At 33.9% G+C, this 72089-nt stretch overlaps 1 pseudogene; it reads left to right on the top strand.

Annotated features, from left to right (window-relative positions):
• The first annotated feature begins 16047 nt into the window (after positions 1-16047).
• On the top strand, positions 16048-48058 carry LOC149558745 (26S proteasome regulatory subunit S10B homolog B-like; annotated as a pseudogene).
• Positions 48059-72089: the final 24031 nt, after the last annotated feature.

Below are 72089 nucleotides of genomic sequence, written 5' to 3'. Positions count from 1 at the left end.
TATTTGAAACTAGAGGGCTCAATAGATCCTAAAATATAAATCTATGCTTTAAGGATTAGTCATTGATCCAAAAAGGGAGAAAAAGTATCTTGAAAAATAATATATATGTTTTGAAAAGTGCGTGTGTGCAATAAGTGAGTAGAGCATATGCCCCTAGGTTAAAGTCAATTCTAACACTTTAAAAGGAGCACTGACTTTGATAGAAACATAAGCAACTCCACTGATTGGATTTCCACTACGAGATGCCCCCACGTGAAGACAAATAAAGGGAAATAATACATAAACACATAGATAACACATAAGGGATCTAACTACTATGGGGTTAGTATGATCATAAGAGATTATATATATATATATATATATATATATATATATATATATATATATATATATATATATGATATTATTGAAAATGAATTAACATCATTCCCCAAAGAATGTAGAACTACAATCACAAAGGAGGAAAGATCACATAAGAGATACAAAGGAGAATCTTTTCAGACATATTGCAAATGAATTAACATCATTCCCCAAAGAATGTAGAACTACAATCACAAAGGAGGAAAGATCACATAAGAGATGCAAAGGAGAATCTTTTCAGACATATTGCAAATGAATTAACATCATTCCCTGAAGAATGTAGAACTACAATCACAAAGGAGGAAAGATCACGTAAGAGATACAAAGGAGAATCTTTTCAAACCATGACCTAGAGACCAAAAAGAATTAGTGCTACCAAGTCAAAAATCCAAGTATATTACACAAGGAAACATGTATGAACAATAGCATAGGTACAAAATAATATTAAACAACATATGTAAGAATAGAGATACATATAGAGGAATAATACAACAATTTTGTTTCCTTTATCAACTTGCACTAAAAAAGAAACAAAGATTGTATAAAAGAATCTAACAACATTTAGAAAACATATCATGGGAGAAATATAGTACAACAGACAAACACACAACAAAGGCTACCATGAAAGACTAGCCAATCAAGCATGCTGCCTACTCTCCCTATCTTGATTTATATCATTTGGGGAAGTTAGGTAACTTGCAAGAGGGATTATATCCAAAATAATAGGAATGATAGCCAATTCCAAACAAGGATCCTCTTGAGAATCACAATGTTCAATACTAGGTGGAAGTGTCAATTGTGAGGAAATCATATTAGGTAAATCAATGCCAATGCCAATAGTTTCATATTCATCATTAACATCATCAACATCATTAAGAATATCTTATTCATCTAGATTAATCAAAATAGGATATAAGATACAAATGGAATCATCAAAATCATGTACCTTAACATTATTATTAGCAACAATTTTTTCTAACACATCATGCATAGCTGTATCCAAATAAGGTAAAGATTTTTGAAGAATAGAATTACGAGCTTTAGCTTGAGTATGATGCTTTTTACAGTGTTCATTAACATATCAATTATGTTTTATCTGACTTGAAATGTGTTGAGAATAAGAGGAACATCTATGGGATCCTTCATAGGTTCTATAGGAGTATTAATAGAATTATCAGGAGACTAACAAGAAATAGGAGGAGCTTGATTAGCAAATTTAGAAGCCATAGATAAAGGAGGTATGGAAGGTGTAGGTAAAAGACCATGATTAAGATCCATAGGAGGTAAACTTAACTCGAGAATCCTATGATGCTTATAGGCTTGATATGAATGGAAAATATGATCAAGACGAGAAGGACATGAATTAGGTAATGAAGGCCAAAAGAAGTGAATGGTAGTAGAATCCTTAGGCCAAGAAGTATGATATAAACTATGATTAACTGTCTTGACTTCATCATCATAAACAAACTTAAGACAATTGTGAATAGGTGAAACATCAAAATACATGACATTTAACCATGGTAAGCCAAGCTTAACTTGAAACTGATCAAAAATAGGAACAAAAAAAAGGGCAGTGTTCACAAATTTTCCACAAAGTTCAACTAGTAAATCAATAGAGCCAAATGATGGATAAAGAAAACCATTACAAGTTTGAAACCATTACAAGTTTGAATCCACACATTCAATGTATCATAAAAATCACGTTTCAAACCTTCCATAAATATATTTTCTTCTATAATCACATTAACTAAGGAGGTAGAATCAACAAGACAACCACAAGTGGGTATCTCAACAATCTTAGCATAAATGTAAAGGGGACCATCAAGAGATTTAATAGTCTTAGAATCATCAAAGGTAATCAAAATTTCCCAAGGTCATTTTTTCTTAGGTTGTTGTCGAGGTTTAGGTTGAGGCTTCAATTTAGACTTAGGTATCAGTTGAGGTAGAGCTAAAACTTAAGATTGAAGTAGAGGTTGAGACTAAGGTGCAGATACAAATTGAACCACATGCTCCACTTGATTAACAATATGATTAAGATCATCCATCTTTGAATCATATACAATATCCATAGAAGATGGTTGAGCAATAATATTAGTATCATGTGTAGGTAAAGGATTCATATAAATTTTTAGATTTTGATTAGGAGGAGAAACAAATTTATTCCCACTACCATCAAAATTATCAATAGATAAAGCATTAGAATCAATTAAGTCTTGAACCTTATGTTTTAAAGAATAACATTTCTTAGTATCATGACCATTTTGATGATGATATTGACAAAAATCTTTCAAATCAAAAGATTTAGATGCCATTGTAGCAGGTAAAAGAGGTCAAATAGAAGGTAAAGTAATCATATTAGTAGTTAACAACCTATTCATAATAGAATGTAAAGATTTAGAAGGAGGAGTAAACGTACAATTCAATTGAAAAGTAGTGGATGCAAAAGTGACATTATGAGATGCAACAACTTGATCAACAACTGCATTTTCTTGTTTATTTATCTTGACATAGTTGTTGAATTTTTGAACTTCATTTGGATTAGGAACAACATCACTTTTATCAATAGGAACAAGAGCCATTGGAGTGGTGCTCTCAAATTGACTCACTTGTAATTGATAATGATGAAGTGCTGCACAAAGTTGTTGAAAAGAAGTAAATTTAGTAAGCAAAATATTATCTCTAATATCCTTTTGTAAATTTGAAATAAATATATGTTGAATATCAATATTAGGAAAAAGATAGGAAATTTGAGTATTCAAATGCTGAAATCTACCAATAAATTTAGTAAATTTTTCTTTAGAATTTTGTTTACAATGCATCAAATCAGTGAAAGACACTTGCAGGACAATGTTTTTTTGAAATTGTTGAATAAAAGCATTAGCAAGTTGAAAAAATGAAGTAATAGAATAAGGAGTCAAGGAACAAAACCATTGTAAAGCCTTGCCACGAAAAGTTTGAGCAAACAACTTAGCTGAAATCCTAAGATCATGAGCATAATCACTACAAAGGATTTGAAATGTTTTAACATGATGAACATGATCTCCCTTACCATTGTAATTCTCGAGATGAGGCATCTTGGCTTGCTGAGGAATGAGGGTACAAATAATATCGTAGGAAAAAGGACTTCCCATGTCACACGTAGGAATACTAAACTTGTTTTGAGTCAAGGATGCAAGTTGTTGTTGTAAAGATGACACAGTTTGAGCCAAACTCATAATTGTTGAATCATTAGAAGAAATAGGAGAACTAGAAACATTGGAAACACTAGGAAAAGTATACGAAGCTGCAAGAATAGAAGAAACAATTGGAGGACACTAGGAACTACAGTTGGAATGTGAGTAGAATAAGTAAAAGGAACATTATGATAAGAAGGTTGTGATATAGGAAGGGACACAGGAGGAACACTCATAGGGATAGAGGGAACTATCGTAGTCACCAAAGAAGGAGTATAAATAGGAATATTAGGAAGAGAAACAGAAGAAGGTTCTACACTAGTGATAGAAGAAATCAACCTACTATGGGGTCAGTATGATCATAAGATTTTATATATATATATATATATATATATATATATATATATATATATATATATATATATATATATATATATATATATATATATATATATATATATATATATATATATATATATATATATATATATATGATATTATTGCAAATGAATTAACATCATTCCCCAAAGAAAGTAGAACTACAATCACAAAGGAGGAAAGATCACATAAGAGATACAAAGGAGAATCTTTTCAGACCATGACATGGAGACCAAAGAGAATTAGTGCTCCCAAGTCACAAATCCAAGTAGATTACACAAGGAAAAATGTACGAACAATAGCACAGGTACAACATAACATGAAACAACATATGGAAGAATATATATACATATAGAGGAATAATACAACATGTTTGATTCCTTTATCACCTTGCACAAACAAAGAAACAAATATCATATAAAAGAATCTAACAACATTTACCAAAAATATCATGGGAGAAATACAATACAATAGACAAACACACAACAAAGGCTACCATGAAAGACTAGCCAATCAAGTGTGCCACCTACTCTCCCTATCTCATTATATACCATTTAGAGAAGGTGGGTAACTTGCAAGAGGGACTATATCCAACATAGTAGGAATGATAGCCAGTTCAAAACAAGGATCTTCTTGAGAATCACAATGTTCAATACTAGGTGCAAGTGTCAATTCTGAGGAAAAAATATTAGGTAAATCAATGCCAATGTCAATAGTTTCATATTCATCATTAACATCATCAACATCATTAAGAGTATCTTCTTCACCTAGATTAATCAAAATATGATCTAAGATATGAATGAAATCATCAAAATCATGTAGCTTAACATCATTATTAGCAAAAACTTCTTCTAACACATCATGCATAGTTGTATCCAAAGAAGCTAAAGATTTTTGAAGAATAGAATTATGAGCTTTAGCTTGAGCATGATGCTTTTTATGACATTCATTAGCAAATCAATTACATTTTGTCTTAGTTGAAATGTGTTGAGAACTAAGAGGAACAACTACGAAATCCTTTGCAGGTTCTATAGGAAGATTAATAGGATTATTAGGAGATTGACAAGCAACATGAGGAGCTCAATTAATAGGCGTAGAATCCATAGATAAAGGAGGAATGGAAGGTGTAGGTAGAAGACCATGATGAAGATCCATAGGAGGTAAACTTAACTCAAGAATCTTACAATGCTTATAGGCTTGATATGATTGGAAAAGATGATTAGGACAAGAAGAATATGAATTAGGTAATGAAGGCCAAAAGAAGTCAATGGTAGCAGAATCCCTAGACCTAGAAGTATGATATAAACTATGATTAATTGTCTTCACTTCCTCATTATAAACAAAATTAAGACATTTATGAATAGGTGAAGCAACAACATGCATGGAATTTAACCATGGTAAGCCAAGCATTTAATTATGGCATCAAGATAAGGGATAGGGAAGATTATCCTAATGATATTCAAATGATCAGTGACATGACTGCGACTATGGAAATGCTGGATCTCAAGGCTACTGAGCTGGTCAAGAATACTGCTTCCTAACTAGAACCCCTGGCTTCTCAAGTTTTCCTTTGGTTTCTAGTTTGATAGGCTTGCCTGCTCTTTTAGAGGCTATTTTTTTGTCATGCTCTCTTGGCCTTCTTTGGCCTGTTGTTTCTTTGTTGTTTGTTTTGTGTTCTAGACTTAGTGTCAATTTCTTTTGTTAACAACTAGGTTTTAGGCACTCGTTAAAACCTATTTTACTTAATAAAAAACAAAATCATCTTAAAAGTTAACTTCTTAGAGGCCTTTTTAGTGATAGGATCTATTTTCCTCCCCTTGAAATCCTCAACTATGAGGCCTAGAATTGGTATTAGGGGTTCTTGTGGCATTTTGTCCTCCAATTTAGTTGTTGTTATTAGAATATCATCCTAGCCTCCCATTTTTCTCAATTGTTCCCTTAGTGTATTTTCATTATCAAAATGCATGGGAGTTTGGGAAGGTGAATACTCTTCAACCCTTGATGAAGTCCCAACTTCTAATTTTTGTCTTTTTGTAGATGGCTCCAAGGGAGGGCTTTCAAAATAGTGCCTTTGATATAGTGGAACTCAATGTGCCTCTATGTTCCTAGCCACAATATATCCAATTTTCCTTTGGAGGGTATATTGCCTTGGATTTAAGAGATATTTACTTGCAAGTTTCTTCATTACCTCCTTTTCCTGATCTGGATATGTATTTGTTAAGGCTTCCTTCTTTTCATTCAAAACTTGCATAATCTTACCACAGTATGACATTAATTTTTTGATCTTGTCATCCCAAATTTTTGCATCCCTTAATGGATCATAACCTCTATCTAGATCATTTATATATTCCATAACCATACCAAAAGATCTGTATTTTTCCTTCTTCACCTCTTGCTCTTGCAAAGAGAATTTATTTCTTATGACATCCTTAGGGTACTAGAAAAAAATGACTATAACTCCTAGCCTTAGTCCTTTCTTTGAACATTTCATAGAAACCCTAAGGATCTACAAACCTAGGGTGTAACTGGGCCATTTCATATTTATCCAAAAAATTTACAAGGTATTTCCAACCACCTTTTGTTATCATGAATTGGTGGGCTATTGTGAAACTAGGGAAGATTGTTCCTCTTGACCTTCCCACCAATTCTCTTTCTTCCAATCCTCCAATTTTCCATAAAAACTTAGCAACACCCACCTTGAGAGGAACTTGGTAGGGTAAAACATGAGGTTTTCCTTGAAAACCATAGACTCTAAAAATAATATAAACCACTTCTTAAACAATTCCAAACCACCCATGGCTATCTGTGCATCCCTCAACAAATTTCCCTTATCATATAAACCCTCATCAACTTTCAATCTAGGTGATTTAGGAACTAGTTCTTTACCCTTCGTCATTTCATTAGTTGAAGCACTCAATTTTTTGAGAAAATCATCATGAACATTCCTATGTTGATAATCTATCTTTCCAGAAAAATCTCTTCTAGGAGGTATCTTCTCAACAAAGAAAATTTCAGCACAAAGAAAATTTCTCTATCTAGAGGGACAAGAACTTACTACAATATTTTTCACTATTTCCTCATTGCAACACTTCATAATCTCCTGGCACTGAATTCTTTTCTCTCTTCACTCTACTCTGTATTCAATCATTCCTTTGTAAAATAAAATGTGATGCATGCATTATATTTTTAGATTACACCCACACGAGGACACTTAATTCACCATTAATATTTTGCAGATAATGGGTATGTATGCATTGCAAGTGATTTTTAAAATATACCATTGATTCATAATACATCTGATAACCATGATTGAATTTCATTGCTGAATCATCCTTATATATGTAGATGTGGAAGTCAAATCAATCATAAATTGCCAACTAGAGTACACACTATCTTGCTTAATGCCTAGTTGTATCAACCTAAAACCTAGGGACCCATTGTGCCTTATCATTTTGTTGCTATGGTTAAATACCTCACATGTTTCAATAGCAAAAAAAGTGATACCCATAGATTTTTTTTACATTGAATGGCTTAGATCAAACTCATCTCTTTTAGTGCTTTACATGATAGTTGGACCACCAAAAAGATGTGGCATCAAGTCACACAGTCACATTGGTTAAAGACCTTGTATTTTTTAATAGTGACAAAGTGATATCCATTAATGCCCTATTGATTTGATGGTTGAGATGTCTTCTTGTGCTTCACACAACTGCGCCCATAAGAGACACACACCACATTGTTGCATAATTGCATTGGATAAAAACATATCACTTCTCAATAAAAACAATGTGATGACCATTGATTGGATTTTGATCCGACGACTAAGAGAAATAATGTCTTCTTTTCCTTTTATGACCCACTAGGACATGTGGTGCCTTGTCGCATTGTTGCTTTGTTTAAAAACCTTTCTACTTGCCTTGGAAAAAATGCAATGTCCATAGATCTGTTTCTACATCAATGACCTTAGTTTTATTTGAGAATATTTCATAGTTTCCCCACTACAACACGTGGCACCATGTCACTTTCTCACATTTCATAAACAACATGTATCTTTTCATAGAAACAATGCAACAATCATTGATCTATTTAAGATCAACAATGTGAGAAACAACACCTTCACTACAAGGTATGACCCACCTAGGACACACATTGTGTTCTCGCTTTGTCACATTGTTTGAACACTAAGAACCTTTCCATTGCAAAAAAGAAATATTTTTTGATCTTCAACCAAATCAATTGCTCAAATGAATCTTGAAAACACTCATACTCCTAGCTATGATCAACTCAGATTCTGACACTTGTTAATCATTGGTGACATCTTCTTTTTGATGTCCATCAGTGCCCAAGGTCCCACCATGTACACATGTCATACTGTTGCTATCTCTCTATAAGTAAAGTTCAGACATCTTCCTTTAGCAACAAATTGACAACCTTAGAGTTAATTGAAATCCAACAACCCTTAACAACCTTTAACTGCTTCATTTTGATGGCCCCACTTGACACTTTGCCTCATGTTGCATTATTGCTAAGGTTAATAATCTTGCTACACTACAATATTTGGGGTCAAATTATGATGACAATTTGTGATGGTGGTGTAATTTGTGGTCATTTTCATGTTTTTTTGTAATTGTCCTTGACCCTGTCACAATACTGATGTTGGCATCGTAATTGTGATGCCTGCATGAGTATAAAAAAAAAATAGAAAAAACAACATAAATTATTCCCCATTTTCTTTTATTGTGGAGAGTTGTGTGTGAAAGAGGTGGAGAGCTCTGAATGAGGTTAGAGATCTATGAACATTTCCATGCCCTTGTGATCGATGTATTTCATTATTGTGCCCTTGTGATCTCTGCATTTCATTTCCATGCCCTTGTATCTTTGCAATTTCATTGCCATGGCACGCCCTTGTGATCTATGTGCCCTTGCTCTACAATTTTCTTCAAGGGCAAGAAGAGGTACCTATGTAAATGTTCTTTGCTTTTCCTTCTAAACATGCATGTCTTTATATTTCCTTCTAAACATGTATCTCTTTATATACTTAGAGAGATTCTTTTTAAGGTGCTTATTACATATTATTTCACAAAAGAAAAATTGATCAAACTGCATACATATTCTAGAATCAAAATAATAAAATAATAAAACTCACTCAACCCGTGCTAAATGACTTACCTCAAGATACTACAAAAAAATAATGCAGAACACGAAAAATGGGTAAAGTTCATAAGAAATTTTACAAAAACATATCATAGTAGATATTTTCTAAAAGAAACAAGCCATAACCTAGTCTTTATATATACAGAGAGATCTTTTTGAAGGTGCTTATTACATATTGGTACAACAAAAAAATTGATCCAACTGCATACATATTCTAGAATCCAAATAATAAAACAATAAAACTCACTCAACCCGTGCTAAGTGACTTAGCTCAAGATCTTGCACAAAAATAATGTAGACCATGAAAAATAGGTAGAGTTCACAAGAAATTGTACAAAACCATATCATAACAGATATTTTTTAGAAAGAAACAAGTCATAACCTAGTATTTATATATACAAAGAGATCTTTTTGAAGGTTCTTATTACATATTAGGACTACAGAAAAATTGATCCAACTACATACATATTCCAGAATCCAAATGATAAAACAATAGAATTCACTCAACCTATGCTATGTGACTTAGCTCAAGATCTTGCACATAAATAATGCAGACCACAAAAAATGGGCAGAGTTCGCAAGAAATTTTACAAAAACATATCATAGCAGATATTTTTAGAAAGAAACAAGTGAAAACCTAGTTAAATTGGTCGAGTTGCTGATTAGCTAGGTTGAATACAAATTCTTGTAGAACTATCATCATATTAGGTACAATAAAATGAACAATCAGTCGTTCCCATCTAGTAGGATCAAATAAAAATTTTGAAGGTGATAAAATTGCATATGTAGATGCATCACTTGTATGCCAGGCATGAAGTGCATTCCCCAACTTATAACAAATAGTTGGATATAAAGGCTCCATATGCTGGCCCAACAATAGAAGCCAAGAATGTAACCACACATGTATTGGAACACTCTCTTTGCAAGGATCCCAAGTATCTATTGCTGCTATTAATTTAGGCATCCTATATGGTCCAAAATGTTTTGAAGTACTGAATCTGGTAGTAACTTATCCCATGTCTCTAGAAAATGTAGCATAGGTTTAGGGTCCCTTGGATCCTAGGAATTTGTAGCAGCTATTCTCACTGCTAGAAGAATAAATTCAGTGAAGAGTTGAGTGAAAGGAGTTGAAGAAGCAAGTTCTCTTTTTGTGTAAATTCCACAATCATGAGGCTCATTCCCTTGCAGAAGAATTTCCCATAATGACATTACCTCTAAACCATGAAAAGGATGTTGAAGTGGTTCCCAACCTTGAAATACTCTTGTAAGCAATGGCAAAGAAAATGCAAATGCAATACATGAAAAATTTCAAGGTGATCAGATGCTATTTCTAAGGCGATCATGACAAATATCTTAATAACTTAAATGTAATAAATTTTAGGGTAAGAATCTTGTGAGAAGTGTGTTTTCTTTAAAGATCCCATGCCAAATCTAGGAAAGAGAATTATTTGATTGCAAATAACTAGAGAACAAATATAAGCTCAAAAATTTCAAGAGAGTATGTTGACAATTAGTATGAATGAAAGTAGTGGTCAACTATAGAAGAAACTCATATAGTTGAGTTATTATACCCTCCAATTTATTGCATAGATGCTATTTCCAAGGTGATCATGAAACAACAAGAAAGAATGTAATCTTGCTATAGATTGGTTGAACAAAGATGAAGTTTTGACACAATAATGATTCATGTTTAGCACCATTCACTCGCACATGGATAAACCAATAGATGGTTAAGTTCAAGGAAAAAATAATTCCATTGAAATATGAACTAATGAATGATATAGAAGAACCAAATGATGAATCATGTGAACAACTCCCTGAATGTTCAAGAAAATAAGAAGGCCAAAACAAGAAGAAGAATGGAGGGAGTGACAAGGAGTTACAAATAAGAGGAATGAAGAGGAAGGGGATAGAGGACAAGGGGCCACCTCAAAATAAGAAAAGGTCACCCTTATGTCCAAGTAATAAAGAGACAAATTTCCCCTCTAATGAAAGTAAAGAACAACATATTGAGAGACATTTTATGGTAAACTTTGAGGCCTTTTCAGATGATGATCAAATAGGGCACTAAGGGACAAATGTCTTAGAAATTAATTTGAGCACCCAAGATCATGATTAAGGAATTCAAAGTCATGAGGATGAACTAGGTGAGATCACCTCCCTAACATGGCTATTAAAGTGAATGCAATGGGGAAAAATAATAATAGCCCAACCCATTAAGAGTTAGCAAGGTAGATCTAATATTTACCTTTGGATTTGGTTTTCTTTATGCAATCTTATTTATTGCAACACTTTCTTGGATTCTATCCAGTGCTCCCATAATATCCTAGATTCTATGTTGTCTACATCTACCATATCTAAAATCAACTTCACATTGTGTTGTAACTCTGGCATAGGTGTTTGATCCTCGATAGCTTTTATTTCAGCATTCAAGTTTTCAAGATTGGCCAACACCCTCACTTGTGGACCTTTCATGTCAAGAACTTTCTGTACTATTTCAACAACATGTTCTTGAATCTGAGCTAATAGTTCTTTAGGTGCATTTTCTTGTAAAAAATTAATTTTGTTGAACAATTGCAAACTCTTAGAAAATGCGTTCTTGTTTTCTATTACCATTGACAGGCTTCCCTTGAACAAAATCAAAATGAAGAGACATAAATACACCAATTTTTTCTTTCAAACCAATATGTGCAGATATAAACATGAAGTACAACATGTCCAATATTTTTTGCAGATATACACATTAATTATACCAAAATTTTCTTTCAAAACCATATGTGCAGATATAAACATTAAATACAACATTTCCAATATTTTTGCAGATATACACATTAATTACACCAAATTTTTCTTTCAAAACCATATGTGCAGATATAAACATTAAGTACAACATGTCCAATATTTTTGCAAATGCATACATTAATTACACCAATTTTTTCTTTCAAAACCATATGTGCAAATATAAACATTAAGCACAACATGTCCAATATTTTTGTAGATATACACATTAATTACACTAATTTTTTTTCCCAAAATCATATGTGCAAATATAAACATTAAGTGCAATGTGTCCAATATTTTTGAAGATATACACAACCAAATCAATAAGGGTACACGAATAGGTTATTCCTATGAAGAAGGATCATGTCAGATAATACAAGGGAATTTGATCAAAATAGGGAGCCAATCACTAGATTGTTGTCTAACTTTCAAAGAGAAGGCAATGCCAAATGTTATTATCCTTGCAAGAGTTGTAACAACTTAAAGAAAAGAAGAATCAAAATCAAAATTGCTAAGAGATATTGTAGGGAGAATGGTCACATTTAATGGGGGTTTGATTATTATCCATTGGTAAGTTGTATGTTATATATTTTTTGCAATTAATATACTTATGAACCACATAATGGGGATTTGATTATCATCATTTTTATATAGGTTGATCTCCCCAGGGTAGTACATATTATGGACCAACACATCTGGGAGGAACATGGAGGTGTGAATATGGAGGAACATGGAGGTGTGAGTATTGAAGGAGAAGATCATGATCCCATGGAAGATGACGATCATGCACCAGAAAACACATTTGAAGATGATAAATGCATTGTTTCATGACACATTTGGTATTGGTGTTGCTAGTTCTACTGGTGCTAATGATGATGACTATGATGAGGATGACATTGAGGCCGTCCATGATATACCTCTACTTGAGAAGGAAAACAAGACCCTTTACAAATGATCCCAATCAACTCTTCTCTCTATTGTATTGTTATTGGTGAATTTGAAGGTTATGAAAGGTTTATCCAACATGACAATGTCACGTATGCTAGGGTTTGTGATATACATCATTATAGTATATAAAAGGTGAAATATGTACCATTAAGATTTTTTATACTAATGACTTTATTTTTTGCTGTAGATTGATAGATCACTATTTTTTTACCACCATAAAATGTTCTCCCTCACTCGTACTGAGAATTATGTGCCACTATGCAACATATTGGAATGGAGTATCAATCAATAAATGCTTGTCCTGAAGATCATGAAATTTATCATAAAGAACATGAAAATGCAACACAATGCCTCGAATGCCATATGAGAAGATATTGAGATGATCAAGTGACAAAAAAGGTGCCTCGAAAGGTTCTTCGTTACATCTGCATTTTTCTATGTCTTAAATGATTATTCAAGTGCAGTAGCTTGGCACAATTTATGGATTATCACGCACACAATAGAAGTCGAGATGACATTATTCAAATTCCTATGGATGGTTCAACATTTATGGACATAGAGGAAAAGTGGCCACACTTTAAAGAAGAACCTCAAAATCTTAGGCTTTCTCTCAAAAGTGACAATGTTAATCCATTTGGAGAGATGAGATCTGTTTACTTTGTGTGGCCTATTTTTGTTATTAACAATAACCTTCCTCCATGGATGTCAATAAAGAGGGAGCACATTATGTTGAAAATGATTGTTCTGGGTATTTTATTATTTTATTGTTACCTACATTAAATTATAAGTCTTGGAGTGAAATGACCACAATAATTAACTGATGTTGTTCATTCAACTAGGTAAGTACCAAGTGAAAGTTATGAATGTATATAATGTGCCTCTTATCGATGGGTTGCTGGTGTTATGGAATGGTTTCACTATGTATTCTATGTAATTCTTGTATGGACAATTCATGATGCCCCCATGGTTGACACATTTCTATGGTATGTTATGCTGAAATCTAGTTGTATGTGATAATATTAATTCTAAAAATGAACATATTTAATCCAATTGTATCATTATCTTGTAGGTCTTCAAACAAAGGGAAAATTTGCATGTCCAATGTGTGGTCCAAAGATGAAATCTTTTCATTCCAAAAGTTTAAGAAAGCAGGTGTTTGATGAGAATAGACACTTCCTCCACATAAATCATAAGTATTGAAGTGCTGAAAAACATCTTTTCAATGGGAAAGAAGAGAATACATCAAAGCCATGAAGAATGACACCTCACCTATGGTAGTTGGAATATAATAGAATTTGAGGTCATCAAGGCATTAATATTGATCACCTTCCAAAGGGACTAAAATGCTATCCTAGAGAATTTAGTAAGCTGCCCTACTACAAGAAGCTACAAATTGTGCATTTATTTGATACTATGCATATTGGAAAGAATATAACAAAGACACTATGGAAAATATTGGATGGAAGACGTGACAAAGAAAAAATTTCCAAAATTTGTAGTGACATTCATGATTCCAATCATGCAATGAAAAATATCATTGAATCAAATAGAAATGGAGACTGGATTAGTGCAAGTGCCCTTCCTTGGTTATTAACGGAGTAGCAAAGTAATGTCATAAAAGAAGTCATATGAAAAATTTGATTTCCTATAGGATTTACTATGAATCTAAGAAATCTCATATCAAAGAAAAGTGAATTTGGCCCAGGACTAAAAATGCATGATTGGCATAGTTTCCTCAAGGTAAGTCACGGTCTTTTGTATTTACAATATATTTGTGAAACTGCATTCAATTTTCATTTTATTACATTATAAAAGAATGAAATGTTCAGTTGGCAATTGTTGTAGTATGTGCCACCCCTATCGCTCCCAAACAACTTCGACAATAATATCAAACAAGTGATATATGATCTTGGAAAATACATGAGGTAAGCATTGATATTTTTTTAGTATATCAAACAAGTAATACATTGTAAAGTCTCATATTTATATGTTTTTGTGTCTTGAATCCCTTGTAGTTGGTTTTCATCTAAAGAAATCCATAAAGAAGATATAAAATATTGGAAGAAAATAATTCATCTACTAATGTGTGAGATGCTAAAGTGTTTACCATCAACTTTTTTCAATGCACAAGAACACTACCTCATATACCAAGTTGAGGAGATTGAATTGTGTTAACCTGTACAACCTAGGTCAATTTGGATGGTTGAGAGACATTTGAAATTTTTGAAGGGTTTGGTTAGACAAAGAACATGCTCTAAGGGTTCTATGATTGAGAGATATATGGTATACTAGATGATGGTGTAAATTACTCAATATCTTCCTAATCTTGCAACAAAGACCCATATAGATTGCATTTGGGATCTCGACTCCATTAAAAAATTTGAAGCATAGTACATGGTGGGGAATGGTAGATTTAGTAAAGTGAAAGGTAATAAATTATGGGATGTTATTGTAGTCAATTCATTCTTAATTTTCAAAACAAATCTTTTCTAAGTCATCTATTTAATTTTATACAACTGCTAAAGAGTGGGATGCAATACATTTGTTTATTGTAAACAATCAAAATTGGATGACAGTATGGCTTGAACGATGTCAACATTATGGTCATATATTAAGATGGGAATCTATGTCTTTATTGGTTAAACAAGATCATTGTAATGGAGATCCAAATGTTACAAAAAATGAAATAGATTTAGCATATGGTTTAAGTGATCTCCAAGTACTTATAAGTTTGTTAATCAAACTTATGTTTTTGAACCTGTGATGCAATAGTTTATACATTTTTGACATTATTGTAGGTGAAACACTAGAAGTCTATGTTATGCAATGGTTATAAATTTCACATCAAAGATTTAGGTGACACAAAGAGAACTTGTGATTATGGAATAAGTACAGTCTTCCAGGTGACCAATATTTCATCTAGAAATGACTTACATCCTCGAGAATCTCAAAATCAATACTATGGCATTTTAGTTGATATACTTGACTGTGATTTTAATTCGTTCAAATTAGTTCTCTTTTTTGTCAAATAGTACAAACTACGATTCAATCAAAATGATCTTAATAGAATTGTTATTGAACATGAGAATGGATTTCCAATGATTAATACAAGGTTGTTTGAGCTAGTTGGGGATGAGCCCTATGTTCTTCCAAGCCAATGTGAGAAGGTATTTTACTTAGAGGTTCCACATAATTGAGTTGGTCATTTTTTGTTGGACATGATCCAAGGGGAAGGCCAATAAAGTATAATGCAATGGAAGAAGAAGATACCGAGGAAGAGGAAGCAGTGGATCATGATCGAGAGTTAGTTGATGATGCTTCTGATGCTCCTGATGTTTCTACTGATCATGATGATGATACTTCTACTGATAACAATGACAATGATGAGAATGACGACGGTGATGATGATGAAGATGACGATGACCAAGATAGTGGTGGTGATGATGTTGATGATGACAATGATCCTGATGATGAGATGGATGAAGAATAACATCTTGTATTGCAGTCATAGGGGATGCATATGTTGTTCTTGATGAGTGTGTTGAGGTCCAAGCCAGTAGGTGATATGATATGGTTGGACAAGGTAAAGAGTGCTACAATATTCTTTAAAATCTTTAAAATCTCAATTTTTTAAAATTTAACCCTTTTATTTTTTATTGTAGATGACCCACCTTTGCAATAGAAAAAGAGTGCACATCCACGAGTGAGAAGAAATATCAATGACAACATGGATATGCCTCTGCAACAATATAAGGAAGGACAAACAAAAAAAAAACAAAAAAGAAATGATTCATGTGAAATTATGTAACTTATTTGATAATGACTGATGTTTATGTCTAGATGTTTTATTTATGTTGTATTTTATGTTCATGTGAATGTTCTAATGAATCTTATGTTTTAATGTTAATGTGAATGTCCTAATGAAACTAATGTGTTAATGAATGTTATTATGTGATAATTCATGAATGTTACATTTTATTAATATAATGAATGAATTTTAGATGTTAATGGGGAATTTAGATGTTGAGGGGTGGGGTCAAATGAGTTTCCACCTCCATGTGGTTGGCCCTGATTAGTAGAGAATATTAAACTATTCTCGAAGCCAAGTGAAGCTCAACATTAACCTATAATTACATGATAACTAAATGTGTGAATCTCTTGGTTTCAAGAAATGTAGAAGGATGTCATAGTCAAACTCATTAATTTATAAAATTTAGTTGTAGTGTATGAAGCATTCGAAAGAATGACTTTTTGTGGGATTGCCTCAAATTATTCCTCTCTAAGGTATTCTATTATTTCTATTTATCTACAATCATGTTTGATTACGTTGTTATTTTTGCGTCAACGTCTTGGATCACATTCTATGATTCATCATATAAATAAAAGAAAGATATTAGAAAGCATGATTAAATGTAAATAACATAATTAAAGTATTTAGCTTGATTTCTTTTGAATTGCTAGCAAAATTGATGCTGTTGGGATTTATCTCGCTTCTGCTTATTGTTGGGCAGACAAGAATTGTAGAGATTTGTATATTTGAGATCTAGGAGACTCTTTCCTTCCATGTCCAAAGGAGGAGTCCTCAGAAGAAGAAGATAGTAGTGTTGATGAGACTTCAATGTTTTCAATACATAGAAAGCTCATGTTCATAGCTTCTCATGAAACACCATTAAGGCGGAGCTTGGCAACATATGAGGTTGCAACTGGTCATTGTGCTTCAAAGGTAGATTTTTTTTCTTGTATATTCAGATTGAATGGAGCTATTTTTCTAATGGAAAGAAAATTAAATGATCTTGTCCAAGTTCTTATTTTGATGTAGGGGAAGGTTCCTGTTATGTCACAAGATGGACTCCATCAACTACATATCTTTATTTTTGTATTGGCAGTTCCTCATGTCTTGTCTTGCATTTTAATTATGACACTAGGATGGGAAAAGGTATGAGTCACTAGGCTTTCCTCCTCTTATTGTTATATTTTCCATTTTCTCATTGAATGATTTCTTTTGATAACTTTTGTTGTAAATTGGGAGACATGAAGAAGAATTTGAATAGTGGAAACATATGATATTAGATCATTCTAAAGTATACATTGATTCATGATATATTTTGTAATTTTTAAATGAATCTTGTCATACAAATTGACTTGATATGTTGGGAGGTAGTAGAATTAAAAGGAGAAAGAAATCTTCCATAGTATATGAATACACCATAATTCATGTGCTAGTGCATTCTATTGTTTCACAGTGTTCTCATGAACTATTCTCATTATTTCTTTTGAGTGTGGTGATATGTAGAATAATATTACAGGGAACCTTTTAATTTTTTAGCCTTCCCAGGTAACATTTTCTATTTATTACCACTTCTAAATAACAACTGAAGTGTAATTATGTCCTATAGATACACATTTTTTTTTTCCATAATAGAGCTCAACATATAGTTCCATGCTTAATCTCTCATTTTATTTTATGTACTAGTGTGTATGGGTAGTTTATGTTCCTTTGAAGGTGACAAATTTCATAGACAAAAATACTAGCATACTGGTTTATTACTTAACAATTTCCTTAAATTTTTACTTGGTTCACTGACATACATGGTTAGACTCAAAAAATTGGTCAATCACCATTAGATGGTTTTTTCTCGATTGTCATTATTTGTCTCAATAGTCCAACATTTACATATTTGATGTGCAATCAATTATTTAAATAGTTTTGGAAAGGTGATTTGATGATATAGTATAGTAAGTATGACATGTTTCAACATGGGTACAATTAGAAAACTATGACAGGTTTTAACATGGGTACAATCTGAAAAGTAATCAAGGTGTACTAGATAAATTTTCCTTGATTTCTTAATATCAATATCAAACATTTAGTATCCATGATATTTACATATTTGACATGCAATAAAATGCACAAATATTGTTGGAAGGGTGACTAATTGATATAAGATTGTAAAAATGACATATTTTGGCATGGCTACAGTTGGAAAATTAATCAAGGACCATTAGATAGTTTTTTCTTTATTACTTTGCATTAATTTCATACATTCTTCTATATGATATTTACATGTTCAACATGAAACCAAATGCATAAATGTAGTTTGAAAGGTGATGAACATATATAATTTCATAAATATGCTCATAATTATTTTCCAGGTTCCTTATCCCCCATTTGGATGCATCCTCATCTCTTGCTCCTATCCTTAATCCTTGTTATTTTTATTTTGAAATATTGTTCCCATAATTTTTAGGGTACTTCAAAAAATCCCTTTCAAACATTCTTACATTTCTTAGATTTTCCCAATAAGAGAATGTGGATGTGGTAGGATCATACTTTATTTCACTGTCGTTCTAATATATGTATCACCTATGAATCTATGATTCTATCTCCAATGGATGTTTGATTTTTAAAAAATCAATATTTAACTATTCATGCTTGTACTATTGAAGTAAATTAGTTTTTCTAATTTTGTGATTATGAATTTTTCTTTGTACAAAAATTGTGAAAGCTAGCAGTGGACCAAGATATGTTGTTGGGTGACATAATAAGGCAGATAAAGATAAGCTCACTGCAAGTACACATGTTGTTCTTGACATGATAATACTTACAATAATGAGGGCTCTTTCTCGTGAGGTACCTAGCATTAGAATCTCACATCAACAAGCTATTAATAAGAAAAAATTATATCAAAATCTTTGAAGGGATTTTTTGGAAAAAAGGCTAACCATTTTGTTTGTGTATATTGGATGCAGGTGAACCCTGTTGTTTATAATATGCTACATGAGGATCCTAGCAATGTGAGCTACTTAATAGTAAGAGGGTTCAAAAATTAAATTAGGGAGATGAGAGAGTCTATTGAACTTCCTTTAATGAATCCTGAATACTTTTTAAGGGTTGGAATCAAACCTCCTAAGGTAAAATTTGTGTGGGGTGCAAATTAATCATGGTAATTACTTGTTTAAATGTAAATTTCAACTTACATGTTTTATATATTCTTGTTGGAATTCTTTCATAGAGGTTGATTCTTTTTTCACCAATTTCAGAGAGTACTTCTATATGGACCTCCTGGAATGAGAAAAACACTATTAGCAAAAGCTATTGCTAGTAATATTGATGCCAATTTCCTTAAGGTTGTAGCTTAGCTTTTTTGATATCCATCTTACTTTTATGCAACCCAACTTTCTTATTTCTTGTACTTGAGGTTTGATTTATGCCTTCTTTTTGTAATACTATTTTCAGGTGGTTTCAAGTGCTATAATAGATAAATATATTGGTGAAAGTGCAAGGTTGATCAGGGAAATGTTTGGTTATGCATGGGATCACCAGGTATGACTCTTATTCATTTGAACATCAAAAGACTAATTTTTGGTGTTTGTTAATATAATTAAAAATGCTAATATTATATATATATATATATATATATATATATATATATATATATATATATATATATATATATAGTAATAGTTTATTTTTTATTTCAAAACATTGTGTATGTTGAATTATTAGCTCATCACATCTAAGAATTTGAAGATATTGACACTAAAAATTATTTCTCTATATGCCTACAACCCTATTCCTCTTAGTAATTGCATTACAATCTACTAACAAGTATAATGATTAATATAAATGAAATTCTTAATGTTATAGTAGGGCTTTTTTGCAGCCATGCATCATATTTATGGATGAAATTGATGCAATTGGTGGATGTTGTTTAAAGGAACAAGTGCTGATCGAGAAATTCAAAGAACTTTAATGGAATTGCTTATGGTTTTGATCAATTAGGAAAGGTATTGTGTTTTGAGGTGGTCAAGCTGCTGTAATTGTCAATCAACTACATTAAACAAGAAACTATGTTATTTAACTTATTTAATATTCTTCAAGGTAGTGTATTTTTCATTGTGACCTAAAAATTTTGTTAGTTTTAACATTAAATGTAGGTAAAAATAGTCATGGCAAAAAATCATCCTGATGTTCTAGACCCAACCCTACTTAGACCTGGTTGTTTCGATAGAAAGATTGATATTCCACTTCCAAATGAACAAGAAAGAATGAAAATAGTGAAAATACATGTTGTAGGGATTGCAAAACACAGAGAGATAGATTTTGAAGCTGTTGTAAAGCTTTTCGAGGTCTTGTTCTGCTTCTTTAAAAATTTAAAATTTATCCAGAATATTTGAGTTTTTATCCTATACTACTCTAGTATGTTCTAGAGTTGGTAATTGTTTGTTTGATTAATTACTATATAGCTGAGATTATTTCAACTTTTATTAGGGCTTCAATGGAGCAAATCTTTGTAACATTTGTACAGAAGCTGGTATGGCAGCCATTCATGGAGAGCATGATTATGTAATCCAGGAAGATTTTATGAAGGTGAATTTTCTTTCCCTTTCTATTTAGCATTTTATAAAATTGGAGTTGCTTGTGCTCTTTGGCCTGTAACTTGTACTTATCTTTGCCGTTCAATCTGTTCGCAAGTTGAATGAAGCAAAGAAACTAGAGTCAAGTTGTTCAAGAGTCGACCTATGTATTAAATATCTATTGTTTAATTCAAAAAAAAAAATACAAAAGTTATGTTTGGCTTTATTTGAGAAATCTTTTATGTTCAAGTGGTAGACAATGTGATCCAAACAATGTGATCATTGACCAGTGTGGTCCTTATTTTGCTTAAGACTTAAGTCACGCTTTTCTTTTTAAAATTTTGATGTAATGTTGTTAGGCATTGTTTGAATCTCCAATACGATCCATACTATTTCAATGACTTCAATCATGCTTTAAAAGATATTATAATGTTGATTCAAGGCTTGTCCTCTAGCCCATGGGTCAGAACAAGATTTAGGGTGTCTCTAGATGCCTATGCCTCTAGAGTTCTTTGCCATGGCAAAAACTAACAATAGAATACTAGAACTACCAAAATTTTCTTTTTATAATGTAGCGAGCCATTGCAATTGTGACGTCTTGCTCGACGGGAAGCCATCACTCTCACATCATTGCCATCGCACAATGTCGCACTTGATATGGTAACATCCTCTAGATGGTTGTTGCTCAAATAACATTGCTGTCGCATGCCATCACATTTGTGACATCCAATCCAACGAATTCCCATCGGGCATGTAGAAACTCCATTGTAAGCGAGATGACAAAGTGAAAATGTCAGCCATTGTAACTGCAACAATTTGTTGTCCAAATTATGATGGTGTGAAGATGTACTCTTCACCTTTATTTTTTCCAAATTGTGATGGCTTTACACATCCCACTTGCGATATACTAGCTTTCCATTTCAATTTGTGATAGCAAAAGTATGACACTCGTCTTATGGGGACCAATTCATGCTACTATTAGTTGGGCAACAATTGGTCATCACAATTGTGACAGACTGCTGTCGCAATTCGGGCCCAAATGTACTAGTGCTACTTTCTTTCAACAACAATGTGATGACCCTTGATTCAACTTAGATATGATGGTTATAAAAAACAATCCACATCAAGGGTCCACCACAGGCAAAAAATATCGAGACTTTGAGATCTGAAAGGATCTGATTTAATTAAGTCTCATGACAAAGGGATAAAATAAAACATGAAAAGGTTAGGTTATACTGCTTTTAATAAGATCACCCTTTATCAAAATAAAACCTTAAAATGAAAGGTTCAAAAATAAAATGAGGATAAACCTTCTTCTTTGTTCTTTAGGGTTTCTGACAACAATTTCCCACCCTAGAAAATTTGAAAATGAGACCGTTGCAAACAAGTTTCTTTTCAAATTCAGATTTAAAAATAGGTTAGTTCCTAAAAGGGGCTAACAGTTTACTTTCCTATAAAAATTTTGTTATTAGATTTATTGACGTAGGCAAAAGGGTGAATAACTAGGGCCAAAGGCTCACCCAGCTATCCAAACCACCCTGCAAGAGTTAACACAATGGAAGCAAACACAAAGAACAAAAACCAAAGGAAGAATGAAATACTTTTATTGATTCATCAAAATATCTTCATACATACACAACTACAAGACCTTCTGAGTTATGAAAAATTACAAATACATTCACATTCAAAGATCCAACTACAAATTCACATTTTCAGTTATGCTCTCTAATCTTCTTCTGCAAAAACCTTACCTAACTCTAAGCCTAAACACTCTATATATACTTGCCAAAATGGCTTACAAATTATTCTGGAACATTACATAAGAGGAAGGCCAACCCAACAATGGTTTGGATGCATCCCAATAAAATGTCTTAACATAAATGTCATGAACAAAATAAATCCTACAAGTCAGCTCACAAAAATCACTTCCAAATGTTGGTACTTGTCATACATTGGGTAACTCGGTGAATGAACACTAGTACTTTTGACCCCAATTTTTGACCAAAATTTTTGACCATTTAATAAATTGGGGTCAAGTTGGTCAAAATGTGCAAGGCAACATATACTTTTTGTTAAATACAAGCCCGTGTTGGTCAAAATTTTGACCAACACTGGCTCACACTATGTCAAAATTAAAAAAATTGCTGTTTGCCGCCCTAATTTAATTGTTATGTGACCTGAAAGATAGCTTATGCACTCAACCATTTTCTACGCTGTGTTTTGTGGCCATAAGTACGTGCCAAAAGGGTTTTATAGCTTCAGTACCAATAGGGTTTGACATCTTGGGTTCTTTGGTGCTTGATTGTAGCAGAGGAGAGCTCATGAATGCTTCAAAGTTGACATTGAAAGAGATTTCAGAAAGAAGGCGGTGTGAAAGGATTAAATAACACCTGGAAACGTTGAAGAGTCTCCAGCCTAGCGTTACAAAGGTGAGTTGAAGTTTTTTTTTATAGATTGACATTTGATTAATCACTCTCTATTGTTTTGAATCTGTTTGACCACTCTATTTAGCGAAAATGTTTGTTGAATTTTTAGCTATCCTAGTTACTGCATAAATTTCTTCTGTCATATAATTGTTGTTTGAAAGCCCCTGTTATTTTTTTAAAATTTGTATCTGCACCTTACATTTGTATACTTTTGAGCACATTAAGGCCTACTTTCATGTTAACTAGTTAAATTTTGCTTAGTATTCTTATGATTTGTTAAATCCATACCTTGGTTGTAGCATCAAGATGGCGCCACAACTCTTCATCATGTGTCTTCAAAAGTTTTGTCATTTGTACCATTGTAGAATGGATGCCTACAGTATTATTGTCTAGTTTCTAGGAAAAATGGTCCAAAAAATTACTCAGCAACTCTACAAAACAAGAAAAAGCATCTACTTCCTCATGCAATTTATTGACAACCATAACCTAAACTTTATATGTATTACAACTTGTAGACCACTTTTCAAACTATCACGGTGGGTGAGGTAGGGAAGACTACAAGAGTGATGCTATTGATTAGGATTATGTTGTACTTAAATCAAATTTTTTTAATATGTATTCTACATCTTTCACCCTTAGTTTTAACCAATGACAGGGAAAAGTCATAAAAATGATATCAATAAATGATGGGAAAAAATCATCAATAAATGAAAGAAAATAGTCATATTAAATGTAGTCTAGCCATTACTTCATTTCTTTATTAAAAGTTCACAAATACAATTGATTATTAACTTTCACTTAATCCAACAAAGTACATCAACAAGAAGTTTGTTGACTTGTGTGTCTTTAACTAAAATTGTACAAAACAATAACTAGAATAGACTATCTATGTTTACATCACAATATACATTAGATTTTTTTGTACAAAACTAGATATTGTAAATTCAACTTAACTCATAATACATGCAATATGCTTGAAATCCAAGGTGCAACTCAAATCTGATCCAATATTTATTCTGCAAGATTAACATCTATTGCTGGAACAATATTGAAACTACTACCATACATCAACCTACAAGTTAAGGTTACCCATATCTTAACCTACTACACATGCTTTTAGAGCTATTAAGTTCAACCGCTCAGGTTTGTTACATCAGCAATACTAAAGAAAATCCAACTAACATTGAAATGAGTAAGACTCATATAGTCATCAATTTTTTGCTGTTATGGTTTACGCTACTTAAATGAATTGACTTTTTCCAAACTAATTAAGTGCCTTTTGAATAGTGACCCTCATGAGTTGGCAAGGTGATTTGGGGGTCTCAGGTGGGGTCTCAAAACTTCTTAATGTCAAACTTCTAAACTTAAAAACAAAATGAAAACGTCATCATTAACTCTATAATCAAGGAATGAGCATTAAATACTTCTGATCCACAAATAATAATAATTTGGCAGAGAGAAATTTGGCGATTCTTACCAATACATCAACAGTGATCACAGTGAGGATGAATCGAATTATGAAATGACTCTTCAATAACAAAAAGTAGAAAAATGACTTAGAATCAATTGAAAAATAACACACAATAATCTGATCAACTACATAAGAATCAAATCAGGTCAAGTGACTTACACAAAGATTTTGCATGATTTTGTTTTGCTGTTGAGAATGTTGACAGGAAAAAATGACCACAGGTTGCTAGATGAATATTATGACTCAACTAAAGAAGAAATATTTTTATAATGAAATGAACCAAGACTGTTCTTCTACAACTGCTGCTGCAATCCATAAATGCGTATTCATAAACAAGTAGCATTTATAAAATGTATAATCTATGTTTGAAATGGTGATTGATAAGATACAATCCATAAGTAGGAGATATTTTAACACAACAAGTCAAATTGTGATATTGCTATCAGGATTTAACTATGTGATTTTTGAGTCAAACTTGTCGATACATATTTAATGAAATGAATGGAACCCATCTCTCATGAGAATGAATGGAACAATTAGCACTCATTGGATCTAGGTGATACTCACAGAGGTGAAGCACCAAGACTTCTTAGGAGGTCACCCATCCTAGTATTACTCCAACTCTAGCATGCTTAACTACATAGTTTCCTCCATGGCTAAACCCACTCTGCTCGCAACTCCATTTGCAAAACCTTCACCAAGTGTCATGCCTTATGAACCATTCATTATAAAGCCCTTAAGCTCATCAATTGATAAGTAGGAGATATTTTTCCACAGTAAGTCACATTGTGATATTGCTATTAGTATTTAACTGTGTGATTTTTGAGTCAAACTTATTGACCCATATTTCATGAGTAGTGGTTCACTGAACCCATCTCTCATGAGAATGATTGGAACACTTAGCACTCATTGGATCTAGGTGATGCTCACAGAGGTGGAGCACTGGAATTTCATGGGAGGTCACCCATCCTAATACTATAGCTTGAGCACACTTAACTACAAAGTTTCCTGATAGCAATATCATAATTTTTAAGAAAAATTCTTAACCCTTATATTTTTTCACAATAGCTTGCTAGTTCATCTACACTTGTGAGGAATTGGATCACACACTCCTGGATCTACTTAGTAAAGTGCAATTGGCTACACTGAAAAAAGGAAAAGGACTTGGTTTATGTGCATTCAAGTCTACTGCTCCTTAAACAAAGTGGCTAAGAGGGGACACAAGGGACTGAGATAATAAGCCCATAACATATTGACTTGGATCTTCCACTTCCCATTTTGCTGGACTTGATGTTGATGATGACTATTGGTAAATTTGTGGGTATTGGAGTGCTAGTGCCAATGCCAATGCTAGTGGAGCCCTATTTGTGGTTCTTCTAATTTACCACTACCTATATCATCTAATATAGATGGTGATGATATTTTGTAAGTCCCATATTATTTAAAAAAAAATGATGACTCACTGTTGACAATTGACATTATTATTATTTAATTTTAATATATATTATAACATTTGAGTTTCACTAATATATCATTAGTATTTTGAACTGAAATACTGCTACAAATATACACATTTTTTATTTTATATGTTTTTGTATTGACAAACTCAACACCAGATTCTTTTTGATAAACTCCTCAAACTAGAGCTATGAACCTGAACCCAAACCACTACAAAGGCCAGTAATTTAGATTTTAAGTAAACAATCTTTGAGAAATTATTTCTTTATGTTATGACCCCATCTTGAGCATTGTTTGCTCTTGTGGGTTTATGCATACATTGTAGGAGTATCTTGCCTTTGTTTGACTTGTTGTAGAAAATTATCTCCTACTCATCAATTGATGAGCTTAAGTGTCTTTCTAATGAATGATTCATAAGGTACAATATTTGGTGAAGATTTTGCAAATGGGGTTGCAAGAAAAGTGGTTTTAACTAGAGGAAACTCCGTAGTTAAGTGCACTCGAGCTGCAGTAGTACTGGGATAGGTGACCTCTCGAGAAGTCTCGGTGCTTCACCTCTGTGAGCATCACCTAGATTCAATGAGTGCTAAGTGCTCCATTTATTCTCATGAGAGATGGGTTTGGTGAACCACTACTCATCAAATATGGGTCAATGAGTTTGACTCAAAACTCACACAGTTAAATCTTGATAGTGATATCACAATTTGACTTGTTGTGGAAAAATATCTCCTACTTATCAATTGATGAGCTTAAGGGGCTTTCTAATGAATACTTCATAAGGTAAAAAACTTAGTGAAGCTTTTGCAAATGGGGTCACAAGCAGAGTGGGTTTAACCATGGAGGAAACTCCATAGCTAAGTGCGCTAGAGCAGGAGTAATACTAGGATGGGTGACCTCCTGGGAAGTCTTGGTGCTTCACCTCTATGAGCATCACCTAGATCCATTGAGTGCTAAGTGTTCCATTCATTCTCATGAGAGATGGGTTTAGTGAACCACTACTCGTGAAATATGGGTCAATGAGTTTGACTCAAAAACACAGTTAAATCTTGATATCAATATCACAATTTGACTTGTTGTGGAAAAATATCTCCTACTTATCAATTGATGAGCTTAAGGGGATTTCTAATGAATGGTTCATAAGTCATGACACTTGGTGAAGGTTTTGCAAATAGGGTTCCAAGCAGAGTGGGTTTAACCATAGAGTAAACTCGATAGTTCGAATCATTTATTAGGAATTGGAAAAGATATATTCTTAGAGTATATATTGTTGTGTCAACAGTTAGGACATTTAAACAAGCTATTGAGGGGACCCTAGTACTCTTAGAGGGAGCCTAATTCATCAAAAAGGAGTGCTCTTAATTGGTCGTTATTGTGGAAGAAGGGAATAGCGGTAAGGGACCCTTGCTAGTAGATTTTGTTGTATGCCCTAATTCCCATATGTTTGTTTCTATTAAACATGAGTAAATCAAACTATGTAATTGTGCTCTATTATTTTATGTTGATGATGTATCCTCCTTTCCATCCCATAATTCTTAACTAATTTGTTGAATAGAATATGAGAAGGAAAATTTGGACTCTTTTTTTCATACACTAGGATGACAACAAATAGTTTATTTATTATCTTTTTTTGTGATGCCAAATCCCAAAAATTGATCACAAAGAGATGCTTCTAGAAAGTGGGCAACTATAATTTTAGGTCAATTCCTTGGTCAAAGGAGGCTACTAGTAAAGAAAATATTTTGATTACTTCCCTAGATGGATTACAATTAATAATCTCCCACCCTTCCTGTGGAACTTTATCCTGCAATTCCTCACACCTCTTGGAAAAGTTTTTAAGCTTGATAGATCTAAAATGATGATTCCTAACACTGATGCCTAGGTCTTGATAGCTCTAAATGTTAATTCACCTATGCCACAAAATATCTAGTTTGACCTTGATGAGTCCACAATTTGATGCCCTATCAATTCTGTAGGAGGCCCTCATGCATGTTTTTTGTGCATGAGGGAGGATCACCAATGCTGAAATTGACCTATGATTAAAAATGATTTTGGCCCTTCCCCTTGCGTGAATCCTAAAGAGCCAATTATTTTTAAGCCTTTTGTTAAGCCTAGAATTTTTGTGAACAGGATCAAGAATCATGTTCATATACTCACACCCCCAAGGACTCATCTGGAATCTAATCAAAACATCAAAAAACCTCTAGACTAGTTCAAAGGTGCTTTTGATAAAATGACATCTCCTCTTAAGATTGAAGACCTCACCCCAAGATATTTGATTCCTTACCTAACATTAAAATTATTGTTTTTGGTCTCCCTAGAAATAAGGAAAAACCTAGGCATGGAAGGATAAATGCCCAACAAATTGTGATAGAGAAAATAACAAACAAAGATGAGGCTATTAAAATAAAACCCTACATGAAAGACACCCCTATTAACTCTAACCTTGATTCTACCTCTCCCTCACCCTCTTTAGTAGAGAAGGTGGAGATGGTGCTACCCTATGATATAGAGAAAGTGGAGGGAGGGAAGAATTTTAGGCTAGATAAGCCTAATGGGCTAAAAGTTATCTATGATACTTAACAAGATAACAAACTCTCAAGCTTTGAAGTCATTTTTATTCTAGCTCCTCCACCCTTGCCTCTCTGCCTAACATTTTAGAATATCTACCTAAGAGGGGCCCCACACTAACTTGCCCTTTTGTAATGAAGATGATTGAGGAAGAGGCAATGATTGTAGTAAATGAGGAGAGAGGTGTCTTTGGATAGAGGGACAATGTCTCTAATATGCAGATGGAAGGATATGGGGTGAGGTAGAAGGTTTTGTTTTTGTTGCATAGAGTAGTCCTCATAAGAGGAGATTGAGGGGATCTATCAAGCCTAAGAATTAAATTGAAAATGAAGATCCAGTTATTGAAAAAAAGAGGGGCAGTCCCCCTAGTGGGAATCCCCCAAAACAAAGATCGAACCCTGTGAGGTTTACCTACGTAACTTCTTGAAGATCAGTCAAGCTTTGTTGGATGTTAGATAAAGGGTTAATCAATGAGCTACATGAAATTTATTTCATGGAATGCAAGTGGTATTGACTCCCATAAAAATAATTATATAGTTAAGAGACTATTGAGATCTACAAAAGAGGTTGATTTTATTATGATTCAAGAGGTGAAGGTAGTTGGCTTCTATCTAGACCTTGCCCTAAAACAAGTTTAGGTTGGTCGAAATGTTAAAGGAAAAAATATCTTTTTTTACATGTAGGCTTCGTGTTGGTCAAAATTTTGACCAACCATTAAAAATGAGAATCATTTCTTATAACTTCTATGATTTTGGTGTGTGTGGGTTCATTTGAAGATGCGCTGATTGGGAACATTTGATTGGAATTCTCTTTCCATGTTTTGTTCTTTCTAATTTAGAGCAGTAGATATGAATTGGTAGCCCATGTTTGATTCTGGGGTTTCTACTCTTTCAATGAATTAGGGCTAAATTTTTTTTAGCTGGAGGCAGGGGTTACTTCTCCTCACAGGATGCAGTTAACGACAAGATCAACTGGGTCACTGAATAGTGCAGAGCAATTCTAGCATGGTGGGGTGGATAGAGGGGTGAAGAAGTATATGCAACATTCCATAAAACATTCACATGTTGGGATGATATCGTAGCTTTTAGCAGGAGGGGTGGTTGGTGCTATGAGAAAAACCTGTACTGCTCCATTGGCTCAGCTCACCATTCTCTTTTAGGTTTGTAAATAAATGTCATTATAATTGTTTAGTTTTATTATGGTAAAATGTAAAGATTAATTGTTTATATAGACCCCAATTTGGAAAATGGAAGTTTCAAGGGGATTTCTTTTCATTTAGCTCGTATATTATTCACATTTTATTCTTTTTTGTTTTGTGGCACGACCAAACGATTGTTTTTATTAAGGTAAAAATGTAAGATATTACTAATCTGATAGGTAGAAGTCTAAAGGGGAAATGTTTTTGTCTTGACTTACAATTTTTTTATACTCTTGGATTTTATCATCATAATCGTGCTTGAGAATACATTCTAGCTTGGCAATCCATGTGTACTCTAAATAGCATTTAAAAGGTCCAATGTTTTTGATATGTTCAACTGATTTAGAATTAATATCCTTTTTTTGCCTTGAGGACTCTGTCGTCTCTTTTAGTGGTTAACCTTATGATGAATATATTCATTAATAAAATTTTTCTTTTGGTTGATAAGTTGTATTCATATGCACAACATTATTACTTATTAGGTTTCATTCTCACTAATTCTTAATAGCGTAACCCACTAGCTGGCGCGTTCAAACTGAGATGTGCATGAGACATGTACTAATAACTCACATTGTAGGTCAATGCCTAGCTGAAAACTTTGTTTGCTCATTTTTGAAGAATCCATATCTAGCAGCTCCTTGTTATTTCAAATTTATTTCTTGGTCATTGATAGCAAAGATTTGTCTATTCATTTGTGTTAAACTTTAGCATATGGTATGTAGATTCTGCACTCTAGGGTTTGACATAAATTGTCTAACTTAACCTTTGATTAGACATGAAATAAAAAAAAAGTTGAATTACAAGGAAATAGTTGATTGAAAACCAAATTAGAGTAAAGCTTGCTTTTAGAATATTCTAGTTTTTTGAATTTTGGTTCTGCATTTCTGATGCAAACGAGAGATGCATTGGATTATAAGTAGTATAGAAACATTATAAAGCATCAAAGTTCTGATATTTTTATGTGTTTTGTGAAAATTACTTTTAGTAATGTATTTTTGGTATGCTGGGGCTTGTTTATCTGATTCTTTATAGAAGTATACATTTATGTACAATTGTATGAATCAAAAGAAATTGCCCATCATTGTGGTAATCTACTCTTGAATTTTATATGAGGTTTTAAATAAGATTGATTGATGATGCCAGGGTATTTACTGAAGAAAAGTGCAAAAACAAATGGTTGGAGTTGGCAATGGTTTGCTTTGAATGAGAAATCTGGAAAGGTTTATTGCATTTGATGTGTACAATAGAATTGTAATTTGTTCAATTAAAGTTATACATCTTAATGAATTGGGTTTGACGTTCTCGCAGCTTGGTTACACCAGAAAACCAGAAGAAAGGCATTTTAGAGGAGTCATTAATTTGGAGGTATAAGTTGCTGATGAATCTTTTATTGTTACTTTGTTTGATAGTCAAAAATTTTGTTTCAAACTTCTCCATTTCTGAATGTACTATGAATCTGGAGTCCAAAATATACTATGCATACAACTGTTTTCTATATTAGGAATTGAAAGAGTAGAATAAGTGATATGAAATGTGTCTAAAAAGCTCCCTATCTACTTTTGAAAGTCAAAATATGTTTTAAATACTTTGTGTGTGTTATAATTGATGTACTGATTTGCATTATTCTCCGTTTACCAAATTAGTTTTGATTTCATTCTAGTGGTGGTTGGTACAACTATACTACACTTTTCATATATGTAATTGATTTTTTCCAAATGTACATTAAAATAGTTCATGGCTACTATTTTGAATGCAAATTTGAGAGTGATATGTAAAAGCTCTATCATATGTATATATTTAGTTTGGATAAGCAATACATGTGGCTTTCTGATTGAGTTTTACTCTCTTCAGTTGCAAACAACAAGTGGAGTATCTATTGAAAGCATTTCAAGTCATCACCAAAGCCTTCATTGATCTTCTTTTCAATGTCTTCCATACATAAATTTTGTCCACCATTATTTCTTAGCTTAATTCTAGCTACAACAACCATTGACATAAATATTTAAATACAATATCTCTATCATGTTTTATTAACCAGGAGAAATTTATAATCATTCACCTTAGTCATACTTTATAATGTTGTGTACTCTTTTGGATATGCTTTGCCTTATCCTTACTACTTGCAAAATTTATGAACTCAAAAATAGATGGTATTTTTTTTTGTTTTCTTTGGAGAGCCAAGATTCTGGTGTTCAATCCAAACAACATTTAGGCTATCTTTACTAATATAAATACCATTCCATTAGAACTATAATGTTCCCAATAGATTAAAGTAGGATCATTTTGTCATTGTTGTAATTTGTAATAGAACTTTGGATACACCTTTGCTGAAGATTTATGTTTATATATGTTTCAGAGATGATTAAGTTCTTAAACCATAGCTTTCAAACATGAAGATTTGGAACTAAGACAGGGTTTGGGAGTGGGAGGCCTACTCTAAAAGTGGATCTCTCCTCTTTAAGAGTGGTCTTAGTCAATAATTCCATATGAATATGTTTTATTTGATTGAATTCATTTATCATTAGTATTGACATGATACCTTCATATCATTTGACTTCTTAATATGATTCCTTATCTTCTAATTCCTCATATTGGTGCACCTCAAACTACAATATTCACCAATATCTTTCAAAAAATAGTAATGGATGACTAAGATCCCAGATAGCAATGGATGACCAAGTTGTTACAATGAGTATCCACCAATTAGTGCCAAGACATTTGAGTGCTCTTAAAGGAGTTTGACATGCCTTGTTCTTGCTGACTTGCTATGCCCAATTCAGGCAATATGATTAACATTAGAAAGTAATACCTAGCTTTAGATGGCTAGAAGTATCAACTACATAGCTATTTATACCATCAACTAAACATGTGGACTATGAATTTATTAGCAGCCCAAATCTTCATGCAAAAGATTCTCACATGAAGATTTATTGTGAACTTTACTAATATATTTCCAGCTACTCTAATAAGGTTTTGATGAGCATACCTTCTTCCTTCACAACAATATACTTTAATTCAACATAGCTTCTCCAACCAATAGAAATGGTTAAGTTTATCGTAGTGCCTATGTAGCAATATCGTGGTGCCTAAGTGGCATAGTAATTGTAATGTGCGCTAGTCACTTCCAGGAAACTTTACAATGCAGATCTTTACTAACATTTAAGTATACTATAAGTTGATCTCTTGCGATTGTAAAGGCTTTTGGTCTTTTTCAAAAGTTCCTCGAAGGATACAAATTTTTGTTTGTAATTGGAACCTTTAAACTTCTAAATCAAGTAACGAAAAAATGAGATCGACTATTTCTATCTATTTATCCATTGTGTAATTTTGTATGAAGTATTTGGTTTTCTTGATTATCTAGCATGCACCACAAATTTTTTTAATGAATTAATGTCTTTGCTAAGCTTGCTGATAATTTTTACTGAATGAATGTTTCATGTTACGAGACTGTATTATTGAGGAGGTATCAAATGATGGTACTTATGATTCTCCAACTCCAGCTAAATCAAGTTCTAAAAACTCAAAAAAGGAAAATGGTCTTGATGCTATAGCTATAAGTCTTACATTCAAAATCAACAACAAGGTTTCATACAAAATAGTAGTAAAAGGTGTGTGTCTTTTTGGGGTTCAAGTTTCAAACTGTAAGTGCACATATTTGTATATTAAATTGGCACCTTCTATGCCCAAATGGTTGTTGATCTTTGTTTCATGGCTTTCTATTCCAATACATAGTGCAATTGTGCTGAAAGCAGAAAGTATAGCAGATAAAATAGAGTAGGTTAGCAAAATTAGGACCTTATTCAACCTTCAAAAGGCATATCAACAAAAGGACTAGTATTATTGTTGTCTTGATCTTATCCATTATTGTATACTAGGTGTGTTTTTTTGGTAGAAGGGTGGTACTGCAACTGTGTTTCTTTTTCTCTGCTTCATTTTACTAAACATTCACTATCAAAAAAATATTGATTGTGTTTCAATAATAAAATGTATGAGGTTATGTGAAGACTTTTCCTGTTATCCATAGAAACTATTTGAGAAGCACATGCAGTTTTGACAACTCATGCACGCTTGCCTCCTCAACTAATTTTATTTCCAAGTAACAGGTAATAGAATTTCTCTCATTCTCATTGTGCTTTATATCCATGGTAGAGCTGTATTTCAGTAGTCAACCATAAATTGGATGCAGCATAAATGCTTTGTCTTTTATTCTAGACAAAGTGGGCTCATGTATTGGATGCATGTTTTTTATAATTTTAACTTGACATATAAACAAATTGTTAAAATAGAATTGTCTTATATTTGCATTGACATAATATTGGAAATGAAATCATTGATTAAACTGCATTGATTAACGTATGAAATTCTCTAAGTTAGATGAAGTTTTTACAATGAAATCATAAGCATATTGGCTATATTCTTTACACCGGTGCTGAAGTGTTGTGGTCTGTGTGATAAGACCTAGTGAAATCCATGAATAAAACTAACAATAATAGCTGGCTTGAATTCTCCCTCTCACCCCATTTAGGGGGTAGGGATCTTCTTTCAAGTATAACTCATCATAGCTATAGACAAGGTGGAGGGGGGCCATTCTATACTACTATGCACTTGAGGTCTGATGGTTCTCTCTCTATCATGGAGGTTCTCAGCAGGTCCCAAACTGAAGGTAAAGAAATGGTAGCCAACAAGTCCATAACCAAAACCTATGGGTTATCTTCATGAATATCTAAGGCTCTTGAAAAATCTATTAGGAATGAATAGTTCTTTTAAACATGAACTTGGATTAGTTTTAGGTTATAGAGTGATGATTTAGAGTTGGTTTTGTAAATATTATGTATTTCCAAAACCATATTTTTTTCCTTTCTTTTGGTTTTATAGATTGGAATGATTTAAGCCCCCTAGACTGCAACCAACAAGCCTTTAGTTGACAAACATGGTGGACGAGAGGCTTTCAAGAGTACAGGCTACACAATATGATGCAGGGCAACTATTTGGAAGCACCAAACAAGTCTAAGCACCTTGGAGGTATCAAGAAAAATCAAGTTGCTACTCCAAATTTCCTTAACACCACAGGGTTATTCAATTCTTTTCTCACATCAAAAGGGACTATATTGTTGTTTACCACTATCCAATAGGTCTCACAACCCAATACTCCACATTAGGTTGAACCCCAACTTCTTCTCCCTTGCACCAAGCAAGACTCCCTCCACACTTAACTTAAAACAAAGTGTTTTCAACCCCCTCAAACCTTCTAACAATAGTAGGGGCCTAGAAAACATCTAACACAAGCAAAATATACCAAATAGTGATCAGATTTATGAGCAGCTTGACTGTTGTTAGCACCCAAATAAGAATGCAACATTTAGGCTTGTTTCACAAAGTAGCAAAAGTGGGATTTTGAGACTTCATGACTTCCAAACACTAGAGATGGTTTAAGAAACATTCATAATGATCCAAACAAGGAATACCACTGATTAGACTCTCTGCAGCCAGCAAATAATGAACATTGATACCACAGACCTAGTAGGCAATTAGGTCTCTCAACACTATTTTTCACCAACCACTTAATTTTGTTACAAAGGACTTGGAAATCTAAGACCAGTTTCAAATACCCTTTTCAAAGTGCTAAAAGACTCCAAATTTTGGAACCCTGACTCCACTCTAGCATGCATTAACCCAATCATGCACTTAGGCCTAATTAGCAAGTTTAGGCTTAGTCTACAAGGAAAATGGCCATGATATGGGTTCATGGATCAAACTCCCAACTTTAGAGTGTGCTTATAGTCCAAATAAAGGTTCTTTGTCTTCACACCAAGTCCCAACTTCCTTCTTTCACACTGATTCATCAAATTGCATCAAATAAGGTCTAATACATGGGCATATTAGACCTAGGGCTTGCTCCCATAAATCCTTGCTGTAACCTCCTACCTCCAAACCTTCAAAATATGGAAGTTCATTGCCCTAGCTTGCCCCATACAAATTTGGAAGGATTTCCAACCGTGGGAGTTCAAACTAGGGCCATTTCTTTGGCCAAACTCTTATTTTGAGGGTTTCATAGGCAGCGAGGAAGAAAAATGTGTAACTTTCAAATGGAGATTGATCTTCCCTCCAAACCAATGCCAAAATTATCTAAAATACAACCTCCAACTGAACAATGCAAAACAACAACCTTACAACCATTAAAAATCCGTATAGTAAGAAAAAACAGAGTGAAAATGCTGTAACAACAGGTTCTTTATTAGATTTTGGAAGCAAAATACATTTGAAAACTTCTCTTGCCCTCTCATTCGAGTGTACAAGGCCTATAAAGGCATTTTCCAACAGTTTTAACTGACCAATGACAATTTTATAGTTATTAGCAAAAAGTTGCTAATTTGTTGCAAAAATTGCTAATGTAATTTTGCAATTTTTATGCATTTTTGGAATTCCAACTAACCTCCAACCTAAATGGGTTCTAACCATTCCAAGTGATCATTCTAAGACTCAAAACTACTAAACCAACCTAGAAAAAAAAATCTAAATCAAATTCCACCTTTGGACCAATCGATGCCCAGGTTCATATTGTCACCTTGGGGTCTTGTGTCCATCACAAATGGTGGATGGCCTTGAGGAAATTTTTGTCAATCCTAATGCCTTATTACATTGCATAAAAAAAATAAAAAATTTATTAGGTGCTCTGCACCACAATATGGCATGTCTCAAAAGAATTCAAGAGGGCATGTGAGCCCTAAACTAGAGGACTTCTTAGGCTAGTACTCCATCAACAGGGATTCAGTGCCTCTGAGCATGGAGGGCATGTATTATGAGTGACATAATAACAATACCACTCCTAGTTTTGATAGGGATTCATGCAACTTGAGGATCATTGTTAACCAGCTTCCACTTTCTAGGCCCATGGAAGTCCCAACTGCTTGGAACAACACCACCACCACCTATGAAACTCAGCCTAATATGTTGTTTCAGGCTACATTGGAGCATGATGAGGATGACTCATCCAAGGAGAGTATGTTTACAAATTGTAGTCTTTAGTTCAATCCTAAAATCTGCAAGTAGCAAGTCAAGTGAGCAATCTACAAGATTTTTTATAATCATCATAAAATACTCGAATTGGTGATTAATGGGAAGGATTACTTGCCTTATAATACTTATTATATAGATATGATCTTAGTTACCAGATACTTTCCTGGACCTCCCAGATGCAGATGAGTGCAGATGTTGGTGTTCTCTTGGTGCGCACAGGAAGCACATCCCAAAAAAAATGCCCAAAAGAATTTTTTTTTGCCATTTGTCATTTAAAATGTTTATGCAGAGGTTTGCCCTTTACAAGCTATTGCCTACTAAACTTCAACATACTTAGAATATCTCTAGATGAATCATCCACCCTTTGGTGATCAGGTGTTGCTGGAACCACAGGGACATAGAAATCTACCATAGAGAGTTCCATTGATGGTGTATTAATATGCATGCCCAGAACTGTAGATGACATTCATTTGTAGAACCTGAGATGACCTCATGAAAAACATTTTCAGCTATTTACTTTGCTAGATTTGATTCATCAAGGTTGCAAATGTATGGGGGGGAAGAATGCATTTTGAAAAGCTCCTTGCCAAGGTTAGTTGGGTGGTCACTAGTGCATACTTAATCATTGATAGCAATTTAGATTTTTGCTGCCAATGTTAGATTTTGATTGAGATTAACTATTTGATCATGAGAATCAGGGATCGATAGAGTCTTTTGAAGCTAAATGAATTTCTTTAAGTTCCCCGAGCTTGGTGACTCCTATAGTTTAGAAGTACTTGGGTATTTTACTCAACAAATCCCTTGCACCGTTAGCACTTTCTCTACTCTTTACAAATAATTTATTTACTACTAGGAAAATTAATTACTATTAAATAGTGTTTTCCATGCAGTGTGTTTACTTGACCCAAATATAAATTGGTATATTTCTTTGCATATGTAAATATATAATAATGAATACAATTCTGTTACTTAGGGAACATACACATAGGTCCTATAGGAAAGATTTATATCCACTGTCCTCTCTACATCACTACTTAGATTACTGTGAGGAAGATTGTCCTACTTGAAGGAGGAAATCAATCATTTTCTCCTATAGTATCTTTACTAAGCATGAGTAGCTTTTGCATGTCATTGCTCTCAAAAAAAATTTCAAATCTTCTCAATGTTTGACAATATTCTTAAGTATTGTTGTTTATATATTTACTTTGCAAACCAAAAAATTATATGACCAACATATAAGGGACAAAATAAGTGATTTATTTAATTAGAACTATTTTTGGTATTTCCTTTTACAAGACAGATTTCTTACATGCAAAATTAGATAAAGGAGAATAAGTATTATTCTAAGCTTTCTAAGGCATCTTGTCAAACAGTTCACATGACTTATCTATCCTTCCATTTTGCAAGCATGTCTCCCAAGACAAATGCTACTACTTCATCTACATTGTCTGACAAAATCCTTTATGCTTTGATGGATGCCTATAGCTTATCCTAAAGGTCTCATTCAACAATTATGAGATGATCAATCAAAAGGAAATAGTTGAGAGCTTAAAGTGACAAATTTTCAGAAGATCATATGAAATAAAATGGGCATGCGAGTAGAAAGAAACTAGAAAGACATTTTGTATAGATGAAGGCATGAAATGGATGGTTTTCGAGCACTTAGCACAAACACTCAGCATTCAGGACATATCATTCGAGATCAAATGGGTGTGCGGGATTATACACACAGTAAATAATAAAGGAGGGAATTGAACCCTCCCTAAGGCTCACACTTGTTGAGGTCCACTTCAGTAATGGCCCTTCCTATGAAATTGTTCTCTTAAACTTTTCTAATGAGATAATGTGTTATGAGCTCTTCATCAGTGGGATGGAACGTGAATCTAGGAGGTAGTTGTGCATTACCCATATCATGACTATATATAACTAAAGTTAAAAGCCTCTATTATTGAATTCTCTTCCCTATCACCCATATTCATTTCCTTTTCTATTCATTCTTCACATGGGAGTCTTTTTATATGATGATTTATTGTCAATCATGTCCATTCACTACCAAACAATTCTTATTCTACAAATATGAGATGCTAGAACTTTTGTGGATGTGCAGGCCATCGGAACATACTGTAGGGAGGATGACGAACTTATTCTCAACTGTCAGACTCAGGCAAGTGATACAAATTGTAGAATCTTAATAGATGGTTGTTCAAATTTTGTATCTCCTAAATGATTTCCTTTTAGTGTATAACTTGTTGTGCATAGTTGCCAAGTTTTCTTATTGTATCGGGCATATTAATGAAGAAGCATATTAGTTACTGTCAGTGTTTATGATAGTTTGATTAGTTATTGTCAATATTTTTCAGGCATTCTATAAAATAGTTCACATGCCTTGCGTATGATATGACATTTTGCATGCATCCTGCACTCTCTCATCCGACTGATGATGGATTATGGAGAGTGATCTGAAACGATGACGCTAAAAAACACACAATCAAATCCAAAATGAACTTACATTACAAATGGATTGTGGAAATCTAATATTTATATATGTTTAAGTTGTGATTGTCTTGGTAGACATGCATGCAAAATCAACAACAGATTTCCACAATCCATTTGTAATGCAAGTTCATTTTGGATTTGATTGTGTGTTTTTTAGTGTCATCGTTTCAGATCACTCTTTGTAATCCATCATCAACTAGATGAGAGAGTGCAAGATGCATGTAAAATGTCATATCATACACAAAGCATGTGAACTATTTTATAGAATGCTTGAAAAAAAATTTACACCCAAGCATTGGTAGAAATTTCTACCTTCATTGGTCGAAATTTCTACCTTCATTGTTCAAAATTTTTGACCTTCATTGGTCAAAATTTCTACCTTTCTTGGTCAACATTTTCTACCATCATTGGTCGAAATTTCTACCTTTCTTGGTCAACATTATCTACCTTCAATGGTCAAAATTTTTACCTTTATTGGTCAAAACTTCCACCTTTCTTGGTCAATTTTTTTACCTACATTGGTCAAAATTTCTACTTTTATTGGTCAAAATTTGTATCTTCATTGGTCGAAATTTCAACCAATTCTAGGAAAAACTTGCACTATGGCTATGGGAGTTTTTCGACCAAAGTATTGGTCAAAATTTTGACCAAAAAATTTCCGACCAATGAGTTGGTTGAATTTGGTCAAAGTTTGGTAAAAAATTGGGTCAAAATTTTGACCAATAATGGTCAAAAAATGGCCTCAGATGTAGTAGTGGAAGAGTCACTTGGCATACACTGGATAAATCAGCGAATGAAGAGTCACTTGGCATACACTGAGTAACTCGATGAATGAAGAGTCACTTGGCATACACTGGATAACTTGGTGAATGAAGAGTCACTTTGCATACACTGGGTAACTCGACGAATGAAGAGTCACTTGGCATACACTAGGTAATTCGGTTAATGAAGAGTCACTTGGCGTACACTGGGTAACTTGGTTAATGAAGAGTCACTTAGCTTATACTGGGTAACTTGGCAAATGAAGAGTCACTTGGTATACACTGGGTAAATCAGTTAATGAAGAGTCACTTGGCGTACATTGGGTATCTCAGTTAATGAAGAGGCACTTGGCATACACTGGGTAACTTGGTGAATGAAGAGTCATTTGGCATATATTGGGTAACTTAGCAAATGAAGAGTCACTTGGCATACACTGGGTAACATGGAAAATGAAGAGTCACTTGGCGTACACTAGGTAACTTGGCAAATGAAGAGTCACTTGGCGTACACTGGGTAACTTGGTGAATGAAGAGTCATTTGGCATACACTAGGTAACTTGGTGAATGAAGATCACTTGGCGTACACTAGAGCTATAGTAACTTGACATCAACATGCAAAATGAACAAAATGAGCAGGATAACAAGGCAACCTAGGATGCTCATGCATCATTTATACCTAAACAATTGAAACATACAAAAAATGGTTGCATTGTATAGGAGTTGGCCTAAGTAAAATCTTGTGTTAGTATTCCTACCTCCAAAACAACTACGAGAATGGAAAAGAGTGCATGTCCTTAAAAAAATAGGCTAATCTAGTAATGTAATTGAAGTATGGAAACCTTGGCATGGAATCTTACACAAAGGTTGATATGAAAAATTGAAGCCTCACGACATACTAGTACATAATTTCTTCAAAGAGAAATAAAATATAGTTTATCATTTTTGTAATAAAGCTGTATGTTTGTTTGAATGCATTGTTCCTTGAATACAAAATTTAAGCTTGATTTGATTGATTTAATGTACTTGAAAGTGTGCATTTATTAAGAGTTTAGATTGAGAGGGGAATTAGCATCAATATGCAACTTAGACTTTTTCAAAAAATTTTATAGAAAAACTCAAGGGTAGATAAAATATTGCTATTAGAAAAAGCCAAACTTTTCTTCTTTCGAAATTAGATTCCAAATAATAAAGAAATAATAATATTGGAAGACACATACACTATTTTATTATTTTTAAAGAGTTATGTTTTTCTTAAAATATTAAATGAAAGCATTTCATTAGCAAACTGTCATACATAGAGAAGGAGTGACCGTCAGACTGTATGTCTATTTTCAACCCCTTCATTCCTCATGTTGTGCCATTAAAAGAAAAAAGAAATTCAAACTATCATTTCTCCATGAATATTGAAAAGTTCACATAAGAGCACGGAAAAATCACATTCAAGGAATCAAGAATTGATTAATATTCAAAATTGAAACAAGATTTAAATGAAAACATAATCCATAACTAGGGTAGTAGAATTATTAGGAGAGCTCAATTGGAAATATCAAATGATTTTTCTGATTGGCCTTCAATGTTGGTGAATATCATTGCTTGATAATTGAAATCTGTAGTACTATGGTCAAAAGACACGATGGGTTAGATTAGTTTAAATCTTTTCCATAAAAAATTAAATGGTAGTTATCACGAGAACAGTTCTTTTAAGTGAAATTGAATTATTTTAATTTTGTTTCTCTTGGAACGGCTTAAATATCACATATGACGACTTGATTTCTAAACTAAAAGTATTAAATAGTTAAAATTGACTTATTGGGAGAGGTTTTCTTGCTCTGTTAGGGTTTCTTGCTTCATGCGATCTTTTAGTTTTTTGTGTATGACTTTTCATCTGAACTTTCCCTCTGTTAGTTCCACTTGTCACACCGCATTGATTGCGAGAGTTTTTAAGGCTAGGATATAATGGCTATGGCCAGTGGTAAACTAGTTGTTTTTGGTGTTCACGTTGATACTTCAATTTGCCATGGCGCCTCCACAGAACAAACATCTGTGCAAGTTTGTCCCGAAGGTTTTTCATGAGGTAATCCTAAAATTATCCTTCCTTTGCAAGAATTTGATGCTGCATGTGATTGGTTAGAATGACACACCTTAATAGGTTATTTTGTGGGTAGGACTCCTCTTGAAGCTATGCTCTAAGAATGGGTTAACAAAAGTTGGACTCCTCATGGAGTCCACCTTAACGTTCTGCAAAACCTTACCAAAGATTTTTTTTTTAATTTCGCTTCGCTAACCCCTTACAGGTAGATGCGATCTTTAACAACGGATCATGGTTTGTGTGTTCTTCCTTGCTTGTTTTTCAAAAATGGTCACGAGACGTCACAATCTTGGATGATAAAAAGCTTAGGGTTCCTGTATGGGTCGAGTTCCCAGGTCTACCCCTGCCTTGCTAGCCTTTCATTGAGTCCATTGCCAAAGCCCTTGGCAACATTGTCACCAAAGAGCCTGAGAAATTCTTCAATGCCTACCTGCAACGACGCATTTGCATAGAGGTGGATCTTTCCAAGGATCTCAAGGATTCTGTAAAAATTTAGATTGGGAACAAAACCTTCTCTCAGAAGGTTCTTTACTTGAACCTCCCCAACACGTGTTATAGGTGCTAGTCTGTGAAACAGAAGATCAAGGACTACCCTTTGGCTACGCCTAGGGTCAAGCCCATGCCTAAAGAGGTGCCTGTCAAATAGGCCGAAGGGAAAAAAGAAGAATGGGTTATTGTTGGGTGTAAGGGCAAGGCTCCCTTGAATCCCTTTCCACCCAAGAAATCCTATGCTGTGGTCGCCATGGTTCCTCCTATCCCTAGAGGAGCGGTGGACAAAGGACTTGCTTCTAGAGTTTTATAGGTTTCAAACCCTACTGGTTCGCAGGGTATTAAGGTAGCCACCAGGGTTTCTCCCTTGGCTGGGGTGTGAACTCCTCTTGTTGCCTCCTCCATAGCTCCACCAACAACACGACGTTCTCACAGTCCTCCTGGACGTGTAGAGATACCAAAGGTGAAACATCAAGCTATAAGTCTAGAGGATTTTCTGTCAAACTTCAACCATGTTTCTACCTTCTTGCAGAATAGCTACTCCTCTTTTGAGGACAAAGATGATATGGAAGAGTTCTCATGAACTTCCTATCATGGAATGTGTGAGGTCTCATAGACCTCCCTAGAAAGTACTATGTTCGGGATGTCCGTCATAGACTTGGTAATTTAGATTTTCTTTGTCTGCAAGAAGTTAAAATTTTTGGTTTCATGCTTGCTTTGACATGCCACGTAATTTGGTAGGATGGTGTGATATGTTCTTCCCAACACGAAGCTGGCCAAGGTGGTGTAGTTACTCTCTTGTCACCTTGCCTTCATTTTTCTATTATTTCGCATAGTTCTGACCCCACGAATAGAATTATTTGGCTTTTGCTTTCCATTAACAATCATTCTTTTGGAGTCATTAATGTTTATGCTTCCAATGATGCTGCGAAAAGATCCTAGATGTGGGCCTGGCTGGCTGACAACTTGCCTCCAGCTACTTGGGTTATGTGTGGGGACTTTAATATGGTTGAAGTGGCCTTTGACAAAGACACCATTCTACCTTTTCATTGGACAGTTGGGGAAAGACAAGCCTGGTATTACATTCACAATAAATTGGGCCTTTTTGATCCCAATACCGACTGCTGCCAGGATAGTGGGGTTTGGCACACTTGGTCCAACTTTCAAGCTGGCTTTGACCACATATTAAAATGCCTTGATTGTGCTATTATCACTAGCAATTTTTTTCTCTTTTTCTGAAGATCGAGATTTTCCTGTCATTCCCCTACTAGATGTGACATTATTTAACCACTACCCTATCTATTTTGTCATTTCTCGGAAAACAACTATCCCAAAGGTGGCCAAGTTTCAGTTCTTCCTCAACACATCTATGCTGATGCATGCTTCCACCATTTCGTACATCCTATGTGTTTGGAACTTGGAGCTACGTCTGCATTCACAAAGGGGTTGGATTCAATGGTGGAATGATGCCATTACTAGAACTGCTTGGTTCTTGCACATTTATGGGCAACAATTGGCTATGTTCCGCAAACAATCCTATGAAGTCAGTACGCTTGACCTCAAAAAAGCCTCTAAGGCCCTCACCCTCAATCCCTTTGATGTGGACTTGCAAATTCAACTTGCCAAGCTTTTTCATGACAAGCAAATTGCTGATAATTATGTTGCGCAGGGAGCCCAAATCAAAGTCCATCTCCACTGGTTGGAGGTTGGCAAAAAGCCTTGAAGGAGTTTTTTCAGGCTCTTCGCGCTCATCATACCAATGTTGGGATTACACAAATCAAACAAGGAAATGTTGTTCTATCTAGTCTCCCTGCCATCCTGCAAGCATTTGTTCATCACTATGAGAACATGTTTGCTTCGTAGGGAAATTCTGTTGCTCAAGAGGTAGCAGAAAGTGTATTCCTATTACTCCAAACCATCTAGCAGCTGAGCAACGTGCTTTCTGTGAGCAACTTCTTTCTCTTTGTGACCTTAAAGAGGCGGTCTAATCCATGGCAGATGACAAGTCCCTTGGGCGTGATGGGTTCCCTTGTGAATTCTACAAACACTTCTAGGAGCATATAGGTCCTGACCTACACAAAGTTTATCTTGAAGCCTATCACTCTAAAAGCTTAGGAGCCATTATAAACAAAGGAAATATCAAATTCATACCTAAAGTTGGTGATCTAGAGGATCTATGCAATTGGAGACCCATTACCCCTTTGAATGTGTCATACAAGATCATTGCCAAGGCTCTCTCTCTCTAAATCAGGCACATGTTTTCCTTAATTGTGCGACTAGAGAAAACTAGATTCATCAAGTCTAGATATATTCTTAACAACATCATTGTTGTTTGGGAGGGAATGGAATGGGCTTGCAAGTCCAATTAGAAGGCCATCTTTTTAAAGATAGATTTTGCTAAAGCCTATGATCGCATTGAATGTCCCTTCATCTTGGCTATGCTCTAGGCTCTGGCTTTTGGCCCCAACTTCCTCTAGTTTGTGGAGATGTTCTTTGGGGATGCTAATGCTTGCATTACCATCAACAATTCATAATCATAGGCTTTTGGTCTTTTTCATTCCATCAGATAAGGTTGTCCACTAGCTCCTACGCTTTATGTCCTTGCTACAGAAGGTTTTGGTTATTTACTTGTGCATTCTGTGTCCTCAGGACTGGTTCGTGGCATTTCCTTGCCTGAATCATCTTCCCAATTAGTCAATGGACACTTTGCTAATGATTATTTTCTCACTCTTTTAGAGGATGAAGAAAACATCAATAATGCTTTAAGTTTCCTGGACACCTTTTGTCAAGCTTCTGGTTCTGCTATTCAATGACATAAAATGCTTTGCTTCTGCTAGTCCTTTCTACCAGCTCCACCTAAGCTTAGCCAGTTTGAGTAGAAATGGATTGCTCACAGAGAAATCTTCTGCTTTCTTGGCATTCCTTTTGCATTCTAGGCATCGCCTGTGGAACTTTGGAATGCTGTGTTGGCTAAGATTAGCAAAAAGCTCGACTACTAGATCACAAAGCCGCTCTCCCTCACAGGAAAATTTTAGATTTTCTCTAAGATTTTTGCAGCCACTCATGTTTATTACTCATCTTGCTGGGCTCCATCCAAAGCCTCTTACATGAAGCTAGAAAGATTGCTCAGGGATTTTCTCTGGGCCTTTGTTTCTGATCACCATGGCTTTCACAGAGTGGCTTGGGACTTCTGTTGTCTCCCAAGAGAGTCCAGTGGTCTTGGCTTGCTTTCCACTCAGAGACAAGACCTTGCTCTCTGTGCAAAATGGATTATTAAGGCTCTCTCAAGAGATGAATCTTGGATGATTCTGGTTCGGCATTGCATTTCTTCTAGCTTCCTTGTCAATAGACCTGCTTGGAAGGGGATTGGTTTCCAAACCCTTCTCATTATGCATGAGCCCGTGGTCATTCAGGGCTCCTTTGTCATCAAGAGCATTTGGAAATCCTGGGAGGCTGTTAAGCCCTGGCTTCGATGGGCTGGAGATGAATTCCGCAATGGCCTCTCCTTGAATCAACATAACATATGGTGGTCTCCCCTGTTCACCATTCAGGGTACTCCCCTCACCAAGGCTCAAGGGGCTAGTGCTCTGCATTTTTTCAAATGTGGTATCAGAACTCCAAAGGACCTCTTTTCATGGATCACCATGAATTTTAGGACTTGGAAAGATATACAAGTACAGTACCACTTTGTCCATTCAGACAGATAGACTTTTGACCTTTTGCTTTCTTCCATCCTTGTTCACTTAGTTCATAAAGTGGGGATTTAGTCTGTTCACCCTTGGTGGCTTGATTGGAGGTGGTTTCCTACCACTCCTTTTTCTAATTACAAGCCAAGTTTGGGCTATAGATGGCTTTCACCTCATCTTCCCATGGTGGATATGCTAAACCACAAATGGCATTTGCAAGCTTCCCTTTCTCAATGGAGAAAACGCTTTGACACCATATGGAATTCTATAACTGAACCCAAGATTGTGCATTTAGCTTGGTGCTTGGCCTTCCAAGGTCTTCCCCTGGGGCCTCGGCTCAAACACATTGGGGTTCCTGACCCTAGATGCCACTTTTGTGGACAACCAGAGTCTTTCTTGCATATTTTTTGATTTTGCAAGTGTGCTCAGAATTATTGGCACTGGATTCATGATTTCTTCAAGCCATTCACACCTGAGTTTTTCTCTTGGCATATAATTTTACTAGGTGACTCTCCCAGATTTCCTCAGAAGTCCACCCAAATTTGGCATACCTTCAGGCTAGAGATCTTGTTTTCTCTGTGGAAAGATAGGAATGCTGTTCTTTTCACACAATTTTCTGGATGTTAACATTGCTATGTATACTAAGGCATGCATTTGTAATAATGTAATAATGCAGATACAGGTGCAAGCTAATAAAGTTGCACTCGAAGTTGCTCACCTGCAAGAGCTACTCAATCACTAGGGCAATGCCCCTTGTACTGTTGCCAAAGTTCCTCCAGATGCCTCAGCGGAGACCTCGATGCCCCGCAGCTGCCATCCTTGGCGTCACTCCTTTGGCCACCACTCGTACACCCTACACTACCAGGCTTTCCGCCACCGCTCTCCTAGTGGTGGTGACGCTGGATGGAGGCGCTGCTCAGCTTCCCCACCCCATGGTGGTTCTAGTTGGTCCCTAGCTCCTCCTCCTGGTTCCTATCATGCGCACTCAGGGAAGTGGCTTCACCTGGACCTGACGATTTCTTCTCCAGAGCCAGAGGTTAAAGATGCAGAGGCTGCCATTGTTGCTGCTTCTAGTGATGATGGTTGGACTATTCCTAGCTCGCCCCCCAATCCTAAAGATGATTGGGGTTTTCAAGATAAAGATGATCCACCACCCTCGGCTGGCACTGCTTTGGCAACCTGAGGTTGCCTTATTTTTTAAATATTTTTTTGATGAATAGTTTCTTATTCCAGTTACGGCCGTTTGAATTTTTTTGCGGGGTGATCTTGTATCCCCCAGCCCTTTTTTTGTGAATTGTAAATTGAGTATATTTTATTAATAGAAAAAGTAACTATTCATCAAAAAAAAAATTGACTTATTTTTCAAGCTTAATTTCTTACTTAATGAATGACGTTTAAGACTGGCCCTTTGTCTGAAAATTTGACACTGTTGTTCCAGCTCAGCAACGCGAAGCTTCAACGCCCTCAAATAGCTTATGGTGTTTATCAATATGGAATTCCTATTAGTCTGTTCACAAAACATTTACGAGTCAAAACTATTCGTGCATGGTTTGATCAATATTAAAAATCAACCCCCCCTCTCCTTTACAAGAAAATGAGAAAAAATCTAACCCTTCTGAAATGGTTTGATCATTAGAAAAAATCTGAATTGGTCCAGTTTGCTTCACAAAACCGATATGCAATGGTTGAAAAGAAAGAAAAGAGATAAAACCATATATAAAATCATACATTGGAATTTCTTGGCAGAAGAGAGTGAAAATTTGAGAAATGCTATTTTTGTCTGGTTCTCCTTCCCCGCTCGGCTATCATACGCTTAACCGATCTTGTCTTTTTAGGGGTACTAATTGGCATTGCTATCTGCCTCGTTGATCCTCTCTTTTCGTGTATTTTGCTCAAAAGGGCGAAACATCTCTTGTGCAAATTCTGCCCATTTTTTATTGAACCCACTTTTTTATTTCGGTTGGTTTTTCTGTATGGGACAAGGGAGGTCTGTCCATATTCACAATTTTGGAAACTGACAGACGATTCCAGCAAGTTTTCACTGGAAGTAAAACTGGAGAAAGATTCTGAAGTATCATATTGCACGTCTTCATTAAGGATTATACCCATTTCACAAACATTGTTATGTGAAACATTGTGGCTAGTGATGACTGAGGAATCAATCTTACTATAAAGATCAAGATCACTGAAGAATCCATCGTAATATGTTCCCATTGGCTTGAATTGATATTGAGGAAAGAAGGAAACAAGATTTGATCTTGATCTGTTACAGTTCAAAATATCAAGACATAGGATCTCTACTTATATTCATTAACGGATATGCCTAACTACTCTACCTGATAAAACCATTTGACTAACAATCCATTCCTGACTTTCTGCACATATTCATCTTCAACTTCTGAAAATTCATTATTTGAATCAGTCTCTGGCTGGCTTTTGTCTATCGTGGATTTAACTTGAATAACGAGTTGAGTTTATGGCATGCGTAAGCATATTGCTTCAATAGTTTGAGATGACGGTGTGCATATATTCTGCTTTTGAAATTTGGCTCAGTCCCAACCTCTATGATTAATGATTCATTTGAATCATACAGCTTGCCTATCGAATATGATGCCGGCGTATCATTCATTTATTTAATTTAATTTAATATTCTTTTTCTTTTTGATAACCAGGTCTCTTCTACAGTTAATAGAAAAGTACATTTCTAATGTTTCTAGGCGATGTCTATGCAGCCGAAAATATGCATCCGATGTGACAGTTATTTGAATTTATTAATTAATTTAAAAGTCACACAGCCATGGTTCTCTGATTTGTAAATTAATTAATAAATTCAAAAAACTGTCACTTCAGGTGCATTTGTTCGGCTATTTAGCCAAGGGCATGTTTCTACCTCTATCATTTGGTTGTCCGATTTTGGACATTTATGGTAAAAATGGTCTAAGTCAAATCTTACTATTTTTGAATTTTTTTTGGCCTTGGACATATTTTCATTCTTATTAGAAATTTGGGATTTAGGCGTCGTTAAAGAATTGTCATGTAAATCTTGACTTTTATTCAGAACTATCTTTCCTCATCTTTCTTTGTCTCTTTGGTCAAGTCTTGTCTTTGGTCAGTCAAGTCAATTGCATTTTGTTCTTCATAATTCAAGTTTTTGTATTAACGAGCCCTTGCAAAACTACCTTTGTAATCAAAAGCAAAAAGTGGAGTTAGTGAAAAATTGGAGAAGAGAGAAATAGTTTACAAAGGAATGCTTATTTAGAAGGAGAACCTACTTCTTGGACTACTATCAAAATCTAAATAGGAAAGTGGAAGTAAGTTGAGAGCAGTTTAAAGATTACTGAAAGAAACGAGTGTGAGAAGAAAGCTTTGTTCCAAAAGAATCATTGTGACCTAAGGAGAAAATGGAACTTCAAAATAAAGAAGGATGTTATCATCAAAGAGTTTCAATAAGGCTTCTGAAGTCTGAAAGAAGACTAGGAACAAATCATTTAAAAATAAGTTAGTCATATAAGAAGAAATAGATGGAACTAGAAGAAGCAAAGATACTTGAGTTTTCTATAAGTATTGTTGGAACTTGAAGTTAAGACCACAAAAAGCAAATCAAAGGAAGACATTTTTTGTTTGAGCAAAAGAAAGAAGATAGTAGAATAAGAAGGAATTTCTAGATTTATCATTAGAGTCCGCTACCTAAAATGGAACCTAAAAAGCATAAGGAATAAGATGAAAACAACATAATTGTCTTGGATTTTTGTCCACTTCCATCCTTTCTAAAGGTTCTAAAAAAAGAATAAATTCAAAAGAGTGTGATATGCCCCAATGTTTCAAAAAGTAGATAAGCACTCATGTTGAGAAGACAAGCATTAATTGCATTCCAAGGACAATTAGTTTCTTCTTAACAAAAGCTTTGTTAATGAATCTTGTAGTCATTTTGTCAATGTCAAAGATGGAAACAGAGCTTGAGCTAAGGCATCGAAGTCTTCATTCACAATATATAAGAACTTGGCTAGTCACATTTGAGCATCAATTGTATAAGAGCATTCAATTTAGAATTTGATTTTCATTTGATCCCACAATAGTGAGTTACACTTTTTTTAACATCCTCATTTTTCTCAAATTACATATTTTTAGGGAATTATGACGATTTAAGTCTCGAAAGGTACAATTTGAAGGAACTAATTAAAAATGGTTGATGAATGCATCTTAGATTAAAAAAGGTATAAACTCTCTACTCCTTAGTCATATCTATAATAGAGTCTCTTTGAGCACATATCAAAATATTTAAAAAAAATCACATTGACTTTCGCTTTTGTGGGATCAAATGAAATCAATTGAAAACCTAGATGCAACATATAATACCAATCAAAAAAATCTTTTCAATAAATAAATAAATTAATATATATATATATATTGTAGTTTTACTAAACATACAATATATCAACTTCTGTGCTCAATGCTTTAGAAAAAAATGTTAACTAGGAAAAAATAACATAATATCTAGGCACTATGCATTGATATCCTCTTTCTAACAAAAAAAGGAAAAAAATAATTTTGATAAATAGAGAGCAACTTATTTATTATGAAATAAAACTATATCTAAATTATAATTAGCTTTACATGAATACTTAAAATATAAATTATTTCTCGTAATAAAATGAGACTATTTGAAATTACTAGATTTCAGTGTTATGAATCTAAATTAAAAAGAATCACTTTTTACCTCTTTGAGATAAAAAGTTGTGAAATACAAAGTAAATGTTAGTTCTTAAAAATGATATTTTAAAATTAAAATTTAGTTTTTGAAGGAGATGAAAGAATAGATTCACATCAATTCCAAAAAGTTATGGAAAATTTTATTTAGAGTCTAAACACAAAATGTTAAAATCACTAGTTTATATTATCTTCAAATACCTAATGAATTTATTAGCAATAGGTGTATGAATGCAATTTTTTGGAGAATATTCATTTCAGTGTCAAAGTTGGAAAAAAAGAGGCAACCCACTATTATGGGACCACTTGTCTAAGGGATTCAATAGGTTGTTTCAAATGTTATAGACCCAAGGTATTACACTAGGGTACAAGACAATCATGTGCAGCCTATTAATTGAGAAGCACCAAAGTTAGATGACATTAATGTAAGGACAACTCCAATTCTTAGAAAAATGCAAAAATGATTGGAAAAAGTAAGAGGGGGAACTCATAACACTACTAGTTTAGGCACTCCATCTTTCATACTAGAATATGAACTACACAATTTTTCTAGGTAACTCCTACCCCCAATATAAATTTCATCAATTTATCTAGAACATTAGGAAGAGAAGGTGATAGGGAACCTCTAAAAAAACGTAGAGCAATTCATCCAACTTTCTAGGAAGGACATGTTCTTGATATTGATCTCACGATTTACAATGAGCCCCTAGATCAAAGAGATAGTGCTCAACATAGAAAAGTGAAGATCACCTAGATAGGAAACTAAGTAGAGAAAACTTGGCTAGTGGACCAAGATGGTTCAAATGCATCAACATCTATACATCTAGGGATATTTAATGGAAAAGAAGTAGCATTGAATTCTCAACAACAAGTGGGAAGACATACTAAGTTCCCATTCTCATCCAAAACTACAACTCTTCCTTTGAATAGAGTTCTTACCTTATCTCATGATGATAGATGATTTTTGCATCTTGAGTGTTGGAAACTCCCATGTAGTTGCAAGGTAATATAGAGGACAAAAGGAAAAAGAAAGGAAAATGTTTGTCCTTCAAAAGATATGGCCATAGAACTTTTTAAATAGATTCGAGCCCCTTCCAAGACCAATAAATTTAAGACCACCACTAAAATGGTCAAAGACAAGAAAATATGACATATTGTCCTTAAGGTAGAACAACAAGTGGAAAACAAGGAAATTGACTAATCCATAATAGATCATTATACGATGACTAGGATCAACGCTCATGATCCTAAATTTGATAAAGATACAAGCTTGTGCAAGTTTTCCAATAATTTTTTTCACAAATGGATAGAGAAAACCAAATTTGGATAAACATTAACTTAAGGTAATGGTCTAGTTTTTTATAGAGTCTCAAATCTCTAATAACACCTTTTTCTACCTAGTTGGTTAGCTCTTCAATACACTTTTGGACCCCATAATGGATTAGATAAATAATTTGATAAATCAACTGTAAGTGGACACCACATTCATCAAAGCTATATTGGATTAGATTGTAGACGTGAAGGTGAGAGGGTTCTCTTTTATTGAGCAACTCAATGAATCATAAGATGCTTTGATTTTGGAAAGAAGTCTTTGTTGGCCTAAGTGTTGGAGAGTGACCGATAGACTTAGTCATTAATGGTGAACTATCATTACTGGCAACACTCACAAAGGAAATAAGGGTGGGTAGAAAGTCACAACCGATAAGGCACAACAATGTGCAAGTCTAAGAAATCCTAAGTAGAAAATGACATGGGAGCCCAAGTAAGGAAAAGATAAATGTGATCCACTTAGACAAAGGATGCTAAGTGAAGTTTGAATGCGCAACAAGAGGCTAACCAATAGAAGCAGATGAACATGATAGCAAGTAGATCCAACTTGGATATTGTAATGTCCCAACTAGAAGGGATAGTAATACCTACAAAACCAATGTTAGAATTTATACAATAATAAAATATATTTCACTATTCTACCCTTTATCCTAACCCAACCTTAAAGACATCTCCACATTGGGATCAATAACCGTCCTGGGGATCCTTGGTTCCTCGGTTATCATACTGACATGATAAAAAATTGGATCAATATTTCATTCAATAAGATTTTACATTAATTTCATTAAAAATATCTCTTCAATTATTGATAACAAAATAATATCAAATTTATATTCATTGATGTATGCTATTTTAAGAATTTCTTAGGTATGTACATTTATATCTAAGTGAACAATTATATACACACACACACACACACACACTCTAAAATGATTATAATATATTCTTTCTTTTTTTTGAAATAAAATAATATTTTCAATATAGAAATAAAATCAAAATAACATATTGTACTTACCATTAAGATATACCTTTTATTTATCTTATCTTAAATGGAAAGTCATATGGTCCTTTTCTTATACCTTAAAATAGATTGTAGATTTATATATACCTCTTCTTTATTTTTCATGCAATGTACTTGTCTATCCTTTTCTTTATTGAGTAGGAAATCATGCCTCCCTTTGAAGGCACTGTCTATGCAAGGGGCAAAATGCACTTTTATTAATTAATTTAAAAATTACGTATAATAATTTTATAAATTTTAATTTATTTAAAAATACAAACAAATTGATTATGCAAGTGCATTTTGGTCCCTCAATAGCCAAAACCCCCTTTGAATATGATTTTCCTAAGTCTCATATGTTTCCATAATTATTGCCTCTTATAAGTCATTGTGTTCATATGATTTTCTTTTCTTGTTTTTTCATATTCCTCTACTCCATTCACCCAACCCATTTAAATAGGGCGGGCCTACCATTTCAAGAAAGGTCACATCCCTTTTAAATAAGATGATTAGCATATTTATATATTTGATTGACTTATATTTTCATTATTACATATGAATATATTTATTATTTATTGTTATTAAATATTTAATTAATATAACTTTGAATATAATTATTATTTATTAAATATATAATAATTAGTTTTATCAAACTAATTATCATTTATTATAGTGTAACTATATTATGATCATATATAATAGATGTTATGATTATATTGATCAATATATACTATGTGTTACTAACTTGTTTATTATGTTTATAAAATATAATAATAAATTATATTATAATATAATTTATTATTAATTTAATGTATTATTAAAACTTATAAATATGGGGACATGACAGATATCATGATGAACATCAAGAAAGAAACTCATGACTGCTCAGTCATGTAAAGGGTAAGAGTGCAGTCTACATCACATTTAATGGTGATGGGAATAGAGACTGAGGAACAACTAGAAGAATTTGAATTTGAATTCTTCCTAACTAAGGGAAACCATTGAAGGCATATGACACCTGTGACCTCTATACAACCATGCCACATTTGATAGGAGCATCACACTATTGCAACATGAAGCTAAGATAACACTAGGGTGAGAGTTTGAATTTTGAATTCATAATTTGAGGCTTCTAAGTGAAGTTGAAAGGGAAGTATAAAAGAAGACTCTAATCAAAAGAGAAAATGTTAGAATGCCAAGTGATTAGCCACAGAGCCAGAGAGAGCCTAGTTAAGAGGAATTTCAAAGAGGAAAAGGGTGTTAAGAGAGGTTATCCTTTGAAGGGCTTTTGTACTAAGGAAAGCATAAGAGAGGCTTCCAAGATAGAACCACATAAGGACATTGTGTGCAAGAGCCAGAAGAGCCAAGTGCACTAGTGATAAAAGTCTGAAGTTTTTAGAGCCAAGAAAAGGAAAAATATAGTTATAGATTGATCAAGAGAACCAACTAGGGACCTATGCCAAGCTAAGTTCAATAGCTAATTTGCTAGATCGCTTCCCTATAGTTTACTTACCTTTGCAACAATAAATATCAATGAGGATGAACCCTAGTAGGTTCTTTGTACAAATCCCCTAGTAGGGTGACACATTAACTTGTGTTCTAAAGTCATTTAACTAGGATTCTCTTAATAGGGAAAAATCCTAATAGGTCCTATTGAAATCCTCTAATAGGGTGATACCTCATAGTGTTTTTGTAATCCTTTAACAAGGGTACACTCTTAACCAACATGCTTCAAAAGATTGCAAACTTGTGATGATCAACTCAAACATTGTGGTTTTTACCCTATCCAATTTTCTATGAGATAAATATTGTGTTATGTGTTGCTATTTTCATGCGATGTGCTTTCTTTCTTGGACCTGACTAGTTGAGTTGTAGCTTGCACAAACCCGTACATAGGAGGTGTGTCTAAAAATAAAAGATAAACTTAGTAGGTATATTGACTCATGCCCCCTCTAAGTATACATGCATGTAGTTGGGACCAACAATTACTATCACAACCTAATTCCTGATGAGAAAAGATCCTCACAACTTAAGCAAAAAGATCAAGATATTGAGAAGAGAGGCACCAAATTTATCTAAGGAAAATTATAGCTTATGGTGTAGAAAGATGTATCTACATTTGAAGAGTCTTGGAGATGGTTACTAGACCCACATAGATGTCAAATATGTTTAACCACAAGGTCACTTACTCTAGATGAATTGAAAGAAAGGAGATACACATGAGTATAGTAGATGCCATAGAAATCACCTTGTCATACTCTGAATAAAAATGTGTTGAGGAGTTGGAGACAACCTGCTAGATGTGGGAAAAATTGAAGGTCATCCATGGAGAAGACAAGCATGTCATGAGGGATAAAGATGAAATCCCATGAGGAAAGTTTGATGACATGAGAATGTAGGGAGGTGAAGAGATTAAAACCTATGGAAAGCAAGTAAAAGACATCATGCTAGCCATTAGAGCATGTGGTGGAGTAATCATAGAAAATGAGTGTATTAGAAAGATGTTGAGAACCTTGTTGCCCAAATATGTGATGAGAGTGTCATCCATTCAAGAGACGAGAAAAATAGAAAATATAGATGTATCACTTGATACGTTGATAGGAAAATTCACTGCATTTGAATCGAGAAACTTTGAGATTAGTCAACCACCAAGGGTTGAGAAAACATTCAAAGATTCATTTTCTCCAACTACTATACTACTGGAGAAAGGAGAATCATGTATAAACACGGAGTTGGAAAGTTTTTATGCTAAAGAAGAAGATGAAGAAGAGTTGGATGCTTTGTTTGAAAAAAAAATGGTCTAAGGAAAAGGGAAGTACAAAGGCAAGCTTCCTTTCAAATTCTTCAATTGAAAAAAGATAGGACACTATGCTGCTAGATGTCCCAAACTTGTGAGAAAGGAGACAAGGAATCGAAGAGAACAAAATAACTAGAAAAGCTCCAATAAGAAGTGGTCAAAAGAAAAGGAGAATAAATGGTACTACATTACTGAAGATGGTATGATTGATGAAGAGTCAAAAAGTGACAAGGAAGATGACAAGGATGAAGTATCCTTTGTTGCCACCATAGAAGAATGGGTAGAGAGAACCCCGATAATCAACATGAGTATCCATAAGAATTGGATAATAGACAACAAATGTTCAAACCACATGTCAGGTGACATGAGAAAGTTCTATGAGGTCAAAGATTATGATGGAGGAATGGTGAAGTTTTGCAACATCTTTCTATGCACAATGATAGGTAAGGGTATTGTAGCCCTAAATGAATCCACTACCTATGAAGATGTATATTTTGTGGAAAAATTTAAATGTAACCTGTTGAACATGGCTCAACTAATGGAGAAATTTTATAGGTTCAAATTCAACAAAAGGTCTTGAAAAATATTTGACAAGACATAGAAAATACTAGCCATAGGAGAAAAAAGTAGAGGCAACCTCTTCTACCTTAACATTTCTAACAATACTTGTATGGTAGATAGGAATGATAATAGTTGGCTATGGTATAAAAGACCATGTCATGTAAAGTTTCAAAGCATTTTCAAAGTAGGAAAGAATAACTATGTAAGGGGTCCACCCTCAATTACTAAACTTGACAATGTTATGTGCAAGGATTGTCAACTAGGAAAGTTGGCAAGCTTAAATTTCTCTAGCAAGTCATTTACTTTAGAACATGTACTAGATTTAATTCATACTAACTTTTGTAGTTTGATGAGGAGAAAGAGTGTATTTGGAGACATACACTTTATGTTTTTTTATTAATGATTATTCTAGAATGATGCATAATGTCTAATTGAAAGAGAAGTCAAAAGGCTTCCATGTAATCAAGGTCTACAAAGAAAAAGTGGAAAGAGAAACCGATAGAGCATTGAAATTATTAAGATTAGATTAGGTAAGTGAGTTCACTTCACAAGAATTTGATAGTTACTATTAGGAGCATGAAATCATAATATAAATGTCTACTCCTAGGACACCTTAGTAGAATGGTGTTGTAGGAGGAAGAAATAGAACTATCATAGACTATGCAAGAGCATTGATCATCCAAAACAATGTTGCACAAGTATACTGAAGAGAAATTGTAAGCACATCTATGCACACCTTAAATAGGGTATAAGAAAGGACAAAGAAGACACCCTATGAGTTGTGGTTTGGTTACACATAACCTGTTAGTTACTTCAAGGTATTTGGAAGCAAGTTATACATCAAGAGGGATAAATACCAAGGTAAGTTGTAACCTAAGAGTGATGAGGGTATCTTCTTGGGATACTTTACCAAGAGAAAATCTGATCAATTTTTGAATCTTCAACCAAACAAGATTGTGGAATCTACCAACATAAAGGTTGATGTAGGAGTATCCTAGGTTGCCTTGCTATCCTGCTCATATTTGTTCATTTTCCTTTTATTGTCGAGTTCCAATGGTTGTCAAGTTGCATTTGTTGTCAAGTTTTTTAGTGTTGGCTATGTTGTTTAGTATTGGTTGAACTTCCCAGTATTGACCAAGTGCTTTGGTGGTCGAGTGTTCCTTCATGTGTTAAGTGAACCTAATGATTGTTGATGACCAATTCTTTCTTTGACCATGTTTGTCTATGATTGGTTCTTAGTTTGAGTAGACTTATGTATTTAATTTGGACCATGAATCTAATGTTAGGATCTTGTCTTAGGATGTGTGCATACCATTTTAAGGTTGACCTCCTATTATGTAAAGATCTAGAATCTTTTGTAAGCCATTTTGGCAAGAATAAAAGGGTGTTTAGGTTTAGGTTACATATCACTTTGAGAGTTTGGATGGGAATACGAAGTAGAAGAGATGAAAGTTCAAATTAAGGACTTGTAAAAGTTCTAAGTTTGGGATTTCACAAAATCTTGTCTACCATAATCCAAAAGGCCTTACAGTTGGGCATGTGTATTAATAATTGGATGAATCAATAAAATACTTGTTGTTTCTTCTCTTCCTAGGGTTTTTCTTCATGTTTCAATTTTGTTATGCTTACTCAATAAGGCGATTGTATAGTTAGGTGTGCCTCTGGACCTAGCTATTTAGAATCATCCTTACATTAGGTGGCATTAGATCCTAAGGTTCCTCCTTGTGGTAATTGGATTGTGTAGAACCCTAAGTTGAATTTGGTCATAGGGTAGAAGATCTGGAAAATGGATTCATATTCTAGAGGAGGATTTCACAATAATTTTTTTAGATGTGACAAAGAAGGGCATAGATCCTTTGAATGCAGATACTTTGGTGTAAATGAAAGTGGTCATAGGAATGTTTGGATACAAGGTGAATTTTTGCACTCTCAAAGTGATCTCAAGGTTGGAGAAAATTTTATGGTGAGAAGAACTCCGTGCAGTGAGAAAAATGAGGATAAAGAACCTGTTCATAGGATAAGTGTTTTCAAGACCAAATGTAAGATAGCTAGAAAATTTTGCAAAGTGATCATTGATAGTCAAATTTTAGAAAATTTGGCATTAGAGGAGTTGGTTAAAAAAATTTAGTTGTAAGGGCTAAAGTATCCTAAACCCTATCATGTTTAATGGATCATGGATGAGCATAAGATATTGGAAAGTGAATAATGTGTTGTGAAATTAAGGATTGGATATTACTCTAACGAAGTTTAGTGTGATATTATGCCTATGGATTGTTGTCATATTTTGTTGGATAGACCTTGGAAAAATGATAAACATGTTGTGTATGATGGAAGATTGATTCAATATACTATTTAGATGAATGGAGTTATGGATACATTGATACTTTTGATTGAATCTCCTAATGTGATCAATTGTACTACTAAAAGACTTTGCATGGTTAGTGGAAAGAATTTTGAAAAGAAAATGAAAAGGAACCAAGACTATTTGCTATAATTCCTAGAGGGCCAAGTTGTGGTAGTAATGGATGAGTGACATGGTATAGTAATGATTGAGTGCAAGATAGAAGTTGGGTGCCAGAGGATAGTAGAGTCTGAGTGACAACAAAAAATCACTATGTAAGTTGAGTACTAGTAGAAATTGAAAGCTTGCTATATCATGAGTATAAAGAGATTTTTGTTGAAGATATACTTGATGGTTTACCACTAGTAAGAAGTATAAGTCATTGTATTGACCTGATTCTTGGAGCTAGTTTTCTAAATAAGGAACCTTATAGATTGACACTGACAGAGAATGAAGAACTTAACATACAAGTGCAAGAGTTGTTATTGAAAGGTTTGAGTAGAGAAAGTTTGAGTCCAAGTGTTGTACCTTCTGTATTTGCACCTAAGAAGAATGGAGCATGGATAATGTTTACTGTTTCTAGATCTATTAACAAGATCATAGTGAAATATAGGTTTCGTATGCCAAGGATGGATGCTATAATGAATTGTTTGAGTGGAGAAAAGTATTTTACCAAGATTGATTTAAAGAGTGGTTATCATTATATCAGAATCATAGAGGGTGATGAATGGAAGACTACTTTCAAAACAAAAGATGGTTTGTATGAGTGGTGGGTAATGCCTTTTGGCTTGACTAATGCACCTAGTTCCTTCGTGAGGTTGATGAATAAAGCTTTCAAGAGATTTTTGGGTAATTTTGTGATTTTTTATTTGGATGATATTTAGATATTTAGTGAGACCAAGGAAGAACATCTTGAGCATGTTAGACAAGTATTGCAAAGATTGAAAGATGAGAAGTAGTTGATTATTAAAAAGAAATGTTCCTTTATGGAAGAGGAGATTGTGTACTTAGGATTTGTGATTTAGATGAAGGATTGAGAATGGATCCTGAGAAGGTTAAAGAAATTTTGAAATGGCCTACACCTAAGAATGTGGGTGAGGTAAGATCATTTCATGGTTTGTCTAGTTTATATAGAAAGTTTATAAAGAATTATAGTTCTATTTGTAATGCTATGAATAAGACAATGAGAGGAGATAAAAATGATTTCAAGTGGACACATGGAGCTGATAAGATTTTTGAGACTTTGGAACAAAAGGTTTTTGAATCACCTTTATTGACTTTGCCTGATTTCAACAAGGTCTTTCAAGTTGAATGTGATGCAAGTGACAGTGAAATAGGAGCTGTGTCACGTCAAGAAGGTAAACCTATTTCTTTCTTTAGTGAGAAGTTGAATGATGCTAAAAGGAAGTATTATATGTATGTTTAAGAATATTATGCTAGTTTTCAAGCCTTGAAAGTGGATACATTATTTGATTCCTAAGGATTTCTGTTGTATATTGATCATAAAGATTTAAAATATTTTGGAAGTCAATATAAGTTGAATTAGATACATATGAAGTGGGTTGAGTACTTCTAAAGTTTCACATTTGTGACCAAGCATAAAATTGGATTCATTAACTAAGTTGTAGATGCACACTGAGAAGAAGACATTCTTTGTTGACCGATATGAAGGTTGAAGTTCTTGGTTTTGATGAGATGAAGGAGTTGTATGATACTGACCCTAATTTTTTTGAGGTGTGGAGAGAGTGAAAAGCAAGAAATATATCAAGTAAAAAGAGTAAGTATGATGATTATTTTATTCAAGAAGGTATGTTGTTCAAAGGAATCCAGTTGTGTATACCAAGAAGTTCTATGAGAGTTTATTTTATTAAGGAAAAACATTGTGGTGGATTGGCTAGACATTTTAGAGTTGATAATACATTGAGTTTGCTGAAGGACAAGTTATTGACCATAGATGGATAATAATGTTCATAAGTTTGTAAGGAATTGTGGAATTTGTCAAGTTGCAAAGGAAGTAAATCAAAATATTGGATTATATACACCTATTTCTTTTTCTGAGAAACCTTGGAGTGGCATTAGTATGGAGTTTTTTCTTGGATTACCTAAGAGAAAAAGAGGGTATGGTTTCATATTTATTATTGTTGATAGATTTTCTAAAATGACATATTTCATACCATATAAGAAGATATTAGATGTTGTGCATGTTGTTGAGATTTTCTTCAAATAGATTTTTAGATTGCATGGATTGCCAAGAAGTATTATGTTTGATAGAGATAGTAGGCTTGTTGGTTATTTTTGGAGGACATTGTGGAAGAAGATGGATACTAAGTTGAAGTTTAGTTCTACATTCCATCCACAGACAGATGGGTAGATAGCGGTTGTGAATAGAATCTTGGGTAATTTGTTGATATGTTTAGTTGGAGATAAGCTAAGTAATTGAGATATGGTATTGGCACAAGATGAGTCTGCATATAATAATTCTATGAATAGGAGTACATGAAAAAAACCCTTTGAGATTGTCACTAGAATACAACCTAGAGGCATATCAGATTTGAGGGATGTTACTGGTGAAGAAAAGAGAAGTGTTGAAGGGGAAATGTTTGCATATCTTATGAATTCTTTGCACAAGGAAGTAAATTTGGAGTTGGAAAAAAGTAATCATAAGTATAAGGAGAATGCTAATAAGTCTAGGAGACAACATTCTTTTGAAGTTAGTGATGAGGTGATGGTTCATTTGAAGAGAGGTAGATTTCATGTTGGAACATAAAATAAGATGAAAATGAAGAAGTTTGGTTACTGTAGAGTTTTGAGGAAGTTTGATAGTGGTAATGCTTATGAATATGAGTCTCCAAATGACATGGATATATTGCCAATAATCTATGTTGCTGATTTGCATAAGTATCATGAATCAAATGATGAAATTATTGTACCAAATGATTATCCTAAGAAGCATATTGAAAAGGTTGAACATATATTAGATCAGAGAGTTGGTAAAAGCATAAGAGGAAAGATTACTATTAATATTTGGCAAAGTAGAAGAATAGACCAATTGAAGATGCTACATGGATTTCTCAGTCTAAGTTGGATTTGGATTAGGTTATGACATCCCTAATATTCAAGAGACTCATTTCTTTCAACCCTGGTTGTCTGATGTAGGAGAATCTTGAGTTTCCTTGCTATCTTTCTCATCTTTGTTGATTTTCCCTTTATTGCCAAGTTCTAGTGGTTACCAAGCTGCAATTGCTACTGAGTTGTTCAATGTTGGATGAGTTGTTCAGTATTGGCCAAACTTCCCAATATTGACCAAATGCTTTGGTGGCCAAGTGTTCCTCAATGCACCGAGTGAACCTGATGATTGCTAATGCTTAGTTCTTTCTTTGACCAAGTTTTTCTATGATTAGTTCTTAGTTTGAGCTAACTTATGTATTTAATTTGGATCATGAATTTAATGTTAAGATCTCATCTTGGGATGTGTGTATGCCATTTTGAGGTTGACCTTGCCATTTTGAGATCGACCTTATATTATGTAAAGATATAGAATCTTATGCAAGCCTTTCTGGAAAGAATGAATATGGGTGTTTAGGTTTAGGTTACATCACTTTAAGAGTCTAGATGGGAATGCCAAGTAGAAGAGATGAAAGTCTGAATTAAGGACATGTTAAAGTTCTACGTATGGGATTTCATAAAATCTTGTTGGTCATAACCTAGAAGGCCTTACAATTGGGCATGCATGATGATAATTAGATAAAATAAAATACTTTTTGTTTCTTCTCTCCCTGGTGTTTTTCTTTATGTTTCACTTTCATCATGTTTACTCAACAAGGTTATTGGATAAATAGGTGTGCCTTTTGCCCTAGCTATTTAGACCTTGCATCAAAGGTAGATGAATCCCCAAAAAATAATGAAGAAGATAGTAAGAAAGAAATAGAGGACTATAGGCAGTTTTAGTACATCCCACCAAGTAGTACAGCGAAGAGAGTACATGTTGAGGAGGAGCCTGTGTGAGAAGTTATACTGGCTCAAGAAAAAGATGCTTTAAAAGAAGAAAAGAAATCTAAGGGACATGGAAGAGAACGAGTGCTGGAAAATAATATAAGAAAACATCAATAAATAGATCAAATTATTGGTAGCAAGGATACAAGAGTAATAACCAAGAGAAAGACAAGAGAAGCAGTGTGTCTGCACTCAAACATAGAGCCAAAAGCAATAGGCAAGGCTTTGAAAGACAAAGACTGAAGAAAGGCTAGTGAAAAAATAAATGGATAATATAGTTAAAAATAACACATGGACCTTGGTAGCCATACCTAATGACAAGAATGTCAATAGAGAAAAATCAATTTTCAAAACAAGATGAGCAAAGAAGGAGAAGTGGTCATAAACAATGCATGAATTGTCTACAAAGAATATGCAAAAGAAGAAGGCATAGGCTATGGAGAGAGTTAAAATAATCATAGCTAGATTGGAAAGAGTTAAAATAATCTTAGAATTTTCAAAACATAAGAACTTCAAGGCATACTAGATGGATGTGAAGCCAACTTTCTTAAGTGGAGTTCTGGAGGAGGAAGTTCACATAGAACAACCTAAGGGGTTTAAAAATGAACAAGGAAAGAATCAAGTATGTAGACTGAGAAAATCACCATATAGACTCAAAAAAGCACCGAGAACATGGTATGATAGACCACACTCATACATAATTAAGATTGAGTTCATAAGAACCACTAACAACTGTACTGTATATGAAACAAGAAAAAGAGTTAGGTCAATTGATTACAAAAATTGTTGTGGATGACATCATCTTTGGAGGGGGTGATAAGATAAGTTATGATTTTATAGAAGCCATGAAGGAGAAGTTTGAGATGCTCATGATCAGAGAGATAAAATTATTCATTAGACTTCAAGTATCTTAGTTAAAAGGAGGAATCTTCATTGGACAAACTAAGTGTGTGAAGGAGGTACTTAAAATATTTGACATGGAAGAAGCAAAATTGGTAGGTACTCCAATAGCAACCATTTGTAAATTATCAAAAGAAGATGAAAACCCTAAAGTGAATGAGATACTTTATCGGTCCATGATTGGTAAACTACAATATGTGGTGCATAATAGACTAGACATTGCACAAGTAGTTGGAATAGTGGATATATTTTTGGCCAACCCAAAGGAAGTACACATGGTAGTTGTGAAGTGGATTTTCATATATCTAAAGGGAACTGATGAATATGGCCTATGATATCCTTCCAAAGGAACTTTTGAACTTAGTGGTTTTATTGATGCCAACTAGGTGGGGAATATAGATTATAGAAATAACACAACCAATGGTACATTATTTCTTGGAGGAAGATTAGTAGCATGGACCAACAAGAAGTGCAACTACATATTCGAATCAACTGCTCAAGTAGAATATATTGCTATAACGATGAATTTCACTCAAGTTTTTTGGATCAAACAACTACTTGAAGAAATATAAGAGAAAATGGAAGAACTAGTAGTTATCAACTATGGCAACACTAGTGAAATCAACATATCCAAAAACCCAATAATGCACTCAAAGATTAAGCATATATCCATCAAGTACCATTTTTTGAGAGAAAAAGTGTAAGCAAAAGAGGTTAGGTTGGAGTACATACTAGCTAAGGAAAAACTAGTAGACATCTTCACAAAGTCTCTTCAAAAGGATACATTTGAGTATTTGAGAGAAAGGTTAAAAGTCTTACCCTTATCTAGTTTGAACTAATGTCCAAAGCAGGCAGGCATCAATCCATGCTCAAGAAATGAAGAAATCTAAAGGTGAATTCATGAGAACAAGGGACTACATCATGGGGGGAGAAGTCAGGCATGAGAAGATATTCAACTTTAACATTATTTTCAAAGGGGGAGAAGTTGAGAAAAGAAGAAACATGATAGAAATGCATGAGAAAAGAATGAGAAAAACTACAGATGATCCAATGCATGACAATGCACTATCTTAGGGAGAGATAATGAAAGTAGGAAAGAAGAGAACATGTATGTACAATTGACTAAGTGTTTCCATCAATGTCAAATGGGGAGATCATTGGTCTAGGTGTTGAAGACTAATTAGTAAATAGATTGGTAGACTTAGTCATTAATAGTATTATCATTGCTAGCAACACTCACAAAGGAAATAAGACTAGTAAAAAGGCACAAGCAGTAAAATGCAACAATGTAAAACTCTAATCAAGCCTAAGTAGAAAAAGGTATGGGAGACCAAGTAAGGTAGAGATAAAGGTGATCCACTTAGACAAAGGATGCTAAGTGAATTTTTCATGCACAATAAGAAGCTAAGCGGTAGAAGCAGATGAATAGAGTAGAAAGAAGATCCAACCTAGATATCATGATGAAAATCAAGAAAGAAAACCATGAATAATTAGTCATGTAAAGGGTAAGAGTGCAATAAATATCACATTTAATGGTGATGGAAATAGATATTGAGCAACAATTGGAAGAATTTGAATTCTTCCTAAGGGAAACTATTGAAGGCACATGCCACCTGTAACCTCTATATGAATACACCACATATGACAAGAGTGATGCACTACTACAATGGGAAGCTAAGCTAGAAGTAGGGAAAGAATTCAAATTTTGAATTAATATCATGAGGCTTCTAAGTGAAGTTGAAAGGACAATATAAAAGAAGATGGAATGAAAAGGGAAAATGTTAGATTGCCAAGTGATTAGCCATAGAGCTAGAGAGAGAAAAAATAAGAGGAAACTCAAAGAGGAGAAGGGTGAAAAGAGAGGTTATCCTTAAAAGGGATTTTGTAATAAGGACAGCCTAATAGAGGCTTCTAAGATAAAAAAATAGAAGGATGTTGTGTGCAAGAGTTGGACACACCAATGATCAAAGTCTTAAGATTGCAGAGCCAAGAGAAGGAAGATCATAGTTATAGATTGATCAAGAGAGCCAACCAAAGATCTATACAAAACTAAGTTTAGTAGCTAATTAATTAGATCACTTCCTTGGTGTTTACTTGTCTTTGTAAAAATAAATCCAAATGAGGGTGGACCCTAGAAGGTTCTTTGTACAAATACCCTAACAAGTTGACACATTAACTTGTGTTCTTAAGTCCTTTAACCAGGCTTCTCTTAACATGTCTATATCCTAATAGGTCTTATCCAAATCCCCTAATATGGTGATGCCTCATAGTGTCATTGTGATCCCTTACTAGAGATAAGCTCTTAACCGGGTGTACTTCAAAAGAGTGCAAGCTTGTGAGAATCAACTCACACACCATAGTTTTTACTCTATCCAGGCTTCCATGAGATAAATACTATGTAATGTGTTTCTATTTTCATGTGATATACTTTCTTTCTTGAACCCAACTAGTTGATTTTTACCTTGCATTAACCCATACATAGGAGTGAGGTGTGTCTAAAAACAAAGGTAGACTTAGTAAGTATACTGATTCACCCCCCCACCCCCTCTTAGTATATAGACCTATAGTTGGGACCAACCATCTTATGTTGTATAAGATAAGAGTAGCTAGAATAGATAAGAAAACCATTAGCAATAAAATATGAAGTTGTTCAAGGAGGTAGTTGATTGTAAAATTCACATTTCTATCACCCAAGATCTGTATAAATTAGAGGATCAACTTGTGAAGAGACAATTATTTAGAATGGGTTTCAAAATTGAATGACAAACCACATTTGTCAAGAACTTCAAGAATTAATTATAAGATTATAGGAAATTATATAACACCGTTTATCATATCTTAAAGATATTAGATACAACCTTAAGAATCAATACCAATAGAACATCAATAATATTGATAAGTAGGAGATATTTTCCACAAGTCAAATTGTGATATCACTATCAAGATTTAACTATATAATTTTTGAGTCAAACTTATTGAACCATGTATCATAAATAATGATTCATGTGTGAATCCATATCTTATGAGAATAAATGGATCACATAGCACTCATTGGATCTAGGTGATGCTCATAGAGTTGAAGCATTAGGACTTCCTAGGAGTTCACCCATCCTAGTACTACTCTAGCAACTACAAAGTTTCCTCCATGGTTAAACCCACTCTTCTTGTAAACCCTTTTAAAAAACTGTTACAGAGTGTTTATCCTTATGAACCATTCATTAGAAAGCCCCTTATGCTCATCAATTAATAAGTAGGAGATATTTTCCACAACAAGTCATGTTGTGATATTGCTATAAGGATTTAACTGCATAGTTTTGAGTCAAACTCATTGACCCATGTCTCATGGGTAGTGATTCACACATGAATATTTCTCTCATGAGAGTAAATGGAATACATAAGACTCATTGGATCTACGTCATTCTCATAGGGTTTAAGAATTGGGACTTCTTGGGAGCTCACCCATCCCAACACTACTCCAACATGAACATGCTAACTATAATATTTCCTCCATGGTTAAATCCATGCTCCTTGCAATTCTATTTGAAAAACCTTCACCATTGTTGTACCTTATGAACCATTCATTGGAAATCCCCTTAAGCTAATCAATTGGTAAGTAGGAGATATTTTCCACAACAAGTCAAATTGTGATATTGCTATCAAGATTTAACTGTATAGGGTTTGAGTCAAACTAATTGACACATATCATGAGTACTAATTCACATGTGAATCCATCTCTCATGAGAATAAATGGAACACATAACACTCATTGGATGTTGGTGATGCTTTCATAAGTTTTACAAATGGGGTTGTAAGCATAGTGGGTTTAACTATGGAGGAAGCTTCGTAGTAAAGTGTGCTCGAGCTAGAGTAGTACTGGGATGAGTGACCTCTTGGGAAGTCCTGGTTCTTCACCTCTGTAAGCATCACATAAATCAAATGAGTGCTATGTGTTTCATTTATTCTCATGAGATATGGATTCATATGTGAAGCACTACTCATGATGTATGGGTCAATGAGTTTGACTCAAAAACTATATAGTTAAATCGTGATAGCAATATTACAATTTGACTTATTTTGGAAAATATCTCCTACTTGTCAATTGATGATATTAAGGGGATTTCTAATTAGTAGTTCATAAGGAACAATACCTAGAGAAGGTTTTGCAAATAAGGTTGCGAGTAGAGTGGGTTTAACCATGGAGGAAACTCCATAGTTAAGCATGCTCGAGCTAGAGAAGTATTACAATGGTGACCTCCCAGGAAGTCCTTGTGCTATACCATTGTGAGCATCACCTAGAACTAATGAGTTCTATGTCTTCCAGTTTTTCTCATGAGAGATAGATCGATGTGTGAATCACTACTCATGATACATGGGTCAATGAGTTTGACTCAAAAACTATACAGTTAAATCCTATCCTAATAGTAATATCATCATTTGATTTTCTATTGAAAATATCTCCTACTTATCAATTGATGAGTTTAATGGGATTTCTAATGAATGGTTAACAAGGCACAACACTTAGTGTAGGATTTTGAAATGGGGTTGCAAGAAGAGTGGGTTTAACCATGGAGGAAACTCTATAGTTAAGCATGCTCGAGCTGCAATAGTATTGGGATGGGTGACCTCCTAAGAAGTCTTGGTGCTTCACCTATGTGAACATCACCTAGTAGATCCAATGAGTTCTATGTGTTCCAATTATTCTCAAGAGAGATGGAGGAAGCACCATGCCACCATGCCACTTATGCTCTCATGTTAATTTTGGTTCTATAATTTCCCTAGTTTTCCAAAGTAGAAACACTATTTTGTCTTAGGTTTATTTTGTAATTTAAAGCGATAGTTTCTTTTTTGTAACTATCTATGGAGGAGACCAAAATAATATATATTTTGAACTAAAACTCTATGCCAAAGATAAAAAGTTTGGTTTTAGAATTTTCCCTTTTTTTTTAATAATCAAATGTGTCTCAAATCTGGAATTCATAGTGATGTTAAGTTTGAAATTTATTTCTTCATATATTAGTGGTATGGAATGGATGAATGATAGAGGTGGATGAATCAAAATGTGGAACACTTTTACTATGTTGTTGGTTTTAGTGTTCTTTGAAACATTATTCACTTATTATTTTAAGGTTTTTTTTTTCCATTAAGAGAATAATTACTCATATATTTGTATGTTGTCTTTTATTTCCATCTTTGTGTGGGAATTAAAATCATAAATGATACTTTGGTGCAATTGGATGCAATTAGTTTGTAGTCTATCGTAGATGAATAATTCATAGTCCTAGTTATTTGTTGAAATCCTTTTCTTCTTCATGGTTAAAAAATATGTCATAAAGTCATTTTAAATCTAGAGGTTCATTACATATACACACACACAAGGGAGTTGTACCTTTTTTTAATCAAGATAATAAACCCTTCATAGTTTATTCAACTATTTCAAAACATTTTTTTTTTCATGGGCTTGAGTCATTTATGTGAAAGAGAAAATCAATTAACCAATAAATTCTAGGTAAGGATCTTAGAGGAGGCCATTAGAACATATCAAGAATATTGAGATGAAATACTAGACACTTACCAACAATTTCCCCTTTAGAATTTCTCGAGAATATTTCAACCTGCAAACCTCAACCACACTCTAATACCACTTGAAGGGAGTTACATAGGTTGCAATGCATCTATCCAAGAAATTGTACCATCTCAGTTAAGGATCTCCTTAGAGGCCATTAGACCATGTCATGAATCCCCAAGGGATGTTCTAATCACTTTCCAACAATTTTTTGATTTGATTGTAATAAAATATTACTCTTTGAAACCGTTGGATTATGTGTTCTTGGAATTTTCTAGATTTTTTTTAGCTTTATTTTGAATAGAAGGATTATATTCTCTATTTGTATGAGCATTTAGGTGTTTTTTTTTGAATGATCAAAATCCCCATAATATTGGATTTTCTATACATATATATATTCCTGATCTTTCCAGCTAACATTTATTTTGTATAGCAATAATTTAAACCCCTAGTCTCTCAAGAGTCTCTTAGCTAATATTTTTAATCAGTTTTGGGTAGCTATAGTAAGATGGATTTTATCAAGTGAGGTTAAAGTCTAGTTAGAAATCTATAAAATATGAAAATAAGTTAGTTGCTTTTGGAGTTAGGGAAAGTCTTGTAAATAGTAATATATTTTAGTTTTGATTTCTAAGATGAAATATCTTTATACTTCAATAAATTTTATGGTCAACACCTTAGGTTAAAATTTTGTGTAAATTTAGATGCATTTATCAACTTTTTAAAAGTCATATATATTAAAATGCTCAATATGGGCTTTGGATTTTGTGGGACCCAAATTTCTCTATATGTAGAACCAAATAAGGAAAAATGATGTATTTTGGGAGTTATGAAAATAATTTGTGTGAAGTTGGACATCCATGAAGGAGTCCCTTTATTTTTTCTATTTCAAGAGTCAACTGGGAGTATTAGTGTCACATATTGACAACAAATTTCAATAAGTAATAAGAAGTTTTTAAAGAGCATTACATCTAAAGGTTTGATTCAAATTCACACATAGAAATGGATGAAGATCAAGTTGGACATTATGTTTCTAGGATGCATATTTTATCCAAATGAAATGCAATTTTATTGATGGAGTAGTAACTATGTGTTGATTCTATCATTCAATGGTGGGAGTTATTCAAATTTAAGATCATTGAAAAAAACACCTTTAGTACCGCATGACACTTTCTATTTTTGTTTTACTATTGATAATGTTGTTTCTATATGCACATGCTCTAAGCTATATGGTTGTTCCATATATGAGACAAGATGGATCCAATCACATGAAGTTATATGGCTGATTAGCCATATTCATTAGTGAAATATATTAATTTAAAATAACTACATGTAGATGTGAAACAATTTGATGGTCAATTTGGAGGTTCAATGCTGACACCAATGTCCATAATATAGTTTGAAAGTCCAACATTACATATTGGGAGTTGGGGGTAAAAAAAAAAAATTGATTAAAACATCTATAAAATGTTCATTATGTGGGCATAATTAAAGTTTACACACACACACACACACACACACACACACACACACACACACACACACACACACACGCACACACGCGCGCGCGCACACACACACACACACACAAACACACACACACACACACACACACACACACACACACACACACACACACACACACACACACACACACACACACATATTTGGGACTATTTTATTGTAAAATATAATAATTTATCTTCAATCATTTTTTTCTTATTTTTCATCATTCTTTTAGTTTGGAAGAAAAACTTCATTAGGCATTAGAGTATATAATGATGTGGTAGAATTTGAAAGGTTCCAATTAATCATACAATGAATCATATCTTGTTGAGTGTAGGGTTTTAACATCATAAGGGATAGGATCAAGATTTTCTTGCAGGTCTGAATATCCATAAAATAAAAAAAATCCTAAAATTCCACTTTGAAACCTTGTCTCAAAATTTTTAGATATAATTATGAATCCAACTATAAACGTTAGGTTGATTTAAAAGTATATGAAGACAATGAAGTTTGAAATGCATGAAGTTTCCATATGTTGACACCAATTTCAAATTTCAAATTAGATTTTGTCACTCTTCTCATTT

The sequence above is a fragment of the Cupressus sempervirens genome, chromosome 5 (genome assembly GCF_028749045.1).
Source record: "Cupressus sempervirens isolate cs-2001-9-10 chromosome 5, ASM2874904v1, whole genome shotgun sequence".
Taxonomy (NCBI): Eukaryota; Viridiplantae; Streptophyta; class Pinopsida; order Cupressales; family Cupressaceae; genus Cupressus; species Cupressus sempervirens.
Note: the sequence above shows the minus strand (reverse complement) of the source record. Positions and strands in the feature narration are given on the sequence as shown.